Source organism: Dromaius novaehollandiae, chromosome 3, assembly GCF_036370855.1.
Source record: "Dromaius novaehollandiae isolate bDroNov1 chromosome 3, bDroNov1.hap1, whole genome shotgun sequence".
Classification (NCBI taxonomy): Eukaryota; Metazoa; Chordata; class Aves; order Casuariiformes; family Dromaiidae; genus Dromaius; species Dromaius novaehollandiae.
In genome coordinates this window covers 93,303,102-93,375,190 of record NC_088100.1, presented here as the reverse complement: position 1 = coordinate 93,375,190, position 72,089 = coordinate 93,303,102, and the positions used below count along the sequence as shown (strand labels likewise).

At 46.7% G+C, this 72,089-nt stretch overlaps 1 long non-coding RNA gene across 1 annotated transcript; it reads left to right on the top strand.

Annotated features, from left to right (window-relative positions):
* The first annotated feature begins 28,986 nt into the window (after positions 1-28,986).
* On the top strand, positions 28,987-71,064 carry LOC135327712 (uncharacterized). The gene is made up of 4 exons (XR_010388101.1): positions 28,987-29,101; positions 36,173-36,319; positions 64,033-64,122; positions 70,575-71,064. It is a non-coding gene; the product is annotated as an uncharacterized LOC135327712 (long non-coding RNA).
* The last annotated feature ends 1,025 nt before the right edge of the window (positions 71,065-72,089 follow it).

Below are 72,089 nucleotides of genomic sequence, written 5' to 3'. Positions count from 1 at the left end.
GTTCATAATGGATCAAATGCAGGTTTTAGTCCACATCTTTTAAGTCTTCCATGGGACTGTCCTCTGTAACCTGCAGACACTCCCTCTGTGCAGAGCCAGTATCACCAGTACCTGCACCACCAGTACTGGCTTGTGGCATCACTGCCCTCAAGGGCTTTAAGGCGGTCCACGAATGACAGCTCTTTCCCCCTGGATGGCCATGAGCTTCAGCACTTGCAGAGCAAAGGGGATGGAATAATCCCTTCCTCTACAATGAAAATGAAATGAATGAGCCCTCCACCTCCTCCCTATAAGCAAAGTCCTGGCCTATTAACTGGGAGGTGTGTGGGGGGGGGTGGTAAAGCAAGGGAGGAACATATCTCTGTGTCTGCTTGACAAGTTTGTAAGAGGCAACGTTACCATGGCAATGGGTGGTCTTTCATGAGAAGGGGAGTGAGCTATAGTGTCAGAGTGAGGAGAAGGGGGGGAGAGATGCTGAAGGGAGGCAAACGAAAGTAAAGCGGGAAGGGGGAGAAGGGACTGCAGAGCAGGGAAGGCAATGGTGGTCAGAGAATCACATTTGGCAAAGCACAAGTGGCTCTGATAGCAAAGCCTAATGGCTGGCACAGCAGGCCCGCAATGTCGGCCGTCTCCAAGCTGCTGCAAGATGAGTGCCTCTGGACAGACAGTACCTCCTTCCCCTGAGGCCATCGCCTCTGTGGTGAAGCAGTTAGCCCCCAGACCCCCTGGCTGGACTGAAACTAGCCACCTAGACGTGCAGGTTTCTGCTCTCCACCATCCCCACCTGCCCCAAGTCTTTCTGTCATTCAGGAGAAACCATGTTGCCCATCCCAAGAAGACCACACAGCGTGGCCACCAGAGAGCAGTCAATTGACAACAGGAAGCAGTTGTCTGGGTCAGAGCCAGACACATAATCTTGCCATGTAGTGAAATAAGATGGCTCCCTAAAAGCCCAGTACCACATGGGAAAGGTCTCCTCCCCATCTTTCATTAGATCTCGATGGGAGAGGAGTTTCTTCGGTCTCGTGTTTTTTGCAAGGGGAGGGGCTAAGTGGTCAGAGCTGTGAGTGCGTTGTTAAAACAGTCAGACGATTGTATTGTAGGTGGAGAAGAGAGGGAACAAAGAACCAGTGCTGAAAGCAAAGTAGTACCAACAATCACAGAGAAAAACGCAAGCTTTTTTCATTAGCTGCCTGTCTTCCTCCACAGTGTAACATAGACCATGTCTCTTCTAGGCTACCGTTTGCACCACTGCTGGAGCTGATCATTTCGGCAGCACACAGGATGCTCAGATGCCTGCGTTTTGGACAGACTGCATGCTAGCTATAATCACTGGCCTTTGCTAAGACACTTGTTGAACTGGAACTGTTTGGGAAAGGGACTGGGTGGAGAGCGGAGCGTGGGGGGAACAGGCTTCTGGTTTCTCACATGTGGCTCATGGGGCCTGTCTCTGCTGCGACTACATGGTGCCAGATCCCAGCTGGTGTGGCCCAGCACAGCTCTGTTGCTGTCAGGGGGGCTTAGGCAAGGACCTCAAAGGGCCTGAGCCAGTGGACTCCAGCTGAGGAGGTGACCTCTTGACTTCAGCGCCAAAAATCTGGCTCATTTGTATCACAGACCTCCGTGCTGCAGAGTCGGCATGAAGTCACCGATTCTATCTGGCGCTTCTTTCTATGGCCAGGGCCAGTTACTTGGGGATCGGGAGGCAGGTCCATAGTCCCAGTGCTTGGACAGTTATGAATGACTCTGCATGCGAAAGTGCAGCCTGTTGCCACGGCTGATGCAAACAAGTTTCAAGGTTGCGAAGAAATCACTTACTCTCTGGGAGCCAAGTGGACACGAAGAACCGGGGGAGAGGCTGGGGACCGCAAGGATTGACTCCTCCAAACCTCTGAGGAGCCTGGGCGCCTTTCAGCGCCGACCAAGGCAACCAGCCGCGGGCGCGGAAACGAACGGCCTGGACGAGGGAGGAGTGCAGGAGGACACCGGGGATCCCGCGGGGGGCCCACCTCCTCCTCACCATCTCCGCCCTGCAAGCTCGGCCGCCGCCCCGGCGCGGGCCCGGGCTCCCTCCCAGAGCAGCCTGCCCGCCGGAGCGGCCTGCCCGGGCACGAGGCGCTCCTCGTCCGCTGCCCGTGGGCCGCGGCCCTCTCGCCCCCTGCTCCCCGCAAACCGGCCGGCTGCGCCCCCCGGCCAGCGCCCTCCCCGCGGCTCCGCTCCCCTCCCGCGGCGCCTCCCGCGGCCCCCCGGCCCGAGGCGGCCCCGCCGCCGCGCGGAGCCCCTCCCGCCGGCAGGTGGCAGGGCAGCCCCGCGCCTCGGCCCGGCCCGGCCCGGCCCGGCCCGGCCCCGCGGCGCCGGGCCGTGTGGCGGAGCCGCCGGCTCTGCCCTGCCTGACCGGGGAGGCCCTGGGCCCCTGCGGCCCTGGGCCCGGCCCGGGCCCGCGGAAGCCGCTCCGCCTCGCGGGGCCGCTGCTTCCGAGCAGCCCCCGCCATGTGCCGGGCTCCGGGCCTCTGTGGGGGGCTGCCGCAGCGCAGGGCAGCGGCAGTTCTTCCTGTCCCCCAGCAAAGCATAAGCGTCCGCCCGCCCAAGCACAGAGGAGATGGGGCTATGGGGACGTGTGTGAGACATGAGGCTCCTCTGATGGAAAGGCCTCTTCCACCACGTGCATCGGGAGCGGGCCTGGTGCCTGTCACCAGCTGCAGGCAGCTGCTTTCCCTGGCAGTCCTGGTGTGCATAAAGCTGTGCGACATGGAGGGATCGCCAGCACTTCCCGCAGGACACGCAGGCCCCAGGGACACCCCCGGCATGGCCTCTCCCCAAGGGCACCTGAGGAGCCTGGGCAAGGGCAGAGTTTGCACTCCTCAAAGTCAAGACAGGTAGCTGGTATCAGCTGCCTTGCAGGAGAGCTGCTTTGTGGATCAGGAGCAGTAAGCTTAGGGTGAATTGCTCCTGGCGTGTGTTTGTTTTGTGGTCTTTCTTCCTCAAATTGCCCTTTGTTGTCACCGATGTAACATGTGGTTGCAAGGAATTAGTCTCTGGGTGTCTGAAAGTAGGCATACCCCTTCCCCTTCGCCCCACAGTTCCTCCAGGTGTTCACAGCTGTCACACCTGGCAGAAGCCCTGCAACTGCATGAGGGGCCAGCATCAGGCTGCAAAGGTGGGGAGGGTAGGGACAGGCTGGGTGTTTAGATCGGCCGGGGAACCCCATTTTACCTCCTTGCCCCTAGGTGCTCAGCAGTGGCACAAGCAGAGTTATCCCTGGGTAACCTGGCTGCAGGAGAAGGATCAGGCCAGCTGTCTGTAACCCCTGTACAATGATGGGCATTTTTATTATTATTAATTGCATTATGTTCACACCGAGGTTAGATTACAGCCCCATTGTGAGAGGCTCCGTACAAACATGGCTAGAGACAGTCTGTACCCTGCAGAACAGTCAGTCCAAATAGATGAGGCAGCAGAAAGGGCAGGAAAGAAACACAGCTCAGAGGGGAATTGTTTTGCCTCTGGTTCGTCCAACAAGCCAGTGGCAGAAAACAGGCTTTCTAAGCTGATACAGACCCCTCATCCTTTGGACCGCATGGTCCTCTTGTGTAAGTGGAATAAATAACCTGTGACTGGCTGTTTTTTGGTGGTTCAGCATTTGTAAATGCTGACCATTTACCCCTTGGTTAAAACTAAACCTGCCTTCTCTTTCCCCAGCTGTTTAACATAGATACCGGGAGCTGGGAGCCCAGGCGGGCGTGCTGAGTGTTGTGAGGGTAATTATTAATCAGGAGGGCTCCTGGTCAGTCCCTTTCCCTGCCCTGCCGGAGGCTGAGCTTGCTGGCAGGGGACAGTGGCCTGCACAGGGCTCGCCTTTCCTCGCCTGCCCGTGGGAGGGCCCTGGCTCTGGCCACCAGCTCTGCTCAGCCTGCAGAGGGTCCCTGCAGACAGCAGCTCACGAGGTCGCCTGCCAGGAGGAGAGAAGGGCCACTTTGAGCAGCTGAACTTTTCACTCCAGCTCACAGACAGATTTCCAGAGATGCTTTGGAGGGGGGTAGGGGGATGAGAAGCTAGATTTGTAGGGGGACCAGCCTGGCCTTTTTGAACTCAGCTGCAAAGTTAGTTAACAAAGTTGCAGTTCTCAGTCTCCCTCTCTCTTTCATTGCCAACTCTCTCTCTCTCTCTTTTTTTCCTTTCCTCAATATAAATACCCTTGGGCGGTTTCTTTTCTTTTTGGTATGAATGTGATGATCTTTCGGGCCTGTGATTGGCTCTGCGGCTTGTCATCAGGGACACACCTCCTGGCATGGGGCCACCGCCTCCCCCTCCTGTGAAAGCTTTCCCTTGTAACAAGTGAGCGTAATTACATCAGTTACTCACTAGAGCACAGACCTGCTTTAAATTTTGGCCTCTTGGAGCCTGCAAGAAGCTAGAAAATGCAGAATTTCAAAGGCCTGTACCACTGTAGACCACATAACTCAAACTGTGCTCTTCCCTCCCAGGAATTAAGGCTCCCGGTCACAAATGCGAGGAGGAATGAATGTCCATTATAGTCATTGAAATGGCTACCTGTTAGGAGAACAGACCTTCCACACCACAGGAGGACTTCCACTTTGACAAAGCTTGGCCCACTGAAAAAAATATACTGCCGATCTCTTTTTTCATTGAGTCCTGGTGTAAATGAACCAAAAAAGGCCACATTTCCAGGGGCACCAAGAAAGAAGAGAGGGAGCTCACAGTGAGCTGCAGGGATTGTGGACGATTCCCATAAAGAGCAGAGCCAGCTGAACAAAGGCATTTGTGTGCCAAAGGAAAATGCATTTCACCCATTAGCAAGGGCCTACAAGACAGGGCCAGACCTTTCAGGGGAAGAGAGTAGCCCTAAAGAGCAGTGTTTGGGTGGATATTGCAGGAACAGCCTGACATATACCGGTAGGTTGGGATAGGAACTTGCGGCACTTCCATGGGCTTGTTCCAGAAAGGGCTGAGTGCTGAGGTAGGAGCATCCTGGCTGTGCTCTAGAAGCCCAGACCCACCACTGGGGTAAATCAGCACAGCACACATGAAATCAGTGTCCTCGCAGCTGAGAGCTCGTTCCACATCAGCATGGCAGAGTTTAGCCGATAAACAGAAAAGCTGCTGTGCAGGAAAGAAAAATAAAGAAAAGTGCCATTCTGTCTGCAGGAGAGGGCTCCCTTTTTATCCCAGGGCATTTTGTCCTTGCAGGGACATGACCCTGGAATCTGTCAAAAATGCCACTGCTGCTTGGTGAGCTGGAAGGATGCAGATGAGATGTAGGAGAACTAAAACCATCAGACTGGTTAGGAGAGCTGAGTCCTCACGTGTAGCCATTTGCAGACTGTCAGAACTGCTATTGTTCTGACATAGGATGAATCCAGGCCTTTTCAAACACGTTCTTGCAAAAATTATACAGTGAGAAACACCTTTCACCTCCCCTCCCCTCCAGCTGTTCTCTAGCACACAAGTGTTTGCTCAGAGCATACAACTGCGACAGGAGACTGAGATCCAGTCCCTGTTCTGGATCAGGCAGAGCAAAGCTTGAACTGGCTCATACATTGCCTGGCCACTGGAATGACTTTAGATGTAGCCTCTTTTCCCTGTCCGTCTCATTCATTTTTCTACCCTGCCCCAAAATAAAAATAACCATCTACTTTTTATCCTGCACCAGAGAAACTTCTTCCTGGAAATAGCATCAAAACTGATGTGCTTCCATGAAAAATGTGGGGTTTGATGACTCAGCATTCTACCACAGAAGAAAAAACTCCTTTCTTTTTCTGACCAGCTCTCATGGCAAATGGCTCAATGACATGCTGTCCATGTTTTCTCCAGGTGACCTGCTGAGAAGCTTCCTAAGTCATACTCTGTTCAGGAGCTGGCAGAAATCTGTGGATCAGGCAGGCCCAGTTTGAATACAAGCAAAGAGCTCTGTTTTATTTCTACTGGCCTTGAAACATGAAAAATAATGTTAGGTGCTTTCCATAGTACCAGGTGTTCTGTGATCATATGATTGTTAGTGAGACCCAGGTTCTGCCTAACTTGGGGGAAAGCTCTCAAAACAGCTGCCTTCATTATGCCACTGAGCTGAGGTTGCAGCAAGAGGAGAGCAATGTATCACAAGAGCTAAGGACAGGTATGAGAAAGGACATCAGGATTCATATTCTGAAGAATGGATGCTGCTATTAGTGGCTTGGCTTTTGGGTACCCAAAACTGACTGTGGAAAGTCCCCAATTCCAGAAGTTGTCATAAAAGCTCCCAGCTGCACTTGGAGATGATTGCCTGGTGTCCCTGCAAGCCAGGCCTTCTGTGCCCCATGCACCTGAAGGATGGGAGAGCTGAGACAGAGCAGGCAATGTTTGAGATCTGAAGCTGGATTTCTGGCATGGCAGCAGCAGACAGAACAATGGGAGGGTTGTGTTGCCATAAGACAGGTGCATCAGCAGGCCATGGGGTATTTCCAGATTCCCAGATGTTGTACTGGCCTTTGCTTCAGGGCTGGGTGAGAATTTCAGCTCCCAGCCTTGCTCTGCAGCTCCTGAAGCACATTTGTCCATTTCCCTTGCCTGTAAACAACTTCCAGTCCACCTTTCTTATATAGCTTTTTCAGGTGGATCAAACTTTTATTATTATTATTATTATTAATCCCTAATATTCCCTGCAAACAAACTATTGGCAAGTGATGAAATTCCCTACATAGAGACTGAAATGCAGATATCCCAGTAACAACATAATAATGCTAGTCATAATAATAAATAACAGCCCCATTTGCTTTAATCCGCAGCTCACAAAACAACAGCCCTGTCCAAATTCTCATCTGCTGTAGAGATAAAGAGTGTGATTTACTCTGTCAGCTATGGAGGACAGACACACCACACGGCAGTTATCTCTGGCCATAAACAAACTGGAGTAGCTTTGCCTTTTAACAGGCTCCCTTCTCCTCTCCTGTGGAGTGCTCCTTTCCGCCTTACGTAACCCTCTGGGCAACTCTACTGACCTATTTTGTTTTAATAAACTTGAACAGTTTGAGTTATGCACCCTCCACTTTTCAGACGCCCTTGCCACTCCACAGGGCTCCCTTTCTTGCCTGGCTCTGCAAGGTTGCATAGGTAATATCTTGGGAGAAGCTACATAAACAGCTTCCAAGTTCTGACACAGCCCATATGTGCCAAGCTTCCTTTTCGAATGTTAGCCTTGGAGGTAGGAAGGACAAACTGAGCTGACTGTGAAAATGCATAACCTTTCATAAACAGGTTTTTTTCTGCCTTCCTTATCACCCCTTTAAGGTCGTAAAGATTATACCAAAAAAGCTATTAAGTTTTCCAGGATTGCAAAATATTTTATCGATGATACACATGAAGCATGTCGTTCCACTTTTTATTTTTTTGCTTGAAATTTCCTTTTATGTTCAGGGATTTGATCTTAATCTTCCATCCTGTACCTTTCCATCCTGCTTGGAGGCAGTCAGACATAGTTAATGGTTTCTTCTAGCCAGAAGCCTACAGTTACTTGCAAACAGAAGACGCTGCAGGTATTAAAAACAAATTAAGAGAGTGAACATAGAAATTACAAATGTAGGCATCATTGTTCCTTAAGAGGCTGGGCTTCTGGCTTTCCCTCTGTAGTGGTTCCTGAGATGGGTACTAACTTATGGAGAGTAATGACTGACAGCAATGGTTTTCCATAGTGCCTTATCTCTGTGAGTTAATTTAGGAGGTTGGATTTATTCTCCCACTGGAAAATGAGCTTGAAAACTTAATACCAGAATGTTTCTGCTACTTAAATATTGGGGTCTGGTCTGAAATGGCTACACGCTGGTGTCTCCATCAGGTTATCCCGGTGAGCAAATAGGGACCAAATGTAGTAGGAAGCCATCTGAGATTGCCTTGCGATATGCTACAGTGAAGTAGAAGATTAAGTGTCATGCTCATAATGCGTCTCCTGCAAATCCCGTACCAGAGAAGGAAATCCAGAGCTGTGGGAGAAATTCTGAAAAGAGGCTAATAAGAGGCCCAGTTCTTCACACTGAACTGGGAAGTGTTATGTGTGAACTGCAAAGCTCTACTGAATATTGAGTTAATCCAAGATTTACATGCCATAAGCCTCCAGAAATTGGGCTATGATGGGCTTTAGCTAAACCAGTGTTAGCTAACCTTTTAAGAAACCCCATTTTTCCTTCCTGTGCAGTATTTCTCCTGGGCCTTGTTTTCCTGAAGGGGGACATCTTCAGCTGGCATAACACAGCTTAATCCCACTGAAGCCAGGGGAGTAGTTAGGAGACGTGTTGGCTGAGGATCTGACCCAAAGCAATTCCTCTTACTGGTGACAAATTTTTCTCCACCAGGCAAATCAGTGGACTAAACACTGCAAGTGGAAGAGTACAAAACAGGGTATTGGCACAAAGATCTTCTGTTTGCCTCCTCCATGGCATTTACTATCAAGAGGCAGAAGCAGGAAGGTAAGGCACTTTAGTGAAGTGAAGTTGGCATGAGAGAGAGAAGAGTCTTACTCAAGCTTAGTTAGAGTGGAAAAAGTTTTATCATGGAAGTGCCAAGTATAAATCACTAACAGAGACTCCTTGGTTGAGACACTTCAGAAACAGGACAGTAGCAAGCTAATTGATGCCAACTGGCAATAAAACACAACAATATTAGGACATTGTAGGACAGCATGTGTCAACCTTTTCTATAGTGTCCTGCAGAGAGATGCTGCCCCTTTCCCACAGAGTTAGACTTCCTGCGTGGGGTGGGGACAGGGACTCAGGGGCTCAGGCTGGGAATCTTTGATGTTTTGTTTCAGGTGCCTTGCCAATCCAAGCAGGCATCTCAGCACCAGTTTATACACTGCTCACATTTCCCAGGTTCTGTCTCCAATCATGCAATATGGAAAGACTTTCCTAGTGATTGTAATGGGAAAAATAGGGGCAGATGGAAGAGGGTAAAAGGAACATGCCTGTTCTGAGAGCTCTGTCCATCCTGGGGGAGCTCGCAATTCCCAGCTGGAAACTTTATCTTCGGTAGTAACCTCTGATGCGGAAGCTGCCTATGGTCTCCTAGTGGCAGCTTAAAGTAGTCTGATCACTGGGCAAAGAAGATAAGGCCCATATTATTCTCAACACCTGTCTCGGACAATGTACAATATCAATGACAGACTTCCAATCCTTCTTTGAATTTTAAGTTAAATATATTTTCTCTCTTTTCAAATATAGGTATTGAAAACTAAATGTGAAACAATGGCCAGCTATATTAAGGATTGAAATTTACTATATTTGACAAAAAGTGCCTTTTCTTGTTTTAAGTATCAAGTAAAACATGCTTCCTGCCAAAGCATTACAAAAAGTCCAAGCAAACCACTGCCTACACACCTGGAACCAAATTTTGGTAAGTGCTAAATCCATTTTTGAGAGTAACAGCTCTTCTGTGAGTAGAAAGCAACTATTTTTTTTTTCATTTCAGTTTATTCAACAACTTAGATCTGATGACTTGTTCATTCAAAGTTGAGACACTGAATAAGGTTCAGAAAAAGCAGACAAGCTTGTTTTCCTCCTCCAGTCTATGAAGAAAATGAGGATGAGAGGACAAGATCCAGCAGATCTAAGATGTTGGGGTATATAGTGCCCTGGAATAACCTATTTAACCCATTAGTCACTGCTACAATTTCCTGTATTTAATATTACTTTTTCTCTTCTGTTTTGAAAATAGGGTGATTTACTGACGTAATAAAATAGTTAAAAGTTTAATAAAACAATGTTTTTAGGTATTTTTAGTGAACACCAATTTTATTCTAAATGCAACCTGGTGCAAATCATGTGTAAAGAAAAAGTCATCCTGTAATAAATTATGCATAATTCACCACTTCTCAGCATTAAAAAATGTAAAAATCAAGACATAATAAATGTATGCAAGGCTATAAATAAGTACACATAGATAAAACTGTCTGCTGGTAGCAAAAAGTACCAAAGTTAGTAGACAGGCTGTACATTGTTTCAGGTCAACAGAGTCCTGCCGCCTGCAACCTGATGAGTATCAGCTTTTCTTTACGGAAAGTAATTAAAAAAGATAAATGGAAAATAAGCTTTGAATTAATATTTAAAATTAAGCTCTCCTGCATGCTAATTTAAGTGGATGATTTAATCTGTTCACTGAGGCTCAAATCTATCTGTTTTAATCCAATTTCCCTGTACTTACAGCAAGAGTAGGATATTATGCATCTGAAGTTTCAGTTTCAGACCTTTCTCTATGGAGCTGAATCCAAACCTCCGTGAACTCGGTCAGATTTTCCCCATCAATTTTCTTGCAGTCTGGAGCAAGCCTTCAGTGGTCCAGACAGGTGACTGTCCAGTTGCCAAAAATTAATCACTAGTGTGGTTCCTAGCAGGTAGCTTCTGTTCATGCCTGACATATATCCCTAATGAGCATGCTTGTAGCAGTCTCAGCAGAGCAGCCAAAAAACCAAGATACTCTGATGAGAACACGTTAGCAGCTTGTAGTGTCCGTGCCCATACTCTACCTCTCTTTGAACTTCCTGCCTATTAACCAGCTCTTTCCTAGCTCAAAATTTGCCTTAGAGAGCACCAGAAAAGCCCTAGTCAGTACCTGTGGAGAGGAAAAATGTAACAGCCATGAAGCAGATGAAATGAAATAGAAGTCAAAACTTCTATAGTAAGGGCAGAGCGAGCATGTGTAGGCTGAGGCTGGAGAAGAACATTGTGAAAATTGTGGCATCATCTCCTTGGAGAAGAAGTAGAAATAAATGGGTTAACAATTATGTTACAATACAATTGGGAATGTTCTTCATTCACTGGCCAGGAGTTTTCCTCATGCTTCCCATCGCTTCTATTCTCTTCATTTCATTACCAAAGCCATTGGCTATATATCCTCCTCCCCTCCCCTCCCCTCCCCTCCCCTCCCCTCCCCTCCCCTCCCCTCCCCTCTCCTCTCCTCTCCTCTCCTCTCCTCCCCTCCCCTCCCCTCCCCTCTCCTCTCCTCTCCTCTCCTCTCCTCTCCTCTCCTCTCCTCTCCTCTCCTCTCCTCTCCTCTCCTCTCCTCTCCTCTCCTCTCCTCTCCTCTCCTCTCCTCTCCTCTCTCCCATCCCATCCATTTGAGTACCAAGGGACCTTAAGGCTCTATTTCTGTCAGGCTCTGTAGGAACACCAGATGACTGAGCCCATTCCTGCCTCTGGAAGTGTTCAGCCTGTCTGGCATAGAGCCCCGTTGTACAGGGAGCACTGAGCCAGCTCTGTGCACAGCTGCAGGGTCCCACTCCTTGCGTGAACTTGTTCAGACTTCCGCACGCACCATGGAGCACTGTGCCACCTAGGCAGGCGGTAAGGGTAAGGCACAAGGCAGGTGGACATAGACTGACTTGCAGCATGCAGTGAAATGATGAGGCAAAAGCAAGCAGTGAGCATGGCAACTGAATGTTAGATCACATCTATCCTTTTTTTCTTTTTTTTTTTGTGCAGACAGTTCTCCTAGCACAAGGTGCACACTGTGTTCACATCTCTAGCCATCTGCCAGTCAGCCCATCTCTGTCAGTGAATCAGCTTTCCCATCAAGGAAAGTCCTCTGCAGTGACAGGTTCCAGCTATTTATCAGACATTACAGTGTATTTACACTGCATGTTTGACTAGTAATGACAGAGCTCGCAGGTAACTCCATCAGGGAAAACATTTTCCTGTGTCCCATGGCAATCATGCACACAATTGTCCAGCTGGACTCTAAAATGACCTGTAATTGTCATCCCTGAATCAGTTTCTGTTTTCCAGCCCTCCTCATCAGTTTACAGTTCCTGTTCTTGAGCTCCTTCCTCTGGCTGTAGATGCCTATCAGCATAACTGGAATTCATGGCACGACCTTTGATTCCTTCTGTCCTCATGCCAGACTCCAGCAGGTCTCTGTTATCAAATACTAAGGCCTATTGTAACATGAAGTGCATGCACAAATTTACCCAGGCGGGTATGCTGGCATCCTTGGCTGATAGTTCCTCCTTCCCAGAGAAGCACGGGCATCTCTCACCTCCTTAAGGCCGCCAGGGCCTCTCTTTACATAAAGAAAATATGTTGGCACAAAAAGCAAATGGTTACACATGCTTCTGCTATTTTCCTGATCAGAGGGTAAATGCTCATTCATATCCCATGATGTCATCTGTTGTCACCAGGAGCTGATATTGTGTCAGGCAAGGTGGCATTTTCATCCACTGTCTGCCTGAGCCTGTGGGGACCCTCTAGCCCTGGAGACCCAGGATTTGTCCTCATTATCCTCCTTCTAACTCCGGGAAGCATTGTTTCCCCAAATGGGAATAGAGGAAGGATGTGACTTGCCCAGCATTACCCTGTGAAGATGGCAGAAGCCAGGCCTCATGAGTCCCACCCAGTGCTATCCTTCTTCTGCAATAATGTTGGTTGTTTCATGACATATATGAGTTCTTCCAGGGAGGCAAGTCTCCCATGCAGACACCACAGTCATCAGCAAGGCACTGACCCAGGCCCTTGGGCACTGTAGGGTACATCCTGCCTCTGCATGACCTGCAGGAGAGCTCCCAAAGGTGCAGTACAGGGAGGCAGAGGGGGTGGCTAACTCCTTCCTTCTTTCCTGGGGAGTTTGTCAAAGACCGAGTCACATCACAGCCCTGGTCTCTGCAAGGCTGCCCCAGCTGTAGGACAGTAGATACCAAAGCAAAGCTGGCAGAGACAACAGGCCTACCCCAGTTCACTGTAGTCATGAAGGACGGTTTTAGCTTCACCACTGCCCCCATCTTCTCTCCTTGCCATTCTGGTACGGCTTGGATTTGGTGTGTGGAGCCAGTGAGTGGCAAGGAGAGAGCAAGGGGGAGACTAGTGCCCCTTCAGCCCTGCTGGTAAATTTGTTCCTTGGCTGGGAGATAGAAGGAAATGTCTGGGGTGTATCTGGGTACCCATTCAGGAGACCTGAACTGACTGCATCATGGCCAGTGCACACACTGCCAGTACTGCTGTGGCATGCAGATATATCCCAGCCCTTTTGGAGTCATTTTGCATTACCTTGTGGATAGATGTCTCTTTACTAGCAGGAGATGGGATGCGGTCTGCGTGCTTCCAGAGCACTTCCTATGCATGAGAACCGACTTCTGCATTTGAGAGAAATCTTCCTTGCCCAAGGACTGTGTGAGTCACAAAATATATTTTCATTTCTTCGGAGACCCTTGCGCAGTGCCCTGAGCTGGTTTCTCATGCTGCAGTCCTCTCGTGCGACAGCACAGCTCACACATCAGCTGCCTTGGCCTGCCATCAGGCTTCGGTCGATCTCTGTGAAAACTGTCCCATCCGGTTGTTCTGGATGTGCTGTGCAAAATCTCCCTGCGTCTGTCAGGCCTCGCACATGCTGGCTGTGGCACGTATTTCAGATTTGGGCACCCTAGCTGCAGGCAAATGCTGTTCTTCAGCAGCGTGCTGGCTTTGTTGAAGGATATTAGGAAATTCCATGGTGGGTGGAAGCACACGGCGCATCTGACGTGGCTGTCTGGGACTGTGGGGACAGCTCTGGCCTGGCCCATGTGGTCTCTCCTGCCCTGATTGATCCTGTGTGCTCCATCTGCTACAGTGCTTCTGGTAACGCCACTCACTGCCACAGGCCCAGCTGCTAAACTGGAGTGCCTCAGCTGATCCCAAGGAATTGGCTGTGTGAACCTCCTTAGCCTACTTTGAGTGGGTGGCAATTTGTCAAGCCATGGTGAGGTTAGCAGGTGTCAGAGAGTGCAGGGAGTTCACGTTCACACCCTGTGTGGCACTGCAGAAATGCCCCCCTCCGAACGACTGCAAATAAGCTTTTGTAATCATCAGATATAAGACGTGCCTTTCATGTGTGGGATAATACACCATTACAGTCATCCTGAAAGCTGCTTCCCTCCTGCCCCAATATCTCTCAGTCTAGCCCACAGCAAAAGCTGTCCCATGTGAGAGGCACAAGCTGGGGACTGCAGCAAACTTCACAAATCCATCTTCAACCCATCAATGGGAACGCAAGTTCTGGTGCCAGGTCTTCATTGCTTAAGGATGCAGAGAGCGCTCTGTTAAGCATGCCTGCCTCTCTGACGGGCTACATTGCAGCATGGTATGGGGTAAGAGGCAGATTTGGTATTAATCAGATCTTAAGCAACTTTGAACAGTACAGTTCATAAACAAACACCTGGAAGGGAAGAGTCTTAAGTTCCTCTGTGATGTGCTTGGCCTTGTAACAGACAGACGGCTGCATATGGAGCTAGCTTCAACTTCAGGTCTCCAGATACAGTCCTGCAAAAAGTACATTAAACAATGTTCTGCAGCAGCACAATGAGGTCTCCTTATGTTCTCGCCTCTTGTTCTCACACTGGTTGCGTGTGCTGTTCTCACAGCAACTTCACACTCCCTGGTTATACATTAGCAGCAACACATTCTTTAGCTCAAGTTTGAGTTGGATGTAGATTGAAGACCGATAATACAAAGTTCCCTTTTTTGAGGAAAAAGAAAACACCACTCGGGGTCAAATATTTCTGGTCGCAGGTTAGCAGGCAGAGCACATGACAAACCATTGCCGCTAATTACTGTTATGGATGAGTATTTATTGGGCACCAGAAGTGCAAGAGGAAATGAGGACCTTGGGACTAAAGGCCTACTGAGACTAAGATACCCAACAGGTGTTTTCAGTGCACAGTTTATCTTCATAATGGAGAGCATTTCTAGAGGTGTGGGGTGGCACGGTGTGCCTTTGCTGTAGGGATCAGGGTTAGGGGCCTCAATGATAATGTGTCTTTTGAGAAGGGGCTAGAAATGTAGCAGAGTATGAAAGGAGATACAGACACAAGGGTCTGCAGGGAAGCAAGGGCTGGGAGGCAGAATCAAAATGGGCTGTTAGTGCTTTGGCATGGGCTCAGCAGAGGTTGTAATTTGGCGGTTGAATAAGCAAAGCCTCACACTCATATCTTCTGGCCCTATCATTTCCCACATTTCCCATCCAAATCTCTGAGTTACCCAGAAGGCACTGATCATACACAAAGCCTGTGCTGCTCTCCCATGGGCACAGAGGTCAAACACTTGACTGGGGACAGGGAAGCTGGGACATTGCCTATGTTAACCAGCTGTTCATACCAGCCATTCTTGCTCCAAATGGAGAGTGCCACAATTGCGTTTTTGCAGGCTGGCCTTTTGTCTGGGCTCCTCTCTCTTTCCATGTGTAATCCACCTGACTGAAACACATTGCAAAGTATCAACTGCTTGGAGAGAGGTCTTCAGTGTGTGCAGGCTTTGGGCAGTTTCCAGAAGGTCCTGAGTTTCCACTCAGGACCTAGCCATCACATGCATCCTGATAAAAATCACGTTTAGTTTAGCTGGACTTGGATTGAATATCACCCCCAAAGAACCCCATCAATGTGTACAACCATCTTTTCTCTGAGGAAGAAATTGAGTAACGTCAATGCAATCAGATCCTGACATTAATGCAAACATATCAACCAGGAAATTTCATTTTTAATAATTTAAAATTAGGTAAGAAAAACACAAGTAGGGGAGAGAGGAGGAAGTAAAGCCAAAATAGATCAAGGCAGAGAGCTCTAACTATCTTTCCAGTTACCTTTGGCTACTGATAGCTCAATCTAACTCTTAACACAGGGGCACAGAGCGTATAATGACAGATTACACTGCCTCCCTTATTACCTTCAATGACCAGTGGTAGTTTTGCTTTAGCGTGGGATGACAGATTGATGGACAATATTAGCTCTTACCTCCCCTCCACTTCTCCTTTCACTTTTATCCTTCATGGAGAGCAAGCATGCTGTGATCTTAGGCCTGATATATGTAGCACTCATGCAGTCCACTTTTAAGCATATGCTTGGCCCAGGGAGGGAGGTGGAGGCAGAAGAGACCACAAGCAGGGTGTTGCTGACATATCCCTTTGGGTGCTCATCAGAGATTCTTTTTACTTACATTTACTTCTTTTTTTCTAGAGTCTTTAGATTCTTCTAGTTCAGTGGCACATGGAGGGAAGGACAGGCCAAGAGGCAGAGCTGTACAGGAGACTGCATTAGCCCACTGGAAATTGTTCTCAGCTTAGAAAAAAGGTATGGAGTCATCTTTGGTCTCTGCCTTTTTGAGAGCACATGTATCACAGGGACCGTGGCGCTCCCAGCACACTACTTGGTTTGCTGCCATGTCAGAGGAGGGGAGATAAGCCTGCACCGCAGACTGTGCCTGGTGGACTTTGTCTGTCATGGAGCTTCAGCCAAGCCCCAGCCTGTTTCAGGCTGTGGAGCTGAAGCTGTCTCAGATGTAGCAGAGGCTAAGAGAATTGCTCAAGGCCACACAGAAAGGCTGTGGCAGAAACAGTCTTTCAAATGTCCTGTACCCTAGTACCTTCCCTGCAGGGTCATCCTCCTCATGAGAGAGACAGTAGCGGGTCCATTGATGAGGCAGAGGAGAGGTCAGATGTCTAAAGAGCCCTTGTGAGATATCCCCTTACCAAGTCTCTTGGCCAACACTGAGAAGCCAAGACAAGACAAGAAACCAGCAGGTACCTCATTTACTAAACCAGGCAGTGACTGCACAGGCTAGATCTTGTAGGTCAATGCAAATGTTGCCTGGGTATTTCAGCTACCAAAGGTGTACATCTTGGCTTAACATACCAAAAGGGAAGGGATCCACATTTGAACTAACCTAGTAACTGTCTTGTGACGACGGTTCCTTTAAATCACCTTGTAGGTACAAGTGGCTCATGCTCATATAGCTGAATGTGGCCCTGTTCTTCTGAACCCACTTCTCCCACCCCTCCAGTGCTAGTTCTCTTGTACAAACTTCAGTGCAGAATTACCCAACCACAGCAGCATGCTGACATGCACTATTTTGCTGATGAACAAACAGCAGGTTTCCCCAATGCTTCCATGGAACAGCTTCCACGGAACAGCTTCCACATAGTTGTTCTGGTAGTGGGAGGTATGAATTCAGGAACATTAACATGAATAAATAATCTCCTATGACATCTACATTTACTGGGCCTGCTTACCACCCTTGTCTCCAAATTTCTTACATGACCTTTGATAAGAAAGTGGCTTGCTGGAATGACACTAGATTGCTAGGAGCTCTTGTGAGACAACCTCTTATCAAAGGCTGAGCACAGCCGCGACCAGTGTGAAGTGCCAGTCCAAATTTACCCGGGCTGCTATGTTGGCATGCATTCCTAAATTCTCAGCTTCATGGGTTTTTATCTTCCTCTGCAAAATGAGGGCATCACAGACTCTCCCCTTAGCTGCCACTAGCTTGGTTGACATAACAGAAATATGTCCAAGTAAGAGTGTGTGCAGGCTCCCAACCCATACGCACAGGTTCCCTCCCAAAAACACCAGGAAAGCAATGTTTGAAATATGGGTTTCCCAAGTGCAGCTCTGTTTACTTGATAGTGATTGTTCAAGGAGGTCGTTTTGGCCTCTCCTCTTCCATTCTTGGGTTCTCAGCCTAACAAGGACTGTATTCTCGTCACAGTGCTTATCAGGCAATGAAGGAGAAGCAGCAATGGCTTTTTGGTGCCAGCTGGCACTGTGCCATGTGATTGTTGTCAAATAGGCATGTAATAATCATAATAATATGTTTCTCGCTCAATTCAAACCTCTCCTGAGATGCTCTTTTTATTTGGGGAGGAGAGGAGAATCTATGACTCTCTGCATGTCTCAATCTGCCACTCCAGCTGGGTCTCTCTATCCTTCCAACATTGCCTGTGGCAAACCAGGTGCCTTTGGAAAGCCTGTGTGCCCTGCTGAAGCTGACTTTACCCTGACGTGCTCTTCCGCTGCATGGAGCTGCTGCCACCAGAGCACCACAACAGCTGAAAGAAGGCCTCCAAAACAGTCTCTGAGCATCAAAAGGACTGCCGGACTCCCCATTCACCTCCCACCAATTTGTGTGCAGTTTAGTAGCTGGGCTGTGAACGGCTTTAATTCTGGAAGAAGGTGCTGGAGTGCCAGGACAGTGTGTACAAGAGGAGAGGGGTGGCTCAGCCCCAAGTCCTCCCCTCTAACTCTCCTCACTGTCTGGCCTTTAGGAAGCAGAAGGGAACTCAGTCATCAATAACCCTTGCAGTTTTTTGGCCTCTGCACTGAGCCTGTCCATGAGAGACCAATTATAATTGTGCTGTGGCCAGAAAGCTCAGCTAAATGGCCAAAGTCCTCAGATTCTAAGAAATTCTAGGGAAGAATTTCTTTGTGGAGAAAGAGGATGCAGAAAAAGAAGATTTTCTTGGACACATGGTAATCTGTGAGCAGGGCCAGAATTTCATACAATACAGCTCACTGTGGCTGTCTCCTTGTGCAGAGAGCCAGCGCGAGGCCTATGTGGTATTTCAGACTGAATGTGGCTGGCTGTCTGCACAGGGGATGAATTTCACCCTCCAGCTCTCTCCATAGGACTCCACCACTTCCCTGCTCCTTTTGCCATGCACCCCTCAGCAATGGATCCCTTGGAGAATGATGGCCAAGCCTGAACTGAAGCCAAAACTCTGGAGGTGGAAAGCTCCCTTGCCTCATTTCTAGCTGCCTCAGTCATTAAATCTCTGGGGAACCCTGTCATAAGGGCAAGTCTGCATTGCATGGGTATGATGGGTTGTACCCATTTAACAATAGAAATGAATGCATTTAAATGGGAGAAACCTCCAAGGCCCAGACACCCTAGTCTATAACACATCGCCACAGCTTATTTCCCTATGGGAAAGGAGCGCATATAGTTAAGCCACTTCAGAATGAGGTCACCCTTTCATTGGAATATGGCAGTTGTTCCATCTGTGTTCCTTTTCAATCTCACATTTATCCTGAATGGCTGGGTGCTGTTCCTGCAGCAGCCGTGGTCAGCATCTTCCCTCTCGCTCACTGAAAACCTGGCTGGTCTCAGCACACTAAGATCTAAAATCTACATTTGCAAAGCAAAAATGCTAACTAAAATGATTACAAAATTTATTAAAATAATAAGAAGAAAAGAAAGTAAAATCTCTGTGTCAAGGGATTTATTCCCGAGCACGATGGGTTTGTAGAACAATGCAGAGATGGAATGTGTGAAAACGGCTTTATGACAGCTAAAGGCTTAAGATGTGTAACTGCTCTCCAGGAGTTAATCCCAGGTACAAGAGCAATTTACAGATGCACATTACGAGTTTGGCTTCATTCAGGTGCAGCTGCAGAAGGGAAACAATCTCCTACCACAGTGCGTATCACACTTCACTCCATTTGCCATGGAGTGGTAGGGTTAAAAGAAAACATTGCACATATTTAGTTAATTAGTGAATGGATAGAGATGTGCTCTGTTCTCTGCTAGGGCACTGCAAAACTGCCAGTATTTGCTTACCTAACAGTCACATATGAAAATGTTAGGGTTTTGGCAAGTGTTTAGACTTTTTATTCTACCCATTCACTGAGGTATATTCCACCAAAACCTGGGGATGGGCAGAAGGCATATAGCTGGGCTGGTGCAGCCACCCTAGTTTAACAGTACAGCAATGACAGGAAAGAGTCTGGTTTTCTCTTGATTAGTAAGCTGAACACCCCTGAGAAAGTGCATGTGGGCATGTGTCAGCCTTGGCCATTCTCTGAGACAGTAGCAACCATCTTGTCAGTTTTGTGGAGATGAAGAATAAAAAACAAGCAAGTGCTCCCAAAATGTTGGTGATATTCTAGGCACAGGAATAGTTGGAGAAGTGTTGCCTTTTCTGTTGATGGTGTCTCCTGTGCTAACCATTCACCAGTCATAGCACTAAACAGTAGAGTGACCACTTAGAGGTTGGTGGGACCTGAAAAACTAAAGTGCAAGGTTTAAAATACAAGGGACATGGCTTCAAATGTGCTCAGGACTCACCAGGATTTCAGGAAGACCTGCACCTTGCAGCTTGCAGTGTGAGTATCTGGAAAAAGGTCTTTGGAAAAATTTGGCCTCTTTTGTCTATGTGTCATGACTAATAACATTTCCTGGATAAGCAGGTGTTTCACTGAATTATAAGAGTAGATCTAAGACAGAGTAGTTCACCTTTATACTAATTTTATTCAAATTACTTTGATAGGGTTGGAAAATGCTGTGCTGGTGACTCCTGAGCAAGAAGCCCTTTTCTTTGTGTATAAAAATGGCACAGAAAACTGATACACATTACTTTCTGCTCCATCTGCATGCCTTTTCTTTTTTCCTTTACTGTTAGTGTACATAAAAAATGCCTTTTAGTGCCTACAGTAATGTGGATTTATATTCATTGAGGATGTGGAGGATGACATCAACCCCCTTGAACTCCTGTCCATTGGAAAAGAAATCCTTCAGACCTTTTGATTCCCTACTGAATATGAGAAAGGGTAGAGTGATATGTAGGGCTAGAGAGTAAAGACCTGGTTTCTGGAGGGACATATATCGGTAATGGAGCAAAAGGCTGGGACTGGGTGTTGAGAGATGGTCTAAAAGATTGATGTCTTGTTTGACAAAGCTTCTTCTAGTTCTGCCTGCTTGCTGCCTTCCTTAGTGTGAGTAGATGCTGGGATCCTTGCACAGCTCTAGTATGGACTCCTTCAGTCTTTGCCTCAGCCATTTGTACCTAGATAAAAATAATCCCCACAAGCTTCACCCTCTTGGCCACAGCCATGCTCATGCCCACTCTTATGTGATGACAGTCTGGAGTATTTGCAGCCAGCCAAAATGGAGCTGTGCTCTCCAAGTCCAGCTGCAAACCACCAAAATCACAGAGTCATGACAACCTTGGGAACACAATTCAAACTCTAATCTCATTATGAAGGCTCAATGTACTTTCCTCAAACTTTTAATAAGGTAACATGTACCTGAATAACTAGATTTCCTCCTTATGTTCATGATTCTGCTCTTGGCGATGATTGGAGAACTATGATAACATAATCTGATTTGCATGGCCTGTGCAGGCACCACCTGGCAGCTATTGATATCAAGTTAGGAGAATGAAGATGTATGGTTCAGAAGAATATTCGATTACATTGTTTCCTTTCCAAAGGTAATAACTGGAGGAGTAACAAAGTTATTCTGCCTTTTTTGCTGTCACCATCTCGGTTTCCTGGGATTTTCATTTGGTTATTTTTACTTTTCTACTCAGCACCCATCTGGAGATCGATGGGCACTCCCTCTGTTTCTGGAAGCCACCACTGCTGAATCAAAATCAGCTGCCTGTATTGGAATACGGTGGTAATACTCAAAATAAAACTTGTGCACTGCGGATCTTGGCTTCTCAAGTTCCTGTGAGCAGCAGCACTGAGAGACGAGTTCTCAACTGCCTGTTTCATCGTGCATTTGTGGACTGCTCTCAACTCCCAACAAAGAGCTTCAGTGCAGAGATAAGGGAAGAGCTTTCTCCTGCAAAGCAACATTGAGATCTTTAGCAATCCATCCCATGTAACTAGATTGAATGTTTCAGAAATGCTGGAATTCACTGAGATTTCCAAGACTGGGTGAGAGGGTGTGTAAAGGAGCCTTTTCTGGGGACCACACTTCCTTACTTTATTCACCATCTGTTCTTATGGCTCTGGAGGACTCTCTGGTTTGTACAAGTGATGAAGAGATGTTTAAGAATGGTGCCCCTTATTCGTGCCCTCACAGTCCTTTCCCTATAGCCTGGTTTTCTCTCTCACTGATTTAGATGGTGAACCCTGTGCTTTCCCTGTAACTTTCAATTGACTTAAGGAAGGTTATTTTCCCCCTCTTTCTGACGTGTGAAAGAACCCACTAAAGAAAGGTGACTCGCTACCAAGATTCTCCAATACTACCCAAAATATCTCACTGAATCTCAGTCTCCTCTCCAGAAGCAGTTTGTGCCATTCTGTCCTCAGCATGTGTGACATTTGGTGTTTCTTGTTCCTGTGAATGTCCCAGTGAAGTAGTTTTTCATTAGCATTACACAAATGGGGGGGTTAAACATCAGTATTCTTTTCCAATCTCATCTCATTTCTGTTTTTCCCTCCCATTGGCTTCTCAGCTAACATTTTAAAATCCCCTTGAATGTGCAGTTCCTAGACAAATGTATTATGAAATGACAGTCTGGTCTCCAAACCTGTCAGCAATAGTTAACCAGCTCTCAGGGCTAAAGATAAGACAGGCAAACTGAAAATTTGGATGGACCTGGTCCAAGAGCTCATGGAAATGAATGGAAAAGCTCCCAGTGATTTCAAGAGCCTTGCAGCAAGCTTCTGTTTGAGCACAGAAGAATTAAATCAAACAAAATCACTCTGGAACAAGATGGACTCATATACTTGTGTCAAAATGACACAAGCAGGGAGTAACAGAGGATGATGGGAGAGAGGGAAGTGGGAAAAAAGAAAAGAAAGATGTTGTCCTTGGTAGGCAACAGTCCCAGTGCTAGGCTCATTTAAAAATGTATGGGGCAAAGCATTACAGAACAAACTAAGGAAACAATCTGTCTTTTTCCTTATTGGAAGAGACGTATGGACTCTAACATGGTAGGTCTGCCCCAGTCCTGTGCTTCTTGACAGAGAGACATATAAAGAGTTTAGCAGTGATTAATACAGTCTTTCTGGTTCCAGCAAAACCTCACCTAAGGCAACATATTTTGCTTCCTAAATTGTAATATATTCAGCAGATACGGAAGTTATTTTTAGATGTTTTTAGAAAAGAGCATAGAAGCTTCAACTGTAACTTCCCTGTGCCAAGCACTGCATAAGCACGCATCAGGAGAGATGGTCTGTGGACTTGGGAATCTCTAAACCAAAGGGTTGGAGACAGGAAGTACAATTCTTCTCATTGCTACAGAAATCAAGGCATGGAGAAGGGCATGCATGAGATTGCACAGAGGATTTATGGCAAAGCTAGGAACAGAAGTCAAGTGTGGTGTGGTCCATTACTGTTGCTTAACGATAAGATCTTCTTGTCTCCTTGAAGTTTCCTGATTGGACCTGACTCTTCAGTAGGCACACCCTGAAAGTGATGATAGCTACTGTTTATACATTAAATTTTCTTCACCTAATGCTAGCTCCAGCAAAACACAGTGTAAGAGCTGAGTCATCATCTCAAGGGATACAGAAGATCAGTGCTCCAATCTCACCCTGTGCAGAGATTTCTGGAGAAGATAGCATATGGATGATGAAATCAATGCCAGCAGCTGTAAGGAAAGCTCTGCTGAGATTCCAGTTCTGGCTACAGCATTGCCCACGTGCCAAACACTATGCTGCCTGGACATTATGGAGAAATCCCATCAAGGCCATTTCTCATTATCTGTCTGCTCAGAAGAAGTGTGGTCATTAGGAGCTGCCAACAAAGGTTTTAGCTCTGATCAGGCACTAAGGAAGGAGACTCTCTGGTCACAGCCACAGTGGGTCAGCCCACCTCACTGGCTTTTTATGGAAGCAATTTTCAGAATCACAGATGGAAAATTCATTATGAAATCTGACTGTTATAGCCACAAGGACCACAATGGCTGATCTCGTCACATCACTTGCAAAACCCAACTCGCAGAGCTCTGCCTGGCCAGTTGGCAGTCCAGACACTTTGGTCTTCCCCACTACTTATCATCAAATCCAATACATTCTGGTATTCTGGTAAACTAGACCACGTCCTTTAGCAACCATCCCATCTTGGACCTAAAGAGTCCAAGCAATGACAAATTGACCACTTCACTCAGGAAACTCTTTCAGTTATTCATTTCCTCAGATCTTGAAAAAAGACCCTTGCACTGTACTTCCAGTTTGAATTTTATTGGTTTCATCTTCTGGACTGGATTCTGTTAGAGCTTTGTGTGTGGGATTACAGACCTTCCTGCTCTTGGGTGTGTTTTCCCTTTGTAGGTAATTAAAACATCATAGAATCCTTAACTTTCTTCCAATAAACTAAATGGGATCCTGAACAGTTTCTCATGTCAGAGTATCTTATAGATTATGTATCATTCCCTGCAGCTTGTTTCTGAACATCTCCTAGCCATTCTGCTTCCCTTTTGAGTGTGGTCATCCTGTTTTGCCAGTGCCATGCCAATGGCAGAATCGTGTTCTTACTGCTGCTCTGTATCTCCTTAACTAGCAACCAGCTACAAGCTAGGTTTTCTTGCTCTGCTGGAAGCCAGTTTCCACTAAATTACCTATGTAATCCATCAGACCTTCCCAGAGTCACTGCTTTCCAGAATATAATCTCATAAATATGTAAAGCTTGTCTACAGGGCCTACTTTCTGCCAAATTCTTCTAGGACAGATCTTATAAAACACATCACCCGATTGTTGCCCAGTTATGAACAGCAGAGATCACTTTGTGTCACTGATCTGTTCTTACTATCATTTTACTTCTCCCGTTTTCTACCCAGATACTCTTCAACATACAGAGTGTGGAAATGCTATCCTACCACACATTGTTTTCTGCTGTCTTCCAGAATAAGGAAAAGCCCATATTCCAGTCTACTTCCTTCCCCTGCCTCACCCGCATTTGGATGAAATTGTTATTTTTTGGTATCTATAATCCAACCACTTTTTAATACATTTTCTTCCTTTAGGTTTTTCCCAGCCTAAGTTGTGCAAGTACCCTGATCAGTGTGCCAACTTTGGGAAACTGTGATCTGCACTATTATTTCCTTATTTATATTACAATAGTGACTGGAGGCTCCAGCAGAGCTGTGCACTTTACCTACACATGTGAAAAGGCTGTCCATGGCACTGAAGAATCATAACTTAGGCAGAAGCAAGGCAGAAGGTAGGAAAAAGGATTTCACAATAACTTTGTTTTACAGATGGGGCACAGAGACATGGAGAAGTTAAAAATATGAATGCATTACCCTGACTTAGCTGTCAATAACCAAAATTTCCCAGTAACTGAGTGGGAAACACCCTTCCCCAACCTTTTGACCTCACTGTGGCCTGACATTCAGATTTGATTTACAAGTATCCTGCCTTTCTGTTTCCTTCTCCCTACCCTTTACCATCTTTTATTTCTCAGCTAGCCAGTCTCATCTCATGCACACAGTTACCTATGCTACCACTAGCCCTGATAACTTATTCCACAATAGTACATGTCCCCCTGGATGATATCATTTTGGCCAAGGCCTCTGTTCCTCACTTTTAGATTATTTCCTGCCACTGAGACATAAAACTCTTCCTTTTCTGGCTCTCTACCCTCCTTTCAGAGCTGTGAAATCTCTCTTGTGAGACACCTCTCAAATGCCTCCAGATTTTGCAAAAGTTCAAATTCTCCACACCATAAGAACTTTGCATTCAGTGTCCTGTGTACTACCATTTTATTGTAATGAGCACAAAAATCTGCTCCCGTGAGAAGACAAGCACAGAATCTCAACCTCTCCCTATGCACCTGCTTCTTTAAATAGTCTCAGGGCAAGCCAGCTCCTCCACAGCTGGCTAGCAGATGGGAAAAGGTGAGAAAAGACAGGCTGCTGTTCAGGGTTTCTGTGGCAGAGTAGTAGGATTGCCTTAAGCTCCTCTTAACACATTATGCAGAATCCTAAGTCTTTAGCCGAACCGGGACTACAATCCTCTTATGCGTCTTTGCTGAAATTCCGTGAGCTGCGGGCAGGCACGCACACACACCAGCACAGAGGAGCCTTCAGGAGCGGCTTACCCCTCGCAGGTGACAAACGACACCAGGCAAGTTTGTGCTGGAAAGCCCGCAAGCTGTCAGTCACCGACAGACAAGAGACTGCTTTTGGCTCCCCCAAGCTTAAGGCATGTTCTGATTGCCTTCCTTTTATTTATGGGTAGCGGAATTGCTTGTTAAGATTGGCTTGTCCTTTCTTGCTGGGGATTTTTGTGAGTGTGTTTGTTTTCTGTTTCCAGCATACTCATGTGAAGTCTTTACCTCCCTTGACCTCCAGCAACAAGGCAGCCCGTGTTAGAGTTTGACAGTCTGTGAGATCCAGTTGCAATGGGTGAAGCTCACCTCTGTGCAGGACATCAGGACAAGGCTGGGGAACCACAGTTAACTTGGACATGGCTGCCATGACTCTGTGTGTGTGCACGCGCATGAGAGAGAGAGAGAGAGAGAGAGAGAGAGATCCTGCCCCAAACAGAAATGAGGTTTCCTAGCCCTTGTTCCCAATCCTCTCTGCCACTCAGTATCTGGAATATTGAAATGAGCAGGGGTTTACAATAGCCATCAGTGTTTTCCTCTTTCATTGCAGTACTTTAATATCATTAGTATTAATTGGTATTTATTTAGGTCGAGATTTTCAAAATTAACTTGGGGTTTTAAGTGCTTGCCCAGCTAGGGACTGACTTTCAAAACTGGCTGAGAAAACAAATCAGACCTGTTTGAATTGTCCTATGTTGAAGCTCAAAAATACTCACTCCAGGTCACAAACCACATGGCCCAAATAAATTTACAGCAAGATACCCAGCTTCTTTCCCCAGGAGCTCATGGTCTCTGCCACCCTAAAACCCCATGGGTGGGCTTAGCTTGTCACCTAGGCAGCATCTGATGCTGCACAAAGACCTATACAAGCTATGTCAGAGCTGGGCAAGGTGAAGAGCTGGAGGAAATAAACCTTGAGCTCTGGTTCCTTACCTACACGGGGTATCTTTTTAATTTGTTTGAGCTTTCTGCTTTCTGGTGGGGTATCCGTACCTGCCCTCCCCTCCGTATGAGCTCTGGCCATTGTCTGCACCCAGACTGCTGCAAACAGCCTTGAGTAGCAACTGAAACTGTGGAAGCAGTTGGCTTGCAAGCCAGCTGGCTAGGGAAGGGGTGGATAAGTGGCATCTTGAGAGCCAAATGAAGTCCTTAGGGTTTCTGGGGTTGGCCTTCAAGCGCCAGTGTCAGTGGCTGCCTGTGGCGCCAGGCCTGCAGGCACATGTCCTCGTGCTCAGCAGGGCCCCCTGCTCAAGCCCTGCCTGCCCTCACCCCAGTGAAGCCTAGCCTGGCCACCACACGCCAGCCAGCCAAGGAGACCTCCGGGCCATGGGGATGGTGGAATTGCCAGAGTTCGGGGCCACAAGCAGGCAAACAATGTCTGTCTCTGGGCAGGGGCTGTCCTCTTCAGGGTTACGTCAGATCCCGCTTGCCGGGGCTGTGCAGCACTCACTGGCAATTATGGCGTGGGTTGTCATGTGGGATGCCCTAAGCCAGGGAATTGCAGCTCTGCTGATGTTGAGGCATCCTTGAAACATCAAAGCTTCTGTTTCATCTTGCCAACCATGGGCTATTTCAAGTCTCTCTGGATAACTCAGAGATTGTGTCAGTGTCTCTGGATTTTTATCAACAGTAAGTGTGCTTTAAAAAATAGGCAGCCACACCAAAGGCAGTGTGGTGCACTTATAATGGTACTTACAGTAAACATCTGCAGGCAGGACTAAACAGACCATTTTTAACATTAGTGCTCTTTAACATTTATTTCATTTCTTCACTCTCTGGACATTGGAAGGCTGGCCACCCCTCAGACAGGGCACACACTTTCCTATTGTGGGTACTAAAGAACAGTGCCATCCTTCTGTCCTGCTACTTGAGTTTCAAGATGGAGAAGTAGCAGCCAGTCCTATGCAAAGAAGGCTTTGATGCAGAGGCAACAGAGCTGCAACTCTCCCCAGAGCTGCTGCTGAACTGAAAATAGCTCCAAGGCCTGCAGAACTACTCCACTAGTCCTCCTCCATTACCTTCAGTAGGGGTGAATGGTACATGAGCACAGTTTTGCAATTTTGTACATGCTGATGAGTGCCATGAGGAGGTGGCTCCCTTGCATGGAGCCTGGGTGTGAGAGGCCTCACCTTAATATCTCATTCTCTTAAAGACTTAAGGTGTCCATGCTCCTTGCACGTATCTCGTCTTTCCATTTGTGGCTGTGTCAGCTGCTGACAGTGGTGAGAGGCTGATCGCAGCCCTGCCTGGCTGCAGGCCAGTGCATGCAGTGTTCATGCACGTTGATCTGCTTCACAGCATCCTGTCCCATGTCAGTCTATGTTGCCCCACATGCAGTTCTGTTCAGATGTGGAACATCTCCATAATTCTTTCAACCCTGGCCCTTTCACAGGTTTTTCATTTGACCTCATGTCTGATCTGCAGTGGACCTTTCAGCTGGTCTGGAGCTTTTCTGCCCCTGCTTGTACCAGTACATTTTTCAGCTGTCATTCCTCCATTCCCTGTGCTGTTCTGGATGTGGGCTCATGCTACTGTGGGGAGATACTCTTAGTCACTGTTCATTGGGATCTTAATAGAGACAGGGGTAAAACCCCACGTTCGTGTCAGTGTTTACTTATGTCTCAGGAATAAGCATTCACTGAAGTCTGAAGGCTCATTCCTGACCTCCTTCAAACATACTATCTATAATACCTTGGCTTCTGCTGACATGTTTTATACTTACTGTCCTCTCTAGTCCAAATAGCACTATACAGAGAAAGCTTTGTTCTGTCAGAAGATTACTTGGTAGCTGGATGTCTGTGGTGCCATCATCAAAGCGATGCTTATGAGCCCTTGAGGACAGCGCTTTTAGGAAGAAAAGGTTCCTCTGAAAGAAACCCCATCTGAAGCTTACCCTAAATGTAATGTTACCAGTGAGACACTATGTTGCTTTCCATCCTAGAACTTGGGAACACAGTGCAACAAACAGGAGGAAATTCTCACAGCTCCCCTGAGGTACTGCACTATGATGCCCCCTTCATGGAGAAGGAAACTGCAGCCTGAAGGATGGTGAGGTGATTTGCTGAAGATCACCTGGTGAGTTGGTGTCAGACCCCCGCTATCAGCTTTGAGTTCCAAAGCCATATTTCCTGTCTCCATGGTATTGTGCTCTACGAGTGCATTGCAACCCTGGCATTGCACCAGCTCTAATTTTTACTTAAAGAACAAATCAATTGGAGCTAACCTACCCACCCCTGTTTGAAGCAGGGCCAAGTCACAACTGAGCACCGTTTATGAAATAGTAGCTGGAGGTCGGGAAACTGGACTACTATATTTATTCAGCCTGAGGTGAAGTCTGTCCCTAGATAATTGCAAAGGGGAATGAACTTATTCCAGTAAGGTCAGTTTTACCATTTCATCTCTTGCAAGCTCAGTTCATAGTTCCTGTTTGTTAACTGGAACTCAGCTGCACATAGAAGCTTTATGCTGGGGGATCTCTCTAAGAGGCAGGATGAAACAGTGCCTGTCCCAAAGAACTTACAAGAGAGGATGCTGGTCTCATGCAGGTTAGTAGTGGGGCTTTTCATTTAAGAAATACAATTTCCTATATTCACTGTGCTTCCATTAGGAAACAGTCATATTAGGGTGTTTTCTAGGAGACATTTGAGTATGAAGCAGAGGAGAAAGAGCAATCAGGGAATGGGGGAAAGAGTAAGGATCAAAAGAAAGATCTGGGGAGGGAGATGTCGCATGCTTGAGCTATGGAGGGCTATGGGGGCAGAGGGGAGTAAACTGATACCCAAGAACAGTGCAATGTGTGGAATAAAAAGTTAAGATCAAGTGTGTTGGAGGAGACTCTCTCGCAAAGATGGCTGGTTGTGCTGTTGGCTGCACACAGCTGTGATCTACATGTTGTCTGTCCCAAATCTACTAGCAGTTTCTCCTGAACTGAAACAATCTGTAAAGAGTCTGCCAAAACCGCTTTCCTGGACGCTCAGCAGAGATGCTGGTTGAGCTGCCATTAGACTGTTGGCTTGGCTTCTGGGAACAGAGCCACTCCAGTCACACCCCTTTCATGCTTGCTGCCCTTGGAGTGGCCAAACTATTGTTCACAGGGCCTGAACTGCAGAGTTGCATGTGTGAAACTGAAGCAAAATTCCCACACTCAAAGAGCTGGGCAGCAAGTCTTCATACCTTCAGACTTCTTGGGAGTGGGAGATTGTCACTGAACTTGTGTGTGCATATAGTCCTACCCACAAAGGCTTCAGATGACCCTCTCTCTGGCTCACTGAACTGTATCAGTGCCAGGATGCTGCTAGGAGTCTTTTAGCATTGCTTTAAATTCAGTTTGACATACAGGACCAGCTCGATCTCCTGCCTGTTATGAATCTCTCTGTGCCCATTTCTGTCATGCCCATTTTTACATTTACTCCCCCACACTCTCAAAAGTTTTATATTCCCATACATCACAGCTGGCCAGAGCCATAAATATTTGCAGATCAGGTGGCAGATGCTGTCCATTCTGGATCACAGCAGATGTCTGAATCAGCCTAATGGCTCCATAGCCCAATATTCAGTGTGCAAATGTGATTATTACCAGTTCCTTCAGAGAAATCCTGCAAGATGCTCTGCAGTGGTTGGTTTTGGACTAACCAAGCTAGAGGGCAAATTCCTTCTCAGCCCCTGTGGCCTTTGGTTTATGTCATGAAGCAAGAAAACACATTTTTCTTCTGGAAGTCTGGCATGTTTTGAATAGTTACTATTCCAACAGAATATTTGGAGATCTTTATAAGTACTATCTTCTTCTTTAAAAAAAAACTTGATTAGCTCTTACGATCCATAGCAGCCTGAGGCAGTAAGTTCCATCAGCTGAAGGTTCAGGACATCTCTTTTTTCTAACCTGTTCACCATTTCTATGACAGCTCATTTGATCTGTCTTCTCTCTAAGTTAAACACCATTCTGTGGTCTGCCTGGAGATTAGTCCCAGAGGCAAGTTCCCCTGGGTGGGGGCATTGCAGCAGGTCAATATTTGACTACTGCATCAGGGAATCCCATCCTCTCCTTCCTCCCACTTCTCCCAACTCACCGTCACCATCACTTCTCTGAGGTTCACGAGGATGGCAGAGCTCCCAAAAGGACTGATGGTAGTAGAGAAGTCCTAGAGCACTCCTAGAGATAAAATGTATTTTCAACAAAAAAGCTCTTGCAGAACTTGGGGGAAGGCAAACAGAGCGATTTTAAAGCCAGCCTCGCAGAGGGAACCCAGAAGAAGGGAGCAATGGTACAATTCTTGCTCCATGCCCCTGGCGATGCCAGCATATCCCCATTGTACAGGCAGGCAACACGCCACTGGAAGGCTCCATTATGTGACACAGCACTGACGAACCACAGGCCCACAGTGAGTCCTGATTTGGTAGGAGTTCAGTTTGGTCTCATCCAGCTCTGTGATGGTAGGCTTTGCCCTAGGCAACTCCTGGAGGCCATGAGGCAAGACTGATGGCAGCACATGTTCTTCTAGACACAAAGATCAATTCTGGCTCTCAGGGAACCTCAGCATGTGCTGAGATGGAAGTGAAAATGGTGCCTTTTCATTAGCATGCAGGAGTACTGGCATGTGCCTGCTTCTATGCCAGCAGGTATTAATGCCCATCAGAGCGTGCCAACCAGCAGGCATTGTCTAATCTAGCTGTTGTGTAATGAATAAGATTAGTGAATGGGGGAACTGAAGATCAGAAAATGGGAAGGAAGCTGTCTGGTGCAGAGCTGCTGTGCTCTGCTGAGATCCCAGGGGATAGCCTCCTCTGGTGTTCTGCTCACTTTTCTTCCTTGGGGCCTGACCAGTGCTTTTCTCTAGATCTAGATGTCTGAGATGAAGGAGGAAGCTATGAAGACCCCAGCTGCGAAAGAAGGGACAAGACCAGGTTCAGCTCCAGATACTTGTGCCCACTTGTGATATATCCAGACATAGTAGGCTATCAAAGAGTGCCATCAGTTTCAGACCATTATTTCAGGCTAGGGCCAGCGACTGACAAAATATATCTGGGCTGTCCAAGGAATGAGCCTGCTGTCCTTCATTCTGTTACAGGTCTTACTTACAGTGTTACAGGTCTCAGAGTGGGCCCTATGGAGGAGGGCATGCAGCACCCACAAAGGAAAGAGTATCTGTGAGCTTATAGTGTTTTAACACTGCAGGCAGGGAAAATGGACCAAGAGGCAGAAGTGATGGGTGAATGTCCAGTTCTTTGTCTTTATAGGAAGTCAAGGGAAAGTGGAACTTCAGGAGCAGAGTGTAAAGGAGGAAATAAGCCCAAGTAATTCCCCTCTATCAAATAGGTTTCATTCAAACAGCCCAAAATAAAATAGCAGCTCTTCATTATAAGCAAGGCTACAATGGGCTCCATCCTCACATCTGATCTCTTTTTTCCCATAGCACAGAGAAATGAAGGCTCTGGAGATAAAGATCGTTCAATTCATATGGGAAGAAAGCGCTTATTGCATTACTCTGTAGGGCCACAGGGAAGGGGCGAATGCTTAAGACTTTGGATGGACTCTGAAGGGAGCTGCCTTCCAGCAGCCTTCAACTGAAAGGACTGAGCTGTGGTCTGAGGCATTCAGGAGGAATAAATAGGGTCCTCAGGGTTGTGTGAGGCCCATAGAGAGCTGAACATCTAATTAATCCTTCCAAATGCAGAAGAATTCCCTATTATCCTCCTTTCTTTGAAATTATCCATAAATGGTGGGAGGGATTCAAAAGCTTGAAGCTAATGCACAAGAGCCTTGTTAATCATTCATTAGTGTTTGGCTGGTGCCTGTAAGGTGTGCATGGAGGTGTTTCTGATGAGCTCTGAACTTACAGTTCCCATCTGTAACCTCTTGCTGTGCCCAGACTTTGTACAAACCTTTTTTACCACTGATTGGCCATCTGGCCAGTCAACAGGAAATGCATCAGCCCAAGTATTGATCTATGCAATTGATTTTGTGCCACTTCCTCCTCTGGGAACATACTCACATGAGAAGAACTCAGAAAATGCCAAGGTCAGAATAGCACCATGGACCTACACAAGACTCCTCTGTTGTAACGATTCCTCCTCCCTGCCAGTGAAACTCTTCGTAAGGAAAAAAGAATACAAATACCAGTATCCGTTGGGCTGTTAAGCAGCTAGGACTGAAAGGGATTAGTGGCCTCGGAGGTGGAAACTCATTTCATCTTGTTTAGGCCGAATGGTGTGTTTTGCTTGGGAGGAGGTGCCTGGAGAACACCATGACAGTAGCTCCTAAGAGCCAGGCTGATGGGGTCCTTGGGCTATCTTCACTCAGCCTGGTATATGGAAGCAGAAGGGACTTGAGAGAAGTAGTTTGGCCCCTAGACAGGCCGAGTAGTGCCTCTGCTTACTTCTAGGTTCCCATGGGAAGGCTGTCGTTAAAATCCCTCCCCTGGAGCAGGTCATCTCCAGCTGTCTAGGATGCCTCTGCTGCCACTGCTCTCCTTGGGAGCTCTGCCATGCTGCTCATCCTGGGTAGGTGTCAGTTCCTGGGAGGCAGCTGGTCACTGAGAAAAAAGCATTTGCTAGGATCTGTTGACCTAAGATTAAGAGGACCATTTGACCTTTCATTTTCACCGTTCCTGAAAATAAGACACCTCCGGTGTAAAAAAGGAAACATAGTCTTATAGCCATGCCTGGTTCCATATCCTTTCAGTCAATGCCACAATCCATAACCTAATGTCATAATCCACAGTATTCTAGGCCCTAACAGAAGTGTCTTAAATGTCTTACAGCCTAGTCCTGGAACATGACCTTTCTTCAGTCCTGAATAAAGTTCCTTTAACAAAAGAATGTACTTAAAGGGATGACAAAAAGAGCCAGGAGATGAGGTAAAAATAACTGGAGGAACATTTTCAAGAAAATTAAAAGCAAACAGCAGCATTAGAAAACTATTTTTTTACAGACTCACAAGAGAATGGGTGGAAAACTGCTATCCGAACAATTTTCTGTCTCTATTGTCTTCTGCTGTAGCCTTCTTGAATTTTGCTCTTCCCTTTTGTCCACTGGGTATAAACTGGAAGACTTGCTAATACATGACAGCAGAATTTTCAAGCTTTCTCACCTCAAATTTGGCTCCAAAAGCCATAGTGAGGCAGCTGGGAAGAGATTTTTCAATGGCTTGGACATCTGGTTCCATTCATTCAGATGCACTGAGCTTCTGGAAAGGGCTGCTCCATGGATATTTTGGAACGTATATTCAGGCACCAACGTTTGAAAGCTGGGCTGCACTGAGCAGCTCTCTTATGGCTAAGCTATAAGCCAGGGAATAGGACAGAATCCAACTTTCACCCTTTAGGTGTGCTGACTCCCCAAGAACAGCAGCAGTAGCCCTAATATAAACAAGCAGCATGTGCATTTGGCAGCAGGTTGGTCTTCAGGAATTTCTTGGGCCATAGCCTTAATTTAAAGGCTCCTGGGCTTGCAGTGCTGGCCCAAGCTCCCCATCAGCCATACTGCTGTGCAAAGGAGACTGTAAGCAGAGCAAGATGGCAGAGAACTGATCCCACAGCTTCACTGAGGATCACTTAGCTCTTTGTCTGCACATCCCTTTTTCTCTTCTCAGCACTTTTCAGACAAATGGCCTGCACACTACAAGGGAAAGAGGACACTGGAGTAGAGGCAGTACCTCAGTGTCCCCCCAAGCTGTGCAAGGGCACACAGACATTGTCACAGATGTTAGTAAAGGTTCCCAGCTGGAAACTCTGTTGGCCTCATTTTTATGCTGCTCACCTGGAGGTCATCCCATTGGGATGGCTCTGGGGACAAATCTCCACTTGGAAGCTCTCCCTACAAATGCATTCACAGATAGCATGTGCTCTTCCAGGCTAGCTCCCCTTCTTGCTTTTCCCCCTTCCAAAAGACAGTGCTATTCTCAGCTACTTCCAGCTCAGTTGTGGCAGGGAAGGGATGCAGGAGGCGAAGTACAAGCCAAGCTACTTAGTTTGATCAAAAACACTGAAAACCAGATGCAGGGAGGGAGAAGAATTCCCCTTTACTGCTGGGACTCCCAATTCCAGGACTTACTTACATGCAAATAATGTCTAGGCAAATTAGATCCTAACTGGTACCAGGCAGATCCAATGGTCCCTGCAGCTGATGGATGTTCTTCTACTGAATTCTTTGCTCTGTGGAACCAGACCCATGGACAGAGGATGCAAATAAAAGCCAGAGCTGCAGAGTCTGGCAGACAGCCTCCTTGGGAAAGAGTTGTCTTGCAATATCACATGCAAGAGGAAGACACTCCTTGAAGAAAAAGGGGGCAAGGAAAATGCTAGAACTGACCCGTTCTAAGCAGTGGGGGGGAACAGAATCTGAGGACCGGGATTTGGAGCAATTCCCACTGAGCAGGAAATGACTGCAATGAGCTCCAGCTCTTCAAGGATCTGAACAAGTTCAAAAAAAGAAGATCACAGGCCTGAGGAACTGAGGGGAGATGGGCTTACAGATTCCAGACAGCAGGCAGGTTACAGGACCAGCCCTCACTTTCAGACATCAGTTTCAAGTGGGAAAGGCTTCAGCAACAGAGCCTGGCTGCTCATTATGGCCACTGTTTGAGATGCAGACCAACCTTTTTTTTTACCTCCCTCCCTGCCTTCCCCACTTTCTTCCCAAACTCCTGTTATCTCCTGCTTTCCTCTGTCAAATGACAGGGAGATCAGCCCATCTGGGGTCGATGCGCACAGCACCAGAGGTCAGAGAGGCTGGTATAAGCTGATTGTTGCATGGATGAAACGGCACGTATGCACCACAGTGCTGTGCCTTGTGCCTCTGGTTGCACAGCAACCTGGAAACACATGGTCGGGTCCCAGCCAACTGCCAGGGCCAGCCTTGCTGACACCTGGTCCTCAGCTCCCCTCCAAAAACTGAAGAGAAGCGAGCATCTGTGATGTCAAGGAAAGGCTCAGCTGACGGTGCCTGAAGTGAGGCTCCAGCAGCACACAACAAATGCTCCAAGTTCTTGGCAGGCCAAAACAGGGGCTGCTGCTTTTTTTTTTTTTTTTTTTGGGAGGGGGGTGCAGGGGAGAGAAGGTTATGATTTAAATATCTATCCTGCTGCTAACCAAAAATGTCAGTGGGGTATTAAATTACTATTGACTTTGCAGGCCAGCACTCCTCCCCCCTTGCCCCTTTAACTCAGCTTTCCCTGTGGCGTCTCTCACTCAGCCATAAGGGCTGCTATAAATGGAACATGCCTCACCGGGCCGACACTGGAGACATTTAAGTCCCCCCCTTCCCCAGCTGAACCAGCTAGCCTCCAATAGCAGGCAGGGATGGGTGTTGTGTTCCCTGCAGGCCTCCCTCCCTGCCAGAGCTGTTGGCTGAATAGTCCTTTTGATTCAAAGGTAATAGTGTGACCTTCACAAAACCAGCTTGCTTTGCAGCAGGCCCAGCAATGGGTGCTCCATATGGTGGACAGTGCCTGTACAGGGCAAGGGGAGCATAGATGCCCTCTGACCTTCTCACCTTAATGCAGTTTTGGATACCTTTCCCCACCATGTCCCCCTAGCATTTGGCCAATGCTAGATTTTTTGATTGTTTCATGACTTTCAAGGGGTTCAAGACTTTTAATCTCTTCCTCCCTCCCTTTGCAGACATTCAAGTTGAGGTGTCTGCTCAGCTGGCTCTTCACTGGGTGAAACAAGATGAAAGGTCCTTTGCCGCTGCCTGGTGTTGCCTTTCATGGAGCTCTCCAGCACAGCTCTTTCCAAAAGTTGCAGGGCACACAGGGGCCGTGTAAGGTAGGATGTGGGCTCAGATATCACCCTTGACTGATCTTGAGCTACTGGTGGGGTACAGAGATGAAGTATCTGGCTGGGTTCATGTTGCCAAGGGCTTAGCTGCCGGGAGGGGAAGGTGTTGTCTAAAGGGGTCTCCTGGCACTGGCAGATGCAGGGATGTGCAAAGGGTGAGGTGAAGGTACCCTAACCAGGGGGAATGAAGGGAAGAAGGAGAGCTGTGAGAACCTGCACAGAAGTAGTTCCCTTCCCTAGACCCAGGGGAGGCCAGCTGAGATCAAGAGCCACAGATCTTCTGCAACACTCAAGCTAGCTCTAGAAACCACACTGGGCAGCACTTAATCCTGTGAATAGGCCCATTTGTCCTACAGGATTTGAAAGCAAAGCTCTGTGCACTGTATGTGTGTTAGAAGAGGGTGGGGGGGCATGCTGGAGAAAGGATGGACACTCTGCAAAATCAGAGGGTATATGTTAGCAAGATTTGTGCCAAAGGAAAAAAATTTAATGAAAAGCAGTGTGACTCTGCAATGACTTGTTTTGCTGAGCCTGTGGGCTTTATTTGATTTTGCTTCTGATTAAAACTATCAACCACTTTGCTAATGTCTCTGAAACGAAGTGGTCAGCATGGATAAGCATTATAGCGGGACCTCATTGGTGTGGGATTAGCAGGTTACATAGACTGAAGCAGGGAGGGTGTTCTGGGCTCTGGGCACAGCCTAAGAGCTGGTGCAGCAGTGAAGAGAGACACAGAAATCTGCAAGTTAGAGTGTGTGGAGTAAATGAGGAGATGCAATTTGTTCTGTGCCCCCTTTGGTCAGTTTATCAGGGAGTTCCAGTTGTTCTAGCCCAAAATCACCACTTTGTTGAGTCAAGACATGGGCAGATTATCGTCAGAGTTTCATCACCTGGGGCTGAGCATAAGCGTGAGAAATTTCAGCCTGAGGGAAGGAAAAAAAGAAAAAAAAAACCAACACCAAATGGTTTCAGAAGCTTGCAGAAGCCAATGAAAAGAAGTGCTTAAAATAAAAGTGCCACCTCAACTATTAAAGCAGCCAATGTGTAAGTGCATCCTGGCAAGGAGGAGAGAAATTGCATGGTCTGATGTGGTCAGTGCAGGATTCCAGAAAGGCATCCAATAAGTACACCATCAAACAGAGACTTATCCTTGTTCCAGCAGGATATTGAATCAGGGCACTGTGTACCAAAGAGCCATTGGGTTGCCTATTGATTTAAAGGACCTCTTTTTGTCAGCAGCTCTTCTGCTTACAGTCTGCAGGCACAGCAGTGAAGCAGGCTGGATTCTGGGCTGATTTCCTACAAGGAGTGGCAGTGGTGATTTTATGCCACCCTTGCAGTGTCATTGGTGCTTCCCTGTCCCCATTAGCTAGCTGAAGGATGAAACAGAGGTCTGACCAACACTGCTGTGAATGGACAAAGTGGACTCAGGTACGCAGGACTGTATAGCTGTGTACAGGCAGGCCAGAGAAGATCCTGCCATGCCTGTCTCTCCAGCCCCAACTTATCCTTCATCCTGCACCTCCAGAACAACAGTACATATTCCAAAAAGCCAGTTCACACTCTTCTACTCCATTTCTAGGACAGCTTGCTTCAATCTTCCAACAGTGTTATTGCATGAGCGAAATATGGCAGTCAGGGCAGGAGCTGCACTGATTTTAGGCCCGAAGCTGCTGTGTCTGCACCTTACTCTCTGGTACTTCCTCTGACTTTCCTGCTGCCTCTTTCTTTTTTTTTTTTTTTTTTTTTTTTTTTCCTGTGACTGGAAAACAATTTCTCCAGCCTTTGCCAAGTCACCTCCTTCCAATTCCTTTTAATAGCTTGCTCCTTTTGTCTCTCCTTTCATCACCATTCTCCTCTGTGGCATGGTCTGCTCCCTCAGTCATGCCTGATCCTGCCTTGCCCGTTGGTATCTGCTTAATCTGCATGGAAAGCTCCTTGGGGAAAGAAGCCTGTCTTGCTTGCTATTTGTCTAGTATCAAGTACATCTCTCGTGCTGTATAAATAATTAACAGGCATCTGTCAAATGCAGACGAGCACACACCTGTTTTTGAAGCCTCTAGCTACTGCTGCTTCCCTGACAGCTCTCCCAGCTTCCCATGAGGGAGTCATCCTGGGATGCACGAAGAGACGTGACAGAGGGCTGGCTGGCTGTGGTACAGCAGTTGCTTTGGGGAAAGTACCCTACAGGAGATGGGCTGAAAAGCTGAGTCATGCTTGCAGGGAAAGTACTGAACTCTCCTTGCTGCCTCACCGTGTAACTGGTCCAAGATCTTTAGCGGTTGTTCTTATATTACTTTGCTGCATTAGACTAAGGGAAAATGCCAGCTTTGATGGGTTGCCAAGTCCTCCCTGATTTATAACAACTACTAGAATCACCAGCAAGAGTGATTTTGGAAAGAGCAGGAGCAGAAATATTTGCATATTAGGTCCTCAGTGACTTCAGCTGGCACAGATCTGGGCCTTCAGCCATACAGAGCCATGATGCAGTTGTGCTTACAGAAAGTCTCTGGCCCTGTGGACTACAGTGCTCTAAGGAGGCAGGCAGGTTTAATGGGGATCTGGGAGAAGGCTATGGGCTATGCCTCTCTCGGAGCTGTCAGCCTCTGCAGAGGGAGGCTTGCTGGCTGTGATGTGGGGGCAGCAGCAGTGGGACTCCTCCAGTGCTCCCAGTCTGCTGGGGTGTGTGCCTCTCTCTTGGAGCCTGCTCATGCATTCAACCACAGCCCTGCATGCTAAGGGCCAAGCTTGACCTTTTCCAGCTCCTGCTATCTGCCTCAGAGACAAGCCAAGGAAAGCTGTGTGCTCCTTCAGGATGCTGTAGATGACAAGGCTAATGTTGTAAGGCTGGATATTCACCTCAGTGCAGAACAAAACCAACCAAACAAAAAACCCCCAAAGCTAAATCCCAGACATCTTTCTCAGACCAGAACCATGCTCTTCTTACATGATGCCTGTGCAGGGGTATGGCTACACCAGCAGCTATCCCAGAGCCAACTGCAGGACCTAATAAGAAGTCATTTCCTACCACTGCAAGGAATCTGTGCACAGGCTGAGCCCATGTCTAATGACAACCGGATGGCAGGGTGGCACAGGGGCACCACTGATCCAGTTGTATGAGGGACCTCACAGGATCAGTCTCTTCCTGCAGAGCAAAGTACTTGGTCCCCAAGACTGCCAGGAATCTCATTAACTAATGTTTGAAAATGGTTTGTTTCAGCTGAGCCCCCCATTATTTTGCTGCTGCTGCAATAAATGTCTCATTTAGCATCGCGCTATGAAAAACAGGAGGTTTTTATATGAACCACGAGCAGGAGACACATCTCAGAAGGCAATCTGATGTAAGAACATCCCATGGTGTTTGCATAGGACTACTGTGGCAAAGTATTGCCGGGCACTTGGGTCAGGACATAGCATGTGTTATGTTAGTTGTTACTCTGGGGCCCACTACTGCAAGAGTAATCCAGACACTCAGTGTTTCCAATACGTGCAGGGAAAGCTTTCCTGAGCTTCAGACAGCTCACAGTACTGTCAACCAAACATGTTCCCTTTGCTGATGTGTGTCTGCTCAGCAGCCAAACCGAAAAGCAAAATGCATTTGGGCAGGGGGAGAAATGTTATGAAATAAAAGACCAGAGGATCAAGAGCACTTTGGAGGCTCAAACATGCCACACACAAGCTCTGGGCCTGTGGTCAGCCGGAAAACATCAGTTTAAAATTCCACAATAGCCCTGGTATTTAATCCTTCTAATGCAAATTCCCCCCACCCCAGTCCTAGATCGGCACTACTACTGCGGTGGCACAAACCGAGCCTTTAAGCCCTTTTGAAGTATGCAAGAGTCCCTGTTTCTCAGCAGGAGGGCTGGGAAGCTATGTCAACAATGTCAAAAATGTTCCTGTGATTACTGTACCTTTCTGAGCAGAAACCAAGAGAGAAAACAATTAATGCCTCCTAATCTGGCTCATAAATAAAACTTGTTCTTCATGTAAGCATCATCTCTGTAGCCCCTTAATTAGGATGGTTCTCTGTCACCTCTGGGCCTGCAGTAATGGGAGGAAGACAACCCATTTTCTCACTTTGCCCAACAGAAGGGTTAGACACATACTTCTGCGAGTGAAGCCACGCATCCGGATGCAGTTGCAAGCAGAACTGTGTGCCTCTGTGATATTGTCTATGGTCCAGTTCCAAGAGCAGCCAGGTATCACAGGACCTGGGCCTTGGGGTCCTGGCTAGACTGAACGTGAAGGCACAGCCCCTGTGCTGAGCAGCTCTAATCCAAGATGTACAAAGGGTGAAGTGAGGGGATGGAGCCAGAGGGCACAGGTGTTGACATACGATGGCAATGAGAACTGTAGACCACTCCAAGTCAGACAGAGGGAGAGGCACAATGTGTATTGGCAGATAGGCAAGCCTTATCAACAGATGAAGTGCCTGCAAAGTATTTCCATCATCCTCCCCTGTATAAACTGCATGGCTTCCTATCAGTATCAGGAGCGAGACCTAGCAGAGCTGGAAGCAATGCTTACAGACCAGTTCTCAGAGGGCTTCCTAATGTGTCTGCTGTGCATGGTCGCTCCAGACCTTTGACACGCAGGTACTTTGTCCTAGGTAGCCTCAGAGTCTTCCTCCAGGGGCTGAGATAGGAGCCATTTGCTCCAGAGCAGGGAGAAAGCCTCCACTTTTGGGTGAGGCATCTCTGTGAGGGACTAGACTGAGCTGGAGCAGAGCTCAAACATGGCTTGCAGCCCCACATGAGCAAGTGTGCACATAAACACTACTGTGTGCATGGCAAGGGAAACACATGTAGGTGTACGGGTTGCAAGTAGAGGACAGATGCACCATACAAGACAGGCAAGGGGAGCACAAAGATGGTTGTGTGATGTCCTCTGCAAGGGTGGACAGGCTGGGCATAGATGCTGAGGGTCATGCAGGAATAGATAAAAACCTCAAGAGAGGACAAATAAGGAGGTGATGGGATAAACCTGAGGCAGCAGAAAGGATGATGGTGGTAGCAGATGTATGAGGGGGAGACAAATGAGGACAGCACAAGGATCTTGATCTTGCCTTTGCATGGCCCGTTGGAGTGGGGGGGTGGTTTGGGTGTAGAAAGGGGCAAAAGATGTGATAGGGCAGCTGGAATGGGGCCAGTTACAGCCACCATGACACAGGTGGAGGCGGTGTGTCCCTTTGTGAGGATTTCTAATATGCTGAGGGTGATCACTGTCGGTCCTGCGTCTGGGAAGGAGGAGCTGTATCGGGAGCCAGCCCAGGTTTGCGGCATGAGTGTCAGAGCTCTGAGATACAGATGGGGCAGCAGGTCTGGCCATGGCAGAAGATGGAGAGAGACTCAGTGCCTTTAGCTTTATGAAGCTTAAGTCAACAGTGAAGGGAAAACCAGGCCCTGCACTGATTCCTGCAAAACCAGCCCAGCTGAGAGGGGGAATAGAGCAAAGGGGAAGAGGAACCGTGGCAGAGGGAAGTGCAGGTGACACCAGCGAGACAAACAGCCTCTGTGCATACGCTGCACTCGCTGAGGCACCCCGGGGAGAGTGCAGCTTTGCTGGGAGCTCCTGCCACCCGGGCCTGACTCCCTTGCTCTCCCAGCAGAGCCGTGCTGCTGCACAGTAGTCCTCATCTGAGTCCACAGCAGGACTCGGACCATCCCACCCACAACCAGGTGCACCCACGGCCAAGGCAAGACACCTCTGCACCCATTCAAATGACCCTGCAGGAAGCACTGTACCTGCTTAACTACAGCAATATAAAAATCATACACCTACGTGACTGGAGGAAAAAACATTTTAGATCCTGCACATGTTTCATTCCTGCTGCGTGGCCAAGTGGTGCGCAGCCTCCACAGAGGCTGCCCTGAGAGGTGTGAGTCCCCGCCAGGCTTGCTCTCTCCGTGAGGTGGGAGGAATTCGGGCCTCAGGAATTTGTGATATAGCATTTTTCCCCCCTGTTGACTGTGCAGGACTGCGATGAGGCCAGACTTGGCACTACCATCCCCATCAGGAATTCTGTTAAGAGGAATTTGAGTTTTTATGGTCACTGATAAGATTAAACTCTTTGTTGTAGCTGGCTGAGGCCTTCTTGGCTTCAGACTGTGTAAAGTCATTCCTGTAAGGGCAGAGTTAAGGCAGTTTGGTTACTCTCCTTGGGAATTCCCACACTTGCAAATGTTTGGATTTCTTGTCAGCTGTAATCTTAACTCCGCATTTGCTGGTGTGTAAAAGGCCTAAACCTGTGGATAAAAAGGATAGGGCTCCTGCTGGGGTGGATGCCTCCCCCACTTTCTCACTGAGGTTTGCTGAGAATAGAAACACTTCAGCACAGGTCCCAGGTGTCAGGTGGTGGGGATGCAGGCTAAGGGGGGTTGCAGCAGCATGGGCCCCTCATCTTCCTTCAGGCGCTCTCTTGAGTGTCATCCTGCTTCAGCAGGCCTCGGGAATGGCAGGAACGGATAAGATTACTTGTACCCTGTGATTGGCAGGAAGAGTATCAGCTCAGCTCCTTACACAGTCTGGGGAAGCTCTCAGAGGTTTTCGTACACAAGTCTTTTGGGGCTAAATGGTGGTCCCTTGACCTTCCCTCCACTGTGTGCCTGCAACATTCATTCATGCCCCCCACCTCCAAAGCTAGTCCTCAAAATCATTACTCCCTAGCAGATCTAAACAAGATCTGCAGCTCTTACCTTGAAATCTTGGTCCTATGTTGAGTCAGAAGGCAGCCAGGGCCCAAGGATTTGTTGATGCTTCTTTCTTTTCTCTCCCAGTCCTCAGAGACGTCTCACGGAGGGAGAAGGGCTTCCTTCTCCAGCCCCTGACTCCCCTTCACACCTGGGGGGCTGCACTCCCACCCCAGGGCCTTGCACTGAGGAGGCAATGGGTCCTGGAGGAAGCAGGGCTGGTGAAGACAGGCTGGTGGCAGATTCCCTGCAGCTCTTGTCTGCTGTTCACTTCCAGTTCTTGTGTGTGGAGTTGTTCCTAGACCCGAAGTAATGGGCTGTACTCCATGATCCACCATAACATTATAAGCTTCAAAATCTGACTATTTATCAAACAAACTGTGGCTCTGGGCACCAGCTCTCAGATAGGTGAGTCCAATAAACTATGTTTTCTTCTCTCCTAAACCCTAGTTTTTTTTCTCCCTCTTCTGCTGTGAAGTCTAAGTCCTAGTGCATTGACTGGACTCTGATAGATACACACTGAAGGACTGCAAGATGATTTATTTCACATTTGGTGAGGAGTATCTTCCTTGACCTCACAACCTATCTGTGGAGCAGATATTCTTTTGCTTGAAAATTTAGGAGAAGGCAGTGGTAATATTATGAGTTCAGATTCTGATACACTATTCTGAGTCATACCTTGGACAGGGATTGTGGTCTGGTTGAAGTTGGACAGAAGGAGATGAGAAGTGCTGTGTCGGGCTAAAACAGCTTAGAGACTTAGCTATTTCATTGCATGGGGGTACTGGGTGTAGAGGAACCAAATCAGACTAGCTGAAGTCCTCAGTACCCTTTCAGCTTGTGCCAGGCTGGTGAGGAAACCAGCTCTGTCTGTAAGGTATATTTTCTGTAAGGTGTGTCCACTTCCATTGCAGCACCTTGTGAAATAAGGCAGTGCTGTTACTCTGTTCTACAGGGACAACAAGACCAAGGAAATCAAGTTTGCCTTTGCAGATCGAAGTCTGAGTGACTTGCCCCAATGCTCACAGGGAGGCATTAGCATCACAAGGATCTAAACCAGGTTTGCCTGTGCCGGAGACAGGTGCTGTAATCGCTGCTTGTTCCTTCCTGTGGTTATGGTCACTCGGATGCGTTCAAGGGGCTGCGGAGAGAAGTGAGAACCTGGGGGCTGAGTCCCGTCTGAGTGGTGATCAGGCAGTCCTGGCTAAGAGAGCTTCTGAGCGTTGTTAGGAGAAGATGCAATAAATGAAAGGAGCAAATACTGGCAGAACAAAATGTAAGAATAGGGACTGTCCTATGTCATATAAACAGGATAGATATCAGAAGACCTTGCTCTCAGCCTCCTTGGGTCTAGTCCCACTTACAAAGGTGATGGCCAGGATGCAGTTCCATGGCATTTGAATCTTATTTAATTTAAAATGGGCATTTTTTGAACCAATGTGCTACACAGTGTCATGGCTGTGACCTGCAGTCTGCTATCCAGGTCCATTAGATCAGGCTACAAAGCAGTCACCACCCTGTTGTGGGAGCACTCGGAGCCAGCCTGGCTATTTAACCATTACATGGAGTGCTCCCCTTCAGTGCTCATGCTGACGTTGAGAACAACTGTAGCTCTGAGAGATGGGGTCATACCACAGTGTGTGGGACTTCAGCGACATCATATTTCAGCAGGGCTGCCACCAGCAGAGGTTCTGAAATACCAGTTTTAATTAAAAGCTGTGCATTCTATTATGCTGCACTGCTCATACATGCTGAGTACCGCTCTTTCACCTCACCTGGCTAAGTCCACGCTCTTTAAAAATGTCATGTGTCAGTCAGACAGAGCCTGTGGGGACTACGCCACTCACAAGCCACAGCTTGGCTAAATCAAAGTAATGTGTAGGAAACAGATGTAAAAGGACAGAAAGTGAGGGTAGGGGTAGTGGGGGGAGGCCCTGAATAGAGAGAAAAGAGAAGGAGGAGATCTCAGAGTCAAGAGAGTGAAAGGACAGAGAAAGAGGGAAGTAGGCAAATATCTGTGGTAAAGAAAGACCAGATGGCTTTGTCAAGTGCAGAATGTTTTAGGCTCTGAGTGTGCCCAGAGCTCCCCTCCTGTCTCTTGTGAGTGTCAGTCCACACAGAAGATGCCCAAGGGAGAGAAAGAACTGTTTTGATTGCTGTGTAGGGAAGAAGCAGAGATATAAGAAGTTTATAGACTTACCTGAAATCGCTCAAAGACTATACAGTGGGAACTGGCCTTCCAGTCTAGACCTTCTCATGCCTGATACAGCAATTTATGCTGGGCTTTCTGACTGGGAGAAGTTCTCAGCATTTCCTAAACATTTTGCAATCACTACTCTACATTCGGAGCCCAGGCTTCCCCGTTGCTATCTGAAAGCACTTTTCAGTTCAAGGCAGGCCATCCGTAGCAGCCTATGTACAACCACAGTGTTTCCTGCCCTCTTTGCCTTGGTAGCTGTGACTCCATGGGCCCACTGGGCTCTGGCCTCTCTGGTGAATTCGCATGATAGTCCCTCAGGTGGCTGCAAGCAGGAACCTTGCAGCAGCCTGCAAGGCTCTCCGGAGCATGGCCGATGTCTAGCTAGAGCTGAAGTGCTGGTGATTGAGATGCAACAATTCCTTTCTTGCTGTGCCAAATCCAGTTCTCTAGACACACTGACCTGGCCTCCCGCTGCCTAACTGGAGGGACAGAGAAGGTGTGCTACAGGGATGTCTCCAAGGAGTTCTCATGGCTGTGGTGCTAGGTGGCTTGAGAGCGACGTGTTTCCTGTGGAACCGCCAACATGGTTCCCCTCCCCAGGGACCGCCACCATCCCCAGAAAAGTCAAAGTGTGATGCAGGTTGTGTGATGCCCCAGCTTGAGGTCACCGACTGTGGACTGGAAAAAGTTGGGGTTATTCACATAACTCAATGGTGTCCTGTAAGAGAAGTCGCTGTGACCCTGGGAAGGAGATACCAAACAGGGGAGAAAGCCTAAAGCTCTGGTTATCAGCTCTCCCCCTTCTGCTGCTCAGACAGGCAGAAGGGCATGCTGTGGTGCCTTATTCCCCATCACCTGTAGATGGCTCTTTCATACTCCCGTAACACTGGGGAAAAGCTGCCTCAGTTCAGGACTCCTAAAAAGCTGCCCGTGCAATTGCTACAGTAGACTCTGAGGAAAAAGGAGAGGAAAATGACCCCCCCCCCAACCTCCAAAAATATGTTTGGCTCACATGGAAGGTAAAAGGAAAGCTTAAATGTGAGCCTGCGCCTGCCCTTTCCTCTGACTTCCCACGCCTAAATCAAGAAGTGGCTTGGCTTTCCCGCGACAACGTCACAGAAGCGGGGCTGTTAGAAATGACCTCACACTCTTGCCCTCCAGCCTGACAGGGGCACTAGGCTGCTGGGACACATGACTGCGAGACTGCAGTAACACAAGATGAGAGCTATTCACCCCAGCTATAATAAGAACATTTCACAGGCTCCGGCCTCTTGGTTTAGTTCACCTACTGGGATCTGGTGTCAGCAGTTTTGAAAACACTCCTCTTTCCAATAGGAGTGGAAATTTGTAGGCTCCCTGTGAGAGCCTGCACCCAGAGGAGCGCTGCTGAGTGCCAGAACAGGCTAAACATAGCACTACTAATTTTGGAGAGGTTCAGTGATCAGATAAGGAGATGGGGGCAGGAGAAGAGAGAGAGCATCAGAAAAGCTAATGCTAGGCATGGAATTAGTGGGAAAGGGTTGTTAAAGGATCACACTCATGGGCTCCGGAAAGGAGGAGAGGTCTTCAACATTGGTGGCTTGCTGCAGAAACATGCTTCTCCTGCAGTATTCCCAACACTGCTTCATGAGTCAGCTTCCAAGGCTTGTGGAGTATGCTAGCCTCTGATATCAAATAACCATGCAGGACTGTGTAGTTTAGGTAAATGATCCAGGCAATGCAGTGAACTAAATGATCTTTGCCACTGAAAGCAAAGATGCACATGCACTTTGCAAGTGACTGGGAAGTTTTAAGATGTTTGCACTCAACACCTACTTGTAGCTGGGCTTCTGCTGGAGTTCATACGACATCCCACAGCTCTACTGGTGGAGTGTTCCTCAGCTGATGAAGTGCAAAGTCATTTGTTTTAGCTTACCCTACTGCTAAAATTTGTTTACACTAAAGACTAACTTTACACTGAAACAGATGAAGGAGAGCTCACATAGAGTAACCTTCAACCAGTAGGCAGTGAATGGCAGCTGGACTGGATAATATCTTTGCTGGCTCAATTTAGGACCACAGAAGGATGTTTATCTCTGTCCTGCACAAATCAGTCACTGAAATAGCCTAAATCAACTTTCCAGGCTGAGACATATATTCAGTCATTGGAGGCAGCTGTGTGTCAGCTGGGCCACAATGTATTCAGTGCATGAGCACTTCACAAATATGAGGCGAAGTGTTCAGGTTTCATCTCTGCCAGCCAACACATTTAACTTTGGAGTTGCCGTGAGTGAGGAGTCTGAGCATCGTTAGATAACTGTGGCTTGGTTGATGTCATGTAACTTGTTAAACCATTGCAATCAGTTGCACTTCTGAGCCCCACAGTTAAAGCAAACAACTGAGGAAACAGAAAAAGCAAGTAATTTTTACCAGGTGGAAACAGTCCCCTTTTTAATGCCGAACTTGGTAACCGAGTGGCCGGAGAGGAAATGGGGTTGTCAAAGGCACAAGGCTCTTCCCACCCAAATCAGCTGCAAATTCACAGCCCTACATCTAGCTCACTGAGCTTGCTCATGGGACAAGAAGAATGTCCCCAGAGTATCTGGTGGAAGGGAGGTTCGTAAGCCATCTGGCTTCTGACTGGCTCAAGTGCCAACTGAGTTCATGCTCTTGGCATGTTGGGAAGCAACTTTCTTCAAATAAAAGAGGAAGCAAGGGAGATGAAAGCCCTCCTGAGGAGCTTCCACTCTGTAAAGAGTTCCCAAATGGCCTCCCACTTTCACGTGATTTGGGCATTCAGTGTGAGGGCAAGTAAGTCCTGACAGAGGTCTGCTATAGGGTCAGTCGCATGCCTTAGAGACAAAAATAAGTATTGGTTTCGTCTCCATGTTCCCTTACCTAAACCCCCTGGCTTCAGCCTGGCATTGGCCACTGAGCAGCTTGCTGTGCCAAGAGTCTGGCCTTAAGTGAGAAATAATGTTTAAGAGCTGGGCAATGAGGTCACTATGTCTCACTAAGCCACTGCAGATGGGGTAAAACCTTGTGAGTCCCTCTGAAATGTTCCCTAAGAGTTACTTTATCCACACCTGCTTATTCTGCACCTCCTGCCAGAAACATCTCTGTAGCTTGTCTGGTTACTGAACAGAGAAGTGCAATGCCAAATACCGGTGACTAGGATTTTCTGGCTGGTGGCACAAAGAATGCAATTTCTATTATGATAATCTGCAATTAGTGTGGAATTGGGAGTCTGTATTTGTGCAGTTGGGGATCGTGTCACTTTGCAGATAACTGATGAATGAATGTTAAAGAAGTAATGAGAAGAGCGATCTGCCCTTGTACACAATCTACAAGCTAACTACATAATCACATGGAGTTGTTAGACACTACACCCAAACTACATTGTTCCTAGGTTCCTTCTGAGGAGAACTCTACTTTCCTAAGAAATAGAGCAGGAAAGACCACTAAGTGAAACTAGGTCCATAGGAAATCATGAATTGTGCATTTAATTCCACTTTTTGTGCTTTTTCTAAATCTATTCTTCAATAATTGGATATGGTTGAATAGTCAATTTAGGGTGTTTGGTCACAAAAAGCTGTCCTTTGTGCAGCCAAGAAGGCAAAGCTCTAGCAATTTGGTCCTGCAATCAGCTGACAGTTCACACATAGTCATTGTCTTAGTTCTTTTAAAGGTTTCTATGTGAGCATCCAGAACAGAATGTTACTTTGACTCCCATTTGTCAGACTCTGACTCACTTGTGAATCCTTTCCACCCCATCTCACTCATCAGGACTACAGAGGTAAAGGTTAGAAGCATCAGAGCTTTTAGACTCAGGCCCCAGTTTAGAGTGACAACATGCATTTCCTTCTGATGCAGAACTGGATGTTTGCCATATATCCAATTCTTCTCCATAAAGCTCCAGTAACAGGTCTCAAATGTAGTCAGATTTTGTGAGCATGTCCTGCCAATGCTCTTCCCTGCTCTCCCAGTGCTGGAGAAAGGACTGGTACTGGGGTTAAGAAAGTTATCAAGGCTTTTCACAGGTAGCCTGGTATAGGTCATTTATTAATGCAAAATTAATAAAAGTTTCAGTTTTTCTAGCTTCAGGCAATGCATGGTGTGAGCTTAATGCCTTCAGAGATAGCTGAACTCCAAGAGTGAATTAGGCTGAATGTTTTTATTCGCACCATTGCTTCTCTCAAAGAACCTCCCATTGAAAGGGAGGATGTTACCATCCTTCATTTTCAGATACACAGGCTTTGCAAACTGGAATTTAAGTGAGATTGCCAGGTACTAGAACACCTGCTTCTAATCCTACATCCCACAGTTCTTTGCTCTGAAGATAGATGCCTGTTTTCCCTATGGCTTTTTCTTATATGTGTCCCATGATAAATCTCTCTATTCCACAGCCACATGTAAGCACATGATCATTTTAGGTCATGTCTTCCCATGTGCTTGATAGCCATGGTGAAGTTCAGGTAAAGAATAGCACCAAGCAGATGAGTTTATCATGATAATTCTGGCTTGCAGAAGCTGGCTGAACAAAAAGCAAGCATGTTGTTCAGCACTTATGCACAGCTGCCTTTCTATACTCAGGTGTCTGTGCTCAGGGGTGTGCAAGTGTTCATGTACACATGCCTGCCTTTCATTTTTTTGGCGTGGATGATTTTTTGGCACATGGGAAGGCCTGTGCCTATATGTTTGTACATGTGGCAGCAGAACCTTGCGTGTGCTCGTCTCTGCTAATGACCAAGAATCAACTTTGATTAAAGCTCTTCCTAACATTTGAGAGCACGTTTGCCTAGATATATTAAACTGTGGTCAAACATCATCCACATGCTTTACAATGGCTTCATTAGAAACAAGTAAAAAATGATGACAGTTTTGAGCTAGAGTGAGGGTGTGTCAGGCCTTTGGATCTGGGTGTGTAAACAAGGGCACAACAGATTTTGTGAGTATAAACTCTGCAGACCTATAAGACTAAACTCCTGTGACATATTTATGTTTCCTTATACACAAATCACATTGACTCTCACACTCCCCTATCACGCGGAGTCACCAGACTTCAAACGAAGCGGAGGAGGCAGCTGGATTCACTAAACAACATCTTGGGCACTATGAACATGTGCCAGATAATAAGGGGAGAATCACAATTAAAATGTCAAACTGTATCACATTTCCATAACAAAGTCAGAGAGGATTTCCCTCTCTGTGCCTTTCCATTCTGTTTAACTTGTTTAGGGAGCTGAGGCTGCTCCTTCCATGCTGTGGTTTTCAACCCCTGCAAGACATGCGTAGTATATTATTCTTGCAATATTTGCTTCCTTCATGAGATAATTTGTTGAACACTTGAGTAAAACTGTGTAACAGAAGGAGCCAAAGTTGTCTCAGAGGAAACTATTTAAAACCTCCCGCTCAGTGCAAAGTTTGCTTACAGAGCTCTGTTCTTTGCTCTCCACTAATAATACCTCAACATTGTTCTCTTATGGATCTTGCAGAGGACTTTCCAAATAAGCTACAGTCCTACAGTCTTACTATATATATAAAACTGATTGTGCATGAAGCAACTGAGGCAAGTTTTAATGTGAAATCCAGTGTTAGATTGGATCACACTCCAGATTATTGCAAACATCCTCTTCGACCTTACAACACTGAATCCAGGCAGGCAAAAAACTTGAGACTGTGTTAGGCTTGTTGAAAGACTCAGATAAAAATGGAAACTAAAGGGACCTTCAGGTGTTCAGCAATGGTAGGAAACACTTTAGACCTAAAAAAGAATGTCTCTGTTAAGCCTCCCTCCCCTGCCCACCTGGAAATCATGCAGTGAGTCACCAAGGTTGGCTGGACTAGACCCTGAAACAGGAAAGAAAAATTTCAACACAGACCAAATATCATCTACTTGAGGAAAAAAATGCTTCCCATCCAGAATTTACTGCAAGTACATAATTAACTGACATTTGTACAGCGTCTCAAGGCTATTTGTGCTACGAGCATTATCAAATGTTTTTTAGCATTTGTATTAAATTTGACATGCAACTGGGAACTAAGATGGAGGTTGCTTCCCTTAGCAGCTGGCTCTTGTCCCCTTGAAGAATATCTCAAGCTCTGAGCCAGCCCTTCCGAATCTCCATAAACACATCTCTTGCTTTTATACACTGTAATAAAGGAGGCTGCACTCTGTTTTGCCTGGCTGTGACTGCCCTGGCCTTGCATGGGCACATGCAGCAGCTGGGTGTGAGTTTGAACTCTGGGATTCATGCAGCAGCACCATCTGTGAAGGAAAGGGTGTGGAAACAGATGCTACTGGATGATGTCTGAAGCCACTGAAGCTGTCTCTCAGCTAGGAAACCCCAGTCAGATAGCAGCCTGTGTTCCTGGGGAGACCAAGGCCTCAGCCCTGCTGAGCAGGGCTCAGGTGCAGTCTTTCCTCCTCACAGACCAAAACTGGAAGGAGGCTCTAGACCTTTTCTGAGCAGGGAACTATGGAGGCCCTCCATGGGTGGCAGTTCTTATGGCATCAGCACCTGGTAATGCATCCTCCTATGGTCCCTCTAAAATCCTTCCCCCATCGGCCCCAAAGGGAACAAAACACCGTGGAAGTAGATGGCCTGCTCAAGAAGAAGAACATAGTCTCTCCATGACACTTGCAGGGATATCCTGTTGCAGAGAGCTTTGCGGCATCTTGTACACTTAGTTATTCAGTTATTCTGAAAGTGAAAGGAAGTGGTTAAAATGAATGTAAGCTCCTTTGTTCTGCTTTCATTCCAGTGTTGCAATGAAATTACTTGAAAGAGCAATAGGCTCTGCATAAAATAAACTTAAACAGGCAACCCTACTCCATTCCCACCATTACTTTCACTGGTCTCTTCCCCATCTTCCCTGCACACACTATCTCTGCATCCTGCCTCACTATCTCCTCTCATTTTCTGCTTCTCACTAAAGAAATTCAGGACCATCCGTAACACTTGCTATGGGATTTCTCCATTGAGTTCAGTTTACAGACAACTTTTTTGCTAGGAGTGTTTCTTTGGCAAGGGCTGGTTCTTCTTGCCAGCCAGCCAGCCGTTTACATGGCAGCTCAGATGCATCTGCAGGCAGGCTCAGCCCTGGCTTTTCCCCCTCTACCCTCCCAAGCTGCAAGGTTCCCATCCCCTCCAGCTGAAACTATGCTTTCCTTCTTTCAAACCTGGGTCACATTGAAATCTCCTGCTTGGCTTTTGCCGGTAGCTGTATCTCCGTGCAGCACCCTGGGCCAGGACATCTGTTACCTTGTGTCCGGCAGTATCTCATGAGTCATCTCCATCCTCCCGCATAATTGCAGACACAAAAACACTGCGTTGTGAATTGGCTGGTTTGGGCCCATGAGCAGCATAGAGATTTGTGTCACCCTCCTCTCATGGGAAGTTCTTGTAACATTTAACAGAAAAACATAACCTTGTCTATGCCTGACAATTGGTTGGGCAGGTGGTGTGTGCTGGGCCTGCTGCTTCTTTTGCTAATCTCGATCACTTTACAGTTACCTTGTGTTCCACCCATCTGTTAACTCTGTCCACCTTTTGGTTGCCTCCAGTCAAGTACTGTGATTGTCGCTGCTTTGAAGCAAATGTCTTTCTTCTTTGTGTTCAGGTCTGAGCATGAAGAAGGGAAAAGTACAACCCCAGGCAGCCCAAAACTAAGCACCAGTGACCACCTCCCCTCCAAATTTAGCAGCAGGTTTATTTCCACAAAACGCTTTCACTACATCAGTGACAAAGCCATCTCAAAATAGGATCCCTGCCTGTCTTCTGATTATGAAAGTAGGGAACAGTTTCTCTGGTCTTGCTATTAAAATCTGCAGGTCTCTTCCAGAAGAGATTGAAGATAGAGATGTTAAGTGCAATGTGCACTGTACCAGCGCCAGCGGAGATCTTAGTGTAGTATACAGTGCAAACACGTCAGAAAATGTTGTGCCAGTACTCCCTGCAGGCTCTTTGCTGAAGGTTAGGAAGAGGAAAGGGCAGGGATCTATTTCTGGATTTTATTTTCTACCTCACCTTTTGCCGCATCCTATGCTCTGTCCCTGCCCTCAGAACAAACAGGCAATTCCCATTGCACGTGCTTTTGGCTGCTGGGCTCCTCCCAGCACTGTGGCCCATGTGCTTCTCCCTTTCTGATGATAAAGAAAGAGCCGCCATCGCAGGGAAGCGCAGGCCCTCACCGCTGAGTAGCTCTTGAACCCAAGGATGGAGTTCCCTCAATTTAGTCATAGTATTTCATCTTGGAACCCAAAATGATATATATACAGTGGCCAGTGAAACCACTGTGGCTTTTTTATCATTTTGTTAGTACACCAGACAGGGATAAAGGACCACAACTGCTGGCTTATCTTAACTACCCAGCACATGGTTGATCTCTCAGAACCACCACATCTGAGACAGGTACAGTAGCTGAAGCTGCCATTTTAACTTTTGCTATAGGCAGGCAATTTTGGTTTTGTGAGAAGGCTTTTTATCAAGTCTTGTGTGGGATTTGGCTTTTCTTTCTTTTTTTTCTTTCTTTTTTTTTTTTTTAAAGTGGAAAGAGAGAGAAAGAGAGAAGCTAAAGCTGTCGACTACTGTTTACCTCCAGAATTCCCTTTGGCTTTGCAAGGATTTCTGTTCTGGCAGGACACCCACCTCTTATTCCTTCTACTGCAGAAGCCCCAGGCTTCCTCTGAGAAAACTGAGAGCATAATGCAATCCTCAATCTGACAGTCCAAGTTGCTATTTTGCAGACAGAAAGCTGAGGCATGCTGATTTCCATGGGACCCTCGCTCCAAGATGCCGTTTTGAAGCTAGGCCTGAGGAACTTCTTTTCCAAGTCACACACAGTCTGTGACAAAGGTGGCAACTCTACCCTGACCTCCTGAATCCCACAGCAGAACACTGAGGGTGTTCATCCATCAGCATACTAATCGAATCCTCACCCCTCAAGTAATCAAGCACCCCTCCAATCCTGTATGTATTTAAACTCTTACTGCTCTCCCTGGGTGAAGGCAATGCAGTCCTTGCTTGTTTGCAGATGAAGCGCTGAGGCCAACTGTGAGCACAAAGTTCAAGGTCACCCAAGAAGCCTGGGGGAGAGGAGGGAATTGAATCCAGGCCTCCAGAGTGCCAGGTTAGCACCACTGCCACTATATGAGTGAAATATTTCCCACCATCTGCTCTGCCTTCCTAGAAACAGGGAAGTAACTCTTGGCCCCTCTCAGTCTGCCAGGCACTGATTTTTTTCTCCTCTCATTTCTCATGGAGTCAATACAGAAAAACTCTGCTCTGAGCCCTTCCTGGACTGTGCACCAGTATCCTGGGAGACTTCAGAACAGTTCTAGAAAGGACCTATATTTGCTCATTTGTGCCTCTGTGGCTCTGAGAGAGGACCAGGGCCTCTCTCCACAGGTGGAACTCCCAGGCTGGTCCTGTTCATTATTCCTCTAGGACAAGGCTGCCCCATGCCTCAGTGACAAGACCCAACTCAGGCAATTCTGCACCCCTGACATTGGGCTTCCCCTTCAAAAGGCCTTACCATCTGCCATAGCATCTTGCAATGTCAGCACAAACTAACAAATAAACATGCTGTGCTGATGTCTGCCAGGAGACTGGTGCACACTCCAGACCCCCAGAGCCAGTGCCTGCCCTGCCAGAGCCCCACCTGTGTGCTCTGGCCACAGCCAGATGGCTGGGCCATCAGGAGTCACATCTCTGTAGCTACTACGGACCCACAACATCTTAGCTGCACACCTCTCAGGAGAGGTTTAGGCCAGGATATTCCAAACCTGGATGTACTATCTGGATGCACCTAAACTCCAAACCTGAGCTCTCTGCCCTAGAGTTCAGTAAAGTTGCTCAAAATGCTTCCTTTTAAGAAAGGAGAAAGAGAAAGAACCAGAAAGAAAGAATATCCCCCTTGTTTACTTCATTCTTCTGCAGGTAACCTTGTGATTCTGTGCTATTTTGGTGTTGACATTCTTGGGAGCTTACCGTAATGAGAAGCAAACACCACAAACTAAAATAACAGCATGAACCTAAGTGCAATTCCTGGATTCCCACCTAGAGATTGACTCATCTCTAAGGGCTGCTGGGTTTGTAATTCAATGTGACCTGTGTGGAATTAATGAGGTGCTTGCAAAGAAGGGAAGGACAAGTTGGGGGAACAGTCCAAAAGACTCTGATTCCCACACACCGTTTCGTCTGGCTTTGTTCCTCTTAGCCTGATGCTAAGTTGGTTACAAAACAAGGCTCAGCACTGCTTCCAAAATCATGAGCGTTCTCAGTTTTTAAATCTTTCATACTCCAGTGCCCTATGCATTGTGTTGTCTTTGATCGCACACTGTAGCAATCACTTCAGTTACATGGTATCATGTCGTGGCAGGGCATGAACACACTGAGTGTTGTGCAGATACCAAGCAAGCACACAGAAGATCAACAGGCAAGCGAGCGTGTGATACAGATATAATCCACCGACAGGCCCAGGAGATTTTGCGTTCCACCTGATTTGAAGAGCAGTTGTCACTTGGCCACCCCACCTTCCCCAGGCCCCCCATGGCACGTGCTTATACTTTGCTGCACATTCAGTTCTATAGAGTAAGGCACTCCAGTAGGGTCAGCTGGTCGGATTGCTAAACCAGCATGAAAGCCTGATGAAAACCTGTCTGCAGTCCCTTACAGTGAATTGCGCTGATGTCTGGATGTTGCTTTGGAAGACGGCAGTCACCACACAAGGTTTTTCTGTTATAAAAATAGCCCATTTAATTTTTCAAAGCTTTGTCACAGTTTTATAGAAAGGAAGAAGTATTTTCCCCTTGTGAAACTTCATGACATTGGACTGAGTACAAAATGAAGGCAGACTTTCTCTTTAATGGCCATTCTGGAAAATGCTGTGTAGCATTCAGCCTATCCCCCTGCAGATACTCCTGCGATCCAGTTATATAATGCAACCTGAGCTGCGAAAAGACTCTGTCTGAATTCACCTGATTAAATTATTAGCCTCATGTCCTGGCAAACATTTCACAAGGCTGCCTTGCAGGCTAGATAAATCTAATGCAAGGTTTCAGGTGTCAGAGCAACAGGAAAGAGTATCCCAGTTTGGAGAGTTTCCTTCGAAACCGGAAGTGCTCTAAGCCCATAGGAGCATGAAAGCCACAGGCTGGTATTGCCTATTGGGCAAAGACACCCCAGCCAGCCTGATGTCATGTGACCTGTGCCCTGGGGCTGCTAGACCCTCATTTCCTGAAAAAGGAGCTCTGACTTATTAAAGACACAGGGAGCAAGGTTGAGCTGCTGTGAAGGAGCCAGTGGCTGGGGAGCTGTCACAGGGGTGTGCAGAGGGCTCCCAGACACGCCGTGCCTCTCTGCCCAGCAGATCCATGAGTACCCTTGGCAAATGCATGCTGCTGGCTGCAGCCTGCTCCACAGTCCACTGTGCTCTGAACAGGCTGCTTCCTCACTGGTGCTGCGCTCCCGGCAAGGATAACGGCATGCCAGGCAGCACAACAGCCCTTTTCTCTCTCTGGGACGCCCTAGTACAGCAGCGGGGGTACGGGGCTGTGTAGAAGAAGGATTGTGCATTCAGGTCATGCCTTCTGCCAGGGCTGCATTCTCCAGAGTGCATTGGACTTCAGAAAATGTCTCAAATTAGAAACTGGCCTTGCGGATGTGCAGAGCCTCTGGTAAGCTCTGTCCTACATGTGTTTAACCTTTGGGAAGAGGAGCTGCTCTCAACATGCTGTCCCTGGCACCCTCTGGCTCTCTTCAGGCACCAACACAAAGTTAACCTGGGGGACTTCTTGCCACAAGATACAGAGCCACTTCCCTGTTGATCTCAGCCTCCAGCTTCTTGCAGACACAGCCCTATGTGTCACCACTGCGGCTTCAGAAACCTCACAGATGCTTTGCAGAAGCTCCAGCGGGAACGCATAGGAGGGGAGCACTCTTGCTGGCCCTCATGCCAGGGAAAGGAGTGGCGATGATCGGAATGTCCAAGGAAATGAGTTCGTCAACTCAAGGGCTCTCTCTGAGAAGTCTGCTCGGGAGGGCAGCCCTGGGAACTGGCCAAGAGGAACCAAGCAGGCCCAGTGCAATTGCCCAGCTGCCCCTGCTACTCTGCTACATCACCTGGTGGTGCTGGTGGGTGCACTAAAGCCAGAAGTAGCCATAACCCAGCAAACCAGAATTGCTAGAAATCAGGGGGAAAATCAGGGCTAGACAGACTTTGCAAATACCACAGCAACCTCTGTGTACCAATGAGGATGGATCTGTGTCTACAAGGTTCATCTAATGCAAAATAACCTGCAGAAAGAAGCAGTATAGCCTAATACAATTTATGCTGATCTCCCACAGGTGTGAAAGGGCTGCAGTGTCAGTGGATATATCCTGAAGGTAGGAAATACATTTTCTGACTAAGAGATAACTGGAAGTTGGCCTATGATGAGCTCTGTATTTATTTCACTTGCTGTGAATGTACTCAATGGGGACAGATCTGCTCTTCTGTCCATAAGTAGCCCAAAGACTGAGTATTCAAGACAATCAATGTTACAAGCTCTGCTTATGCTACACCCTGGTGCACTGCCAGGATCCCACACAGATCAACCTGACCCAGCTGGAGAAATCATTGAGAAATAAGAGAGAGAAGGAGAGAGAGAGAGAGAGAGAGAGAGAGAGCAGAAATCCCCAAATCCCCAGAAACACAATCTTAAACCCTCCCACCTGATCTGTAAAGCAAAAGCAAGCCCAGACCAAATATAAACCAAGCCTGCACAGCCAAAACAATCAAACTGCAGAAGGTCAGACAATCTGCAATGTGCATATCACAGCAGGGCAGACGTGCCTGCAGCCAGCTTACGGCGGGGAGGAGGAGCGACATCTCTCTGCACGGACGTACTGGAGGTCCTCTTGGAAATCACAGGAATTACTTGCCTGGAAGAAGCCAGTTGTCTATCTAGCCATATGCTGGCATGCCCATGCCTGACTGTGGCCATCCCAGATGTGCCAGTAGCTTGGTTCCTCCCCTGCCCGCACTTGGATGTCACTGCCATTTGCAGGACCAGCGACAGGAGTTAGGGAAGGGCTTCTTTCTGGATCCCAGGAGCCTTAGGCCTGAAGCAGGAGGACTAAAGTGCTAGAGAACTTTAAAGTTTGTATTCAGTTCTTACTCACATAACATGTCTGATCCCTTTTAATCTTACTAAGCTAATAGTTATTCCTGCTGTAGCAAATGCCCCAGCAATAACAAAAGATTTTTTTCTCCTACTCTTGCTAAAAGTGGTGTTGTTTACTGTGTTTTTCTCATAACCATCAGTACAAAGATGTCCCTTTACCACACTGGCAGGAGGAAAAGCAAACATATTTGTCACGGAGCAGTTATTTGGTTCTCCCAGGTTGGCTGGATTTGCAACATGTTCTTACTCTGTGAAAATGGGATCATTTGTTGTGGTATTGGTTGGGCTTGAAGGTGTTAACACCTTCTGAAGTGGTTGCATGGGTAGTAGTCTCAAGAGCTCAGCAGTCACTACAGTTTCAGCTTCAGCTCAGTCTCTCTAGTAGGAGTGTCTTCTCAATGGTGTGGCGCCCAAATCACTACTCAATAAATAGAGACCACCCTCACCCCAAGCCTCCCTGGGAATGCCATGATGATCCTCACATGGCAAGTGCCACACGGTATGGTATAGTTATTTCAGACTGACACTCTTTCAAATGCTCTTCAAGGTTTAAGGAGTATCCCTTTCTGTGACCCCACTCCAAGACAAAGTCTATTAATCTGTGGATGTTAATGGCACCTCGAAGCCATTGCAGAGTGACCAGGCCACTGATACCACCACCTTCTCATGCTCCATCCGTGGGGAATGGTCCAGACCACAGACCTGTCACAGTTCTGCCCCTGCCTGTATTGCAGATGGGACTTCACAAGCATTGCAACAGTCAGGAATTACTCTCTCTTCAGGCACAATTTTATCTTTCTTATGTTTTCAGATTCCAGTACCATCCTGAATGACTTCAGCTGTTCATCCAAAAGGGAGGATTAAAGCTGAAGTTCACAATTTGAACTCCATTGCTTGCCAGTCCAGCTGAATCTCTCTCAGCTGCTCTTTACCAGATAATGCACAGCAGTTTTAATTCAAAGCAGAGAAGTTTAGCCTATGGTGTTTACAGTCATATGTTATCCTTACCATGACAACACAGAAGGGAGCGTTCCTCATATAATGATAACCCAGAATATCTTCTCAGAAACACTGAAGTTATCCACCTTGTGTTTCTGGATGAGTTCCTGCCCAGCACTTGTGTACTTGCTCTGTACCACAGTAAAACATGAGGGACCGTAAAAGCACAGTTGAGTTCCAAAAAATCATCCCTCAAGTCCAAGACACACAGCTTATGTGCTTCCCATCTTGGCAGGGATCTGATGGCTGCCCAAGAGCAAGCAGGCAGTTAGGCAGTTCATTAAGGAGTTTTGTAGCTTCTCAAAGGGGATATTACCCAGCTACCATACAGGACTCTGACACAGAAGCATCTGCCCTCCCACCTCCACAAATCCCTTTCTCTCCTGTATTCACATAGGCCCTGATACAAGATGGATTTTTGTCTTGTCACACCATGATTACAAAATTCCAATTACAGATGCTTGTGAGGGACTTTATGATGGGTCCGTACCCACCAGCTGCTTGAATCCATCACCATATAGACCATGTAGCTCTTAAAGCTACTGAGAAAGTTTCTGCTGACATGTTGCTATGTGCAGATCCTGACTTGGAGGCTGTGTTGACATGGGATAGACGATTCAGAAATGTCTTGGGATGTCAGTGTGATGAACCCCAGAAAGTACACTGACAAGCCTGATGCCTGGTGTTTGCATGATCAGCTTATAATTAAGTATTTTTGACTTCCACAATATTTCATATTTTACTAGCTGCTGCAGGTGCTGAAATCAGGCATATGTTCAAGAATCACCTCTTTATTTAAAGGCACGGCGAGGTGAAAGGGAGAAGGCTGTTCTAGCTCAAATGGGAGCCGATGAATTCTGAAATCGCAAGATGAATAGTCCTTCTGGGTTGGGGGAGGGAGGTTTATATCCTGTTATTTTAAAGACAAGTTTGCTATAAAGCAAGCATTCAAAAATCACACCGTTGATGTTTCTGAGCAGTTTACAACCAGTGAATTGCAATAGTCTAACTCAGAGTGGAAATGAAACATGACCACAGACATACCCCCAGGTGATAATCCAAGGGCAAGTGAATAGAAGTAAAGTACAAGAGTTGATTAAAAGTGAGTTTAGCCACATTTGTTCAATGTGTAGCAGGTAGGGCCATGCACTTGGTCTGGGATTCTAGTTACTACAACAACAATAATATGCAACAAGGAAAAATAGGTGTGCCATGATGTAGAAAAAGGGTGTAAGTAGTTGCACTTCACAAGCAGCAGCACCTAAGCCAACGGGAACTCTTGCAGCAGGAGGGCTTAACTCCATGCCATTACTTTATGCTTTGCAAATATTTGCCTTTGAAAATGACAGAATTTGTGGGTACTTGCAATTTGCTGTGACAGCTGCTACCAGTAGCTTTCCATAGCAAAACAAAATGGGGAAATGTGATTTCCTGAGGAAATTTCCATGGAAATATTGCATGTCAAATCTGAATAGTTTATTAAATAATGTTACCTTTTGCACCATTAAAAATGTCTTGCTTCAGTGAAGCTCATATTCCACCTGGGCAAACTGACTTCCTTTTTCGTGCTAAATTATGGCAAGGAAAAAGAAAAAAAAAACCACAGAATGTTCTGCCTTATGAAAATCCTGCCTAAAGTACAATTGCCCTCAGTCATCCCCCTTGGAGGGTAGCAATGAGGATGGGCTTCTTTCCCCCCATCAACCACACAGACCTTGGGAGTTGGAGGGGCAAACCCATTAGGAAAAGAGAGTTGTGATATGTACATTTTCCTTTATTTGAAAGCACAAAGAGGAAACTTGGACACTGACAGTTTTTGCCAATTGTAAAGTGCCAAGAACTTTTCAGGAGCTTTGCAGCTGGCAGCTATGACTGAAACATTCAAAATGACAGTTGGAGATTGTTAGAGTAACTGCAAGAGGAAAGACCATAATGAATAATGATCTAGCTAATGGGATTCATATACTGAATAAATAAAAGAACAAATAGGCCCAGAACAAAACCTTGTGTCTCTCTCTCACACATATAACAGCTGAAAAAGTTGATTCAGTACTAATCCTAGTAATCACGCTAAGGTCAGGGAGAAATCAGCAGCCTTTTGCGAGGTACTAAGCTGACAGATCTGAAGAGGAGAGGTGGGCAGACAGGACTGGGTTGCAAATCTACATGCCTCTTGGCCTCACATAGGCATTGTCCTAGGCTTTCTGGCTTTGTGTTACAGCAGCCTCTCACTAGAGGATGTGCTTTCTGAAGAAAACTGTGGGAGATTCACTCCTGAACAGGGGCTGCTTTGCCTCTGTTTTCTAGGGTTTCTGGGGTTTCTAAAACCCTAAATCCTCCCACTCCTAATTCTCTCCACCTGAAAATGTACCCAGCACAAGTCCCTGCCCTCCCTCTTGGCATGACACAATGCCTGTGATGATGGGGAAAATGGAGGTAAAAATGAAGTCCTCCCTGCTCCTAAATCAGAACTGGGGTGAAACCAGAAGCTACAGGCTTGGGGACAATCTTGTAAACCCCAACTTCTTTCTTTTTTTAATAGGTCTGGCCTGAGGGATGATGTTAGAGCAGGGCATAATGATGGGCCATGGCAGTGATGATAACCATGGTAGTGCTGCCTTTCTGTCAATAGGCATTGTTATTACCGATATCTTGTGGCTCTCACCTGATTGTCTTGTTCTCCCCGCCATGCAGCTCTGCAAACTCACAGGAGCACAGAGTCACAAAATAGTTCGGGTTGGCAGGGACATCTGGAGATAATCTAGTCAATCCCTCCTACTCAAGCAGAGTCACCTAGAGCAGGTTATCCAGGATCATCTCCAGTTGGGTTTTGAATACCTCCAAGGATGGAGACTCTACAACCTCTCTTTGACAAATCCAAGGCTTTTCAGCCCCAGAATTGCAAGCCCGGTTACTGATATTCACTAAACAAAGGCTGCTATGATGCCAAGCAGTGATGCTGCAGCAAAAGAAGACCAAGAACCCACTTGGACACATGTGCTAAGACCCCTGTCTCTACAAGGTGCAGTAAGAGGGAAATGATCACCACACTAAACGAGAGTCCTGCCCATGCATGGCCTGAATGGGAGAACGCCCGGTGCTTCCAAAGGGTTAGTACCCTCAAGGTCACAGCAGCAGAGGCTGACGTAAGGCTGTAACCTTGGCAGGGTGGGAGAGGGGGAGAGCGTGGTTTCCATTTTGTGGAATAAATAATTCCCAAGGCTTCCCTGATAAGAGGGGCTGCATCAATAGAGAACTTTATTCAGAAGGTTAATGAATTGATCGGATCATTCCTGAGATCATCTATTAGGTCGGTGCTTGCTTGTGAAAGGGAGTTTCCTCAGCATATGCTGCACATCAGTGAATCAAATGTGCTAAGACAGACAGACACACGCCTGGAGAGAAAAGAAGCCTCAAGCAAAGCTTGACACTGAACAGCTGGGCAGAAGCATATAATAATGGAAGGCAAGTTGTGAATGCTACATTATTGAAAAGGAGATTTAGGGAGACAAGGGGGACATGTGGCAAGGATGTAAGAACTACCACCTTATTCCTTTCCAAAATAGGTATTCCATGGGACCTTTCATGACAGCAAAGTGGTCTGAGCCTGATTTTTTTCCAGAATTGAAGTCTCTTAAACACAATATGAGGATGGGAGCTCAGCACCAGCCTGGAGGAAAAATGCCTCCTGTTGGACCTCCGCACTGCACATCCTGCCACAGTGGAGTTTCCCCCAGAGTTCCCCTTGCCAGCCTCTCACCTTACACTATGACTGCTGAGCTTGTGAGTGCTGCAGGGAAGCATCTCCAGATGCAGCGCTCTGCAGCTTGTGGCCACCGGTGCTCACAGTCTCAGCTCAGCTCCCAGGTGCTTGCCTGGCAAAATCCCCCATCATGCTTGGCACTAATTGATACCCTTGTTAGGAGGCTTATCAAAGAACTAGAGAGCTGGACAGGGTCATAATGGCTGAATTATCTCCTTGTTCCTAGAAGTGACCCTGCTGAGCTGAGGCTGAGGCAACTTGACAGATTGCTGTTGTGGAAGCTGATGCTGCCCCTCCTCATGTTGTAGCACTTCTGGAGATAAAGAGGACTTAAGTCTCCAGAGCTATTTAGCACAACATACTGCCAGCACAACGTATACTGTAGCAAAAACAATAACAGTAAAACCTTGTCTGTGTAAAGAATCACCTTCATTGGGACTCACTAACAAGGGTTCACAGTCGTCTCTACAGCTGAGTGGTGCCTTAAGAAACAGAATTAACATATAACAGTTTAAAGTTTGCCCATAGCATTCAAGGAGAGGACTGAAGAGAAATGTTGACTATGCAGATGGAATTGCTACAGACATGTGTCACTCCCCAACAACATCAGGCTTTGGCTGTATCTTGAATGATAGCCTAAGCCCACTCTGGCCAGAGAATACGGTTCCCTTCTGTGCTGTGAGTACAAGGTGGGAAGCAGCAGGTCAATTTCCTGCTGCTGTGGTGAGTTATCACTCATCAAGGAAGCAGATTGCCTGTGAGGAAGCGAGTATGGTTTTACTGTGGATATTTACTGTCTTTGTTATTATTAAAGTGTACTCAAGAGGTTAAAACAGTGGGTTTCCTGAACTGCACTAAGAAATTAGCTAGTGTATGTTTACATTTATCTTTTCTTTGGCTTAGGCATAGTTTCTGCTGCTCTCCCATGGACACAGACAAACACACTTTCAGTGCCATACACCTACAGGAGGAACTTCAGGAGCACTCCTTAAGGTAAAACAGTAGATGGTTCAGTGTGCCCAGTCCTCATTTCTCAGCTGCTCTGACTGCCCACCCTATGTTTTGGAGGCACTCATGATGGATGTTAGAGCTGGATTGAATACAGCCAGATCTCTGTTCATGAGCACTGCATCTAAGCTTGAACTGCTGCTACATTTGCTCATGTTTAGACCCCTTATATGTAGTTAGAGTAGGCACTTGTTCCTAAGTTGGAAGGTTCAGCTCTCTTTTTGACTACTGAGATCCATGCTCCTGTTCAACACCAAACCTAAACTGTGGTATGGATTCATTCACATCCTCCTCCTCTGACTCTCAGACTGAAAACCCCATTGCCTGATGTGAAAGCCTCATTGTCTGAGGCGTTTATAAAATAGAATGGGCATGGAGAATCCATCTGATGGTATTCTGCTCAACAGTGGCAGATCTGACAAAACCCCTCAGCAGTGTCAGCTGGGGCTAGATAAAAGCACCTGGTAAACTCGTTGGCCATAGGGTTGTAAGGTCAAGGAGGAGATAATCCCTCTGAGCCATGTCAATGGAACAAGCTTATTTCCAAGCTCTCCCATTCAGTAGTGGGGTGAGAGCTCCACCAGCACTGGAGAGGAAGAGTATTCCCACTCATCCTCACTGCCTGATGTCTCTTAATGCCAGCTTTGACTCAGCCCCCAGGAGAACCCACCAAATGAAGCTGTGTCCCACTCACCGGGGTTTTACATCTCCTCAGGAGATTTCGCAAGAAAGTGTGCCACGAAACTAGGAATATCAACAACTCCCTTTGGAGTCTTGCAGAACAGTGTGTCCTACAGCATCTTCCTGCCTTCAGGGCCAGTCTTCCTCTGAGGGCGGGCCTGAGATTTGCCAGCTTGTGAAATATAATCAGGACATTTCTATGCTGTCCCTGTCATGCAGCCTTGAGTTCAGGGACGCCTTGAATTCTGTGCTCAATTTGCCCTGCTTTGATGTCCCTCATCAGAGGCGTTGATTAGAACAGTGAAAGTAATTGTAGCTGCCCTTTGGTTTAGAGTGTTATTTATCTTCTCAGCCAGTTTAGTGCATTGCTTTCCTCCTCCTCCTCAAAGGGCAGCCCTGCCCAGAAAGGTAGGAATGGCTCCTGGTTGCATGGATTACATCTGCTAGCCAAAAGACAAAACAGAAAGCTTGGGCTGGAGTAGTCCAGCAGCTTCACAGAGGGGTTCTGTGTCCTTTGCATGCCTTATCAAAAGAAATGAGGGAGGAAACTTAATCAGTTACACTCAGAGGTGGCTTTCAAGGGATCTTATGTCACTTCAGTGGAGAATATAATGGAGGTGGCACTGGGGTTTCCTGTTGCTGCTCAGCAGAGCAAGAGGAAAGATGTGCTGCCCTTCTTCTAAACCCTCATGTTTCAATCCAGTCCCAAATTGTTTCCATCTTTGCAGCTGTGCTGACTGTGAGATCAGTCAGTCCCCTTGGATTCTGCAACACAGCCCTGCTCCAAAAGGCTACATATTATTTGCTCCAACTTACCTGAAATTCTGCTTTGTGCCTATTGTGCAGACATAAGCAACAGCCTTTCCTGCTAGGCCTGGTTGTGCTGTTTTGGGGGTGTCTTGCCCTGTTTCTTGTTGGGAATCAGGTAGACATGGGAGGGGATGTATTTGTTTCATCTCTGGAGCTGCATGAAGAAATTTTGTTTTAGCTTGGCAGCCTCACTGGAAATTAATTTAGATTCAGTGAAAAACAAATGTAAATTTTGGGGGCTTTAATTCACAGGGGGAGGGGGGAATCAGTCTTATTGTTTTCAAACACAAAATGTTCCATGTTATCCGAAACGAAATACTTAGCTATAGACACATGCAAACAAAAGCAAAGAAGGGGTGGGTTATGCAATTGCAGGAGGAAGAAGCAGTTATTGTCATCACTGCCTTTTATATTTTATGGAGGAGGCACTGAGGGAAACCCAGCTCCAAAGATCCTGGAGCCTGGTGCAAGGCTTGGTGAGAGTCAAGCTCTGCCTGAAATCAGGCAGCTGGCTTGGACATGACACATTGACATCCCCTTGCCCAGAAGGGAGTCCCACTTTCTAAGGGTTTCTGGGCTAGGCTGCCCTCCACCTTTCCTGCTGAAACTATTCTCATTTAAATCATAATTGAGGCAGCAAGCATCCCTCTCTAGCCTGCTGGATGAGGGGACTATCCTAGCAGGAGGGATGCATGTGCCCTGCTCCAGTGATGACCTGCTTTATGTCAGGAAGAACCCAAGATGAGAGGCGAGATGGAGAGCCACTCTTACACCTTGGGGTGGTCCTCTGTGACCTGCCCTGCTGCCTACAGCCACACTCCAAACAGCAGAAGAGGCAGATCTGAATCTTCCCATGCTAGGCTGAGAGTTTAACCTCGGTATCCTACTCTCGGAGGCTAGAGGTAATGATACAATTGGAACAGCACTACCTCTTCTTGCAGGTTTCTGAAGCTAACCCCATTTTTCTCTTCCCAGCTAACATCATTCAGGAATTGCAGTACTAATGTGTGAATAGCTTCAGGACAACTAAAACCACATTTACAGAGAATGTATTATTTTCTGGAAAAATAATAATTGTTCAGGTCTATTCATGAACACACACTTGCAGAATTAGTTCCATATATCTGGGCAGGAATCATTTCAATCTCTCTCTTTCAGAACAGAGCAATTGTTGGCTACAAAAACTGACCAGAAAAATAGAATGAGATGCAATTGGAAGTTCTTAGAATATAATGAAGAAAAAATGAGTCACATTGGTGCTAGTATCAGCAATATTAAGTAAAATGCAACTTGAATCATCAAGCTTCTTCCTGAATCTATTCTATTTGCCAATGGTTTTGCTTATGCAAAGAGGATGTGCTGGGTATTATAGAACTATCTTTGCTTGAGTTACACAGCTATGGGAATTCACTCAGCATGTTCTGTGGGACTCATGCTGTGCTCCATGGGGCAAAGTGTGGGACACATGTTTGGCAAAGGACAGGCTCTATACTCAAAGATCTCACAAGCTAAGTTAGAACCAGCTGCAGCAGGTGGCTGAGGGACAAACAGGCAGTTCATGATGGGATACAAAGCAGGAGCCAAGTGTAGGGACCTCAGATGGCCTCCTGTATGAAAGGCTTGGGTGTGTCTGGATGATATTGCACTCCACATAAATCACCTTGCTTCTAAGAGAAATGAGTAGTAGAAACAGAATGTTTATCCAGAGAGCCACAAAAATGCAGGAGGCATGAAGGGAAAAAGAGTTTTGATATAAGGAAAAAATATTGCCAGAGCAATTAAACTTTGGATGAGAGCATGAGAAGAAACAGAAGTACATAGTAATACCAGGTGATGCCAACTGGCACTCCTGCTTCCCTTTCCCATAAAGCCAAATTAGGCGACACTCATTATTAGGAGAAGACAGAGTCTAAAGGCTAAAGAAAATATTTTTTTCTGGCAACGCAAAATGTACTTGTAGAGTGGTCTACGTTGCAGAATGTTACTGATGCTAATAGTTTAGATAGAAAGAATGGTTAGACATGGGATTAAATTCATCCTTGGTGTACCTCAGGGAATGGACTGTGTCTTAATAAGGCATGAATGATAGCATGTGCAGTTACAATACATAACACTAGCAATGCATGTGTCTTCAAAGCCCAGACTAGCCAGAATGAAATCACAAGGACTATCAATCTCCAGCTGCAGGGCATGAGATAATCCACCATGAAAGGGGCAGGGTAAGTTATCCCTGCTGATGTGGTATTTAGGTGAATTAGGAAGCGTTTTGCACCTTCCTTTCAAACATTCGGTATAGTTTGCTGCAGATGGGCTATCAGATCATGTGGACAATCACTTTTTCCTAACGCAACAGACCTTTTTTGCTTCCTGTTCCCCAATAGGCTGATCCCAGGAACTTGGCACACAGCCTCTCACAAATTGGTTTCTGATGGCATTATAGGCATAAGGGTGATGTGTTTGGCAATTTTCTTTCCATTGGAGTCTGGCGGGCAGGATGGACTTCATTAGAACGCTGCTGTTAAAGGAGAGGATTTCTCAGAGCATTGACCTAGGAAGTATTGTTTCTTCTGATCAACAAATTGCTATCAGCCAAATAAAACATTGCAAAACAAAACAGGACAGAGCGTGTGCTCACTTAGAAAGGCTGATCTTGTTTTGACAAGAACCTGAAGCAAGTGCTAGCAGAGGGCAAAGAGGAGAGAACAAAAAGCCTTCTTCTCCTCTGGCCAGGTCAGATAACAAGTCAGCCTGACAGCTCATGAGCCCATCTCTCTGTGCAAGATTTCTCTTGTATCTTAGGATCTTGGGAAAGGGGTATTGCTCTCAAACCCATTGGAAAATGAATTCCTCTGTTTAGGCTATGAGTGTTAATCCTGTACATTAGAGATGCACTTCATTAAATGGAAGGTCGTTCTCTCTCATCAGATCTGGTTGTCTGCAGCTTGGGGAGTATCTTCTTTACTTTGGGCTTTTTCCCCTTGCTTGGCATTTCATTTCCACTACCCAGGTCACTCATGGCTCATCTGGCCTTTGTCCCATACATCTGTGCACACAAAGGTGATCCTGTCTGCACCACCCAAGCACTGGCTGTGGTATTTCACTAGGGAGCAGGGAGCTACTCTGCTTTTGCTGTTGCCATGAAGATCCCAAGAAGTATTAGTTGCTTGGGGTCTGCCTGGACCATGCTGAAGATGGCTCTGCAGAATTGTCTACATCCCAGACTGGCTATTAAAAAGGACATTCAGCAAACTCTGCTCCCTTTTACCTCTGTCATTCCTTGGGTGGTGGGTAGCATTCCCCGCAACCTGGCTACTAGCTGGAGCTCTCTGTTTACTGGTTAGGGGAAGCACAGTACCTGTGCCTGCCCTGCCCTGCCCTGGGCTCTTCCCCACCTGGGGTACAGCCCAAAGCTAACTGATGGCCTCTGCTGTGGCTGATTGGGGCCTCAGGAGCCCCTTTCGCACAACTCCACAGTCTGCTGAGCTATTCCAGGTGAAGCTGGCCCTTGGACACCTGTGGTGCAGAGACATGGTGTTAAAAGACAACAGTCGCTGCTTCCAGCACTGGATGATGTCAACACATCAGCAAGTGAGGCTCACAGACCAGGAGGCAACCAGAGGCCAGACCCCTCTGTTGGCTTCATTTTCATTGAGACCTCAGGAAGGAAAGACGAGTGTTCTTGCTGGTAGCAACTAGCTAGCTAGTTGCTAGTCAGGCAACAAGTTCCATCCCCACAATTTTGCCATCTGTGTAACTCCAGACTAATGTCTTCAGTCCTGACCCTGGTGTTTCTAAGGCTCAGAGAGCACTCAACATGAGAGAGTAACAAAAAGCACCTGTGAGTACAGCTATTATTAAGAATAAAAAGAGTAAATAAAGAGCATGGCTTTCTTCATGGATGGGATTTACTGCCTGCCCCACTCCTCATGACAAAGAGGTACTATCTTCTCTAAGGACACTTCTCATTGAGAGAAAAAAAAACAAATGGATGGACTGAATTTGTTTAATGTTAACTGCTGCTTGATGCACTGTTTAATTACATGAATGTAAACTTCAGCAAAGATAAGTCTGGAAGGCAGGAGGGTCATTCTTGTGGTATAAAGGCAGGAGGAAGATAAGGGCCAGCTAGAAAGAACATTGAATTAAAGGGGATAGTTTGGGAGGATTTCTGAAGAGATAAAGTAGTTTGAATGGTGTGACTAATTTCACTGACCTTTCACTGGGGATGGATTTGGCTTTTTACTTTTTATTTGACCTCATACATAGATCAGCCCATTTAGCTGAGATCATTTCAGCTCTAGGAAAGTAATTGCAAAGCTAGCCTGAGATGATAGATATTTGATCTCAAAATGATCTTTTTATTTTTCTTTGACACAAGAATTAGGCTTCACAAAACTATTAATTTCCTAACACAATACATCACAAGATATTGGGCTGTATCCAGAAACTGGCCTGCTGGCTTCCTCTCTCTTATTGTGCAGCAATTCTCTGTTCTGTTTCCTGCTTTCTTTTCACTACGCTGGTTGCTGTTATTATTTCTCTGATAGAATTCATTCACACACCTGCACCTGACTTTATTTTTATAGCTCTTTCTACTTACAGCTGTTGTGCTGAGTTTAATTATGATGTCTCAACCAGCTCATGATAGGAAAAGGACCTGAGCAGCTGTCGCTGGTTACCAGTTCTAGACCCCTGCTATTAAAGGCAAGTGCATCATGTCACATCCTTCATAGACACAATGAGCTCCATCATCAAGGAGCTTTTAAAGCAACCTTTTTGGCTTATCACTAGAAGCTTGTTCTCTACCTCTCCTCCCCCCATGAGAGTTCTGATTATTTCTGCAGCCCCCACTGTGCATTGCTTTGTTTTCACAAAGGTGGATAAAGAGATGCTTCTTAAAAAATCTCCTTTTATAAGTGTGACATATAGTTAATTCTTTGTTGTAGGTGATTAATCTCCTGGCAGAGCATTCAGAGCAGGATAATATACAGAGTGATATGGAGCAATTGAAGCTGATGTTGACTTAGCCCCAATACCAAATCGATGCCAAAGTACATGACTTCTGATTTGCTTTCTAATATATCAATAAAGGCTACAGGATGAAATGCATCCTGGCGTTTGAATGGAATTTAACAACTACCTCAGCATTGTGGTATCTCACTATAGAGAGCTGAATTTCACCCAGAGAGCACACACTGATGCGTGCAATATTCTGCCTTGGGCTTTTAAAGACCATTTCCAAGCACTGCTGAGACAGACTTTCTTTGGACTTACAGAAACATATGCTGCCTGTGCTGATGCACGATAAATCATTGTTCACTAATATTCCATGGCTTTTCATATTGGGGAAGGATTCTGGAAAGCAGATGAGACAGAAGAATTTACTTACGAGAAAGGTGTGAGATGCAAGATGGGAAATAATTCCAGAAAGTCAGAAGTTGCTTGGCCTGTTTTTTTTTTTTTTTTTTTTTTTTTGGCTTTTGGAAGTAGCCAGACCTCAGGCTACCATAACCTGAAATTCTCACAACCTTCTAGGGATGATACTCATGGAAAATTTGCCCTGGCTCAACATTTCAAACATGCTCAGGTTACTGGATGGTTTCTACTCGACCAACAGCAAATTCATCAATAAGAAGCATGTAACCAACTACAAATACCCATCACCAATATTATGTGTCTGGGAGGTACAAATCCTACGCTGTCATTTTCCAGTCTGGCGTTAAGTCAATATCTAAACCAGATGCAGTGGTGGCATATGATATTTTTGTAACAAGCCACCCAAATAGATTAATGATCTTGGTTTCATAGTAAACAAGACACATGGGAACTCATCATGAAAACACTCCCCCTTGTAGAGGCACGTGGAACATGAGCATTCACAATCAGCTATTCATTACAGAGGCTTTTGAAACGGTGGATAATTTCTACCCACTGGGAGAAATTAGAGGCACAGTATCTGCTTCCACACAGGTGACTGGAGAAGGGACCCACTCATGGAACGTAACACATTTGGTTCTGCCATTTGCTCTACTGTTGCAGAGGAGTTCAGAAGCTTTCCGGATGCATGTGCTCCCACTGCAGAAAGAAGGAATTCAGCCCATGGAAGGAGCATCAAAAATAGTGAGTAAAACTAGTTCAGGATTTTAATTAAACAACAGCAAAACCAAAAGATACCAAAACAGGCACATTTTTGTGGACAAAACTAATATTTCCACAAGAAATCCATATTAGACTTTAGGGGGATTATGTCAAACAAAAATATTTTTTTGACTTCCAGTTGTTGAAGCCAAATGTAATTACATTCTTAAGAGCTGGGAACTGAAAATTGCAACACAAACCTGGGAAACTTTGCTTTGCAATCAAAGTGATTTGTTGCAAGACTCCCCCATAAAAAAATGAAAAACTTTAAAGTAAAGTTTCAGTATAAACTTTGCCAAAAAAACTTGCAGAAACAGCAACCA